The following is a 69,310-nucleotide window of genomic DNA, read 5'->3' on the forward strand; positions in this document are numbered from 1 at the left end:
CCATGCTGAGCTATTTATGTGCTGATGTCATGTGATGATTTGTGTTATTCCCAGTGGACTAACAATGAGATTTACAGAAGGGGGGTTGAATGTAAATCTCAAAACTTTTTCAAGTTTTGAGCAGTTTCTAAGGCTAAGTGTTTCTGAGAACAAGTGTGTGTAAATTGCTTGAAGCCAATGCAGATAGATATATATTCAAACACAAATGTAAAGAACACAGAAAACTTAAAAACTTTTCTGGTGGATTTGTTGTTCCACCAGAGATGTGTTATTTCATAAAATCTATGATTCAAAGAATTAAATCACAGTTGCTTCCTAGTACAAACTAGATGATTTTCTCTCTGAATTTTTCTAAACAGTTCTGGAAAATTCATATCTAATTACTAGCTGCTAATTGGTTTATATATCACCAAGTTTACAAGTGAAGACAAAACTGTAAAATACAATTAAAAAGGCTCTTCACATGTTTCTTCTTCATTTCTCTATCCAATACAATCTAGGATAATCTGTGAATCTTTGAACACTTCCTTGTTTGCACCAGAATGGAAATGCTGCATTTTCTTGATTCCTCCAAGAGGCTTCCACATTCCAGTTTGTCTCTGTCAACCCATGTGCCTCTGTCAGCTTATGAATTGTCACTATCAATTGCTAATGAACTAAGCATCCGTTGAAGCTTTCATCCGTTGATGCCTTATCCGTTGAGGATTTATCCGTTGAAGCTTTATCCGTTGATGTATTATCAGTTGAAGTCTTTATCCGTTGAAGCACTTATCCGTTGATGGATATTATCCGTTAAAGCATTAGAGACATCCGTTGAAGCTTTGTTTCGTATCCGTTGAAGGTCTTCAATATCAGTTGATACTTATTCACTTATACAAAATTACAAGGCATGAAATATTTACAATTAGCCCTCCTATTTACATATCCACTAGTAGTCAACATGACTGATACTTTCCTACAACATCTAAGAATTACAACTTGAATCCAGAGAATGAAATATGCTACAATACTAAACTTATTGCTAAGTAAAACTACTCCTTTAACGGATAGCCAAGATGGTCTTATCCGTTGAGGCTACAAACACTAGATTTCTACTTAAGTGTTTTGTTTAACTTATCATCAAACTAATACACATATTCCTAACAATCTCCCCCTATTTATGTCTACTAGAACTGTAGGCATAAATTTGGGTTTAGCTTGATGATAACAAAACACTTGACAAATATATAAACTGTAATAAAGCAGAAATTCAAAAGTGCTACAAAAATGTGTATGCTGAGATGGAATTGAAGAATTACATTGTTTCCAAGGGTGCTCCTTTAGCCTGAGCAGATTAATTTCTTTTCCTTTAATCCCTTGTTTTCTTTCCTAGCCTCTTGTCATTCTCCTCTATTTGAAGTTGAAGTTGTCTGTAGAATTCAGCTTCATCTTCTTCATTGATGTCCAACTTAGATTGCATATCATTGAGAGTTTCATTACTGGAAATCTTGAGCTGATCTTCAATTCTGAAAAATCTTCTGACTCCTTTGTTGTCTCTGAACTCCATCAACCAATGAGGTGATTTGTGAACTGTAATTTCTCTTTCTTGAATGAGTAATGTTCTAGGCAAGGCATTGGGCTCCCTCCAAGTTTTCCTTATGTTGGCAATCTTATTGAGAATCTCAGTCATGGCAGTCCTGGTAAAGCCAGAATCCCTTTGTATGGCTGAGTAGACTTTAATCAAGGTAGAGTAGCCTTCATTCAGAATTCTGTAAAGAGGCCAAGTTCTTTCCCCATCTCCTTTGTATTTGAACACTAGTCTTTCTGGTAGCTGTCTGTAGGCAGCTATTCCTCTTACTTCCTCCAGCTCATCAAGATAGAGTTCAATGTCTGAAAATTCTTTTATGTCACAGATGTGAACATAATCATCCTTAGAGGCTTGAGGCTTAAGCTTAGGCTTCTGTGTGAATTTGATTGAGGCTTTAGAGGGTGTTGATTTGATTCTTCTTTTCTGCTTCTTTGATGGTGGAGAAGAGGTTAGGAAGGTGGGCAATTTGATGGTGTCCCAATCAATTGGTTCCTCCTTGGGAATGATTGTTTCACCATGAATGTTCATGAAGGGGTCAGGCACAATGGGTTCAGGAATAGAGGGTAGTGGTTTGGATTTTGAATGGGTTTCTTCAGTCTTATCTACCATCTTTCTCTTTACATTGGCCTTCTTTCTGTTCACTTTCTGCCATTCTTCTCTTTCCTTACTTCTCTCTTCCATATCAGTATCAACCATGTCCCCCATAGCTTCATCTTCACTTTTGTCTTCAATTTCTTTCTGTTCTTCAGCCTGACTTGACTTTAGCTATTTTTCAAGCTTTGCTTGTGCTCTTTTATCAGCCTTTAGCTGTTTGGCTTCTTCCTTCAACCTTCTGGTTTCTTCCCTCTTGGCTATTGAGAATTTGGGATGTCCTTACATTACACATATGTTTTTTCCCTCTCTGAAGATAATAGCCATGTTCCTCCTTACAGCCACATCCATGGTCTCTTTGTGCTTTGTGATACTTCTACCAAAAAGCTTGTCTTCATTAGGCTTTGGAAGAGGAAAATCCACTCTTTTCATCTGAGCAAGGCTTAGAGGATTCTTTGTAGAGTCCTTATTGGATCTGTTATTGGGCTTGAGAACCATAGATTTCAAATTCTTGGAAGAAGTCTCTCCAACCTTATTCCTCCCTACTGGCTTGAGCTCCATAATAATTGATTCCACTTTTGTGCTATGCTTCACAGATTGTGATTGAGAAGTTGTAGAACCAAAAATTTATTGCATCTTTTCATCAATCTTCTTCCTTTGCTCTTTGACTTGTAATTCAGCTGCTGTTACCTGGATTAGATCAATTCCATCAAGCTTTCCTTCGATTTGAATAGTTGGAGAAGTGGTGATGGCAGGAACTAGCACTTGAGATATTTGAACTGTTGTTGATGGCTCTCCTTCCCCTTTCCCTTTATTCTCCCTTTTTTGTTATCATCAAGGGTAGGGGTCAAGCCTTGTGCTTTTTCCAGCTGCATGAGTAGATTTTTTTTGAGTTTGTTGATTCTGAAGAATGGTGACCATAGAGTCTTCAATGATCTGAACTCTGGTTTCCAATCTGGCCAGCCTCTTGTCAGCAACAGATTATTTCCTCAGTCTCCCCAACAAATCTTGCATAGTACCATAAGGTATGACTGATTCCAACTTCTCAGCATTGTAAGATTTCATATCAGCAATGTCCTGCTTGAGTTCATCCACACTTAGATTCTGTTTGAATTGCTGCAACTGTAAGAGATGCAGAAAGTCCAGATGAGCTTGAAGAATTGCCTTGGTACCAGCATCTGTAGTCTCCTGAAGGGCCTTCTGAATTGTCATGACTTGTCTGACCAAAGTGACACCAAACTCTCCTGGTGTTGATGCTTTTGCCCATGCCCATTCAGGAAGATCTGGAACAGAATTTGGGCCTGCTACTCCCCCTAAGTTCATGCTTTCATCCAAAGAATCATACCATCATCATTAGAATTTACTCCAAGTTCTTCAGATGGCTCAGCAGCTTGAGAAGGCAGCCTATTAACAACAACTTTGTCTCTGAGAAGAGATTCTGAAGTGTGTACAATGTTTAAAGTCTATTATGCCTCCACATTGCCCTGAGCAGCCAATAGTTGATAGGCTGAAATAGGATGAGTAAAAGTGTCAGCATCCAAGGAAATTTTATCAATTACAGCTTTGTAATGTTGCTGAAATTGTCTTTCCTTTTCTGCATCATCCACTTTCATTGACTCACTAGCAATGGTTGGATCCACCCTTATAGCTTCTGTACCTGCCTTTCTCTCATTTTCTCTATTTTCTTACATCAGGGGCTCCCCCTGGCTCACACACACACTCACACCCTCACCCTCACCTGCTAAGGTGGCACTCCTCTCACTCACTTTTGCCATGCTGGAAGAAATATCATGCATATGGTGACTCTCAACCTCTCATTTTGCCTGGGAGCAACCCAGCCTCTCACTCAAAAGATCACTCCCTCCCCTCAAACCTAAAAGTGATTGTACAGTAACCATGTCCTCTATAGTTGGAATTGTTTCTGTTATGTGTGTAGAGACCATCAATGGATAGGGAGTATCCGTTGATGTGGAAACTGATGGTATCAACGGATAACTGCAGTTAAGCTTATCCGTTGAAGAACAACCACTTATCAACGGATGAGAGATATCCATTGAAGAAGGAAAAGATGTAGATATAGAAAGTGACATAATTGTGTGAATTGATTTTAAGTGAGGTGACACAGATTCTTCAACTACATCTGAAAGAATTGGCTGATGATCCAACAAATCATCTAAAAGATGATGATCATCAGGTTTTGAGTGGGGCTCCTCCCTGAGTTTTAATGAGGGAGAATCAGGAATTGATGTGAATATCATATCCACATCCATAGAGAGTGATGGAGAGTTTGATGATTGGTGTCTTTCTATTATGGAGAATGGGGCAGTGACTCCACATTTGCTGGAATCACATCAAGCTGAATTTGAGAAGGCACATATACAGGTGGATGTATCTGTGCTGTGTGTGCCCCTTGTATGGAAACTAGGGTCTTGGCCTTCTTCTTTCTTGAAAAGGCTTTAATTGGTGAATGTGTGGTTTCAGTGTCCCTCCCTCTTTTGGTCTGTATCCCTGGTTGGGGACTATTTTCAATAGTTGCACCCTTTTGGGAGGATGCAACTAGGGATGTGTTTGACTCCTTTTGAACCACCACAGTCTTTTGAAAGACTGTGGCTTGGCTGGCTTGGGTACCACTCACCTCTCCCACCTTATCCTGGGGGGTTTCTTGATGTTCACCCCTCCCCTCACCACTCACACCCTGTTCACTCCCTTCAGGGTTTATGGTAGTTGTTACAACTGCTGTCTTTTGAGAAACAACAGAGGTAGTTTTCTTTAACTTGAGTTTTGAAACTTTAGTTTTGGTGGCTTTGGTAGGAACCTATTTGGACAAAGACACAGATTCCATTGCCACACTGGAAGAGAAAGAAACAATGAGGTTGGAAATAGTAGGAGTTATAGAAGTGTTTACCTCACTTACCTGTGGTGCATTCATGATTGGCAAATATACCAATGGCACTTGGTTGTTGAGGTTCATTCTCAAAAGGTCTGTAAGGACCCTTTTCTCTTGTGCCCAGCATTTGAATTTATTATTCTCATTTGATATAACCAATCCTTCAGCAACATGGTTAGCCAATAACATAAAGAATCTAGCATAGTAGATGTTATGTGGTCTATTAGCTTTGTTACCTAATCTGGAACCTAATTCTAGCATGACACGGTTGCTAAAATTAAAGTACCTATCAGAAACTAGCATATAAAGCATATTAACAAGAGATGAAGTTATGCCATCGAAATTGCTAATATTCCCAGAGAAAACCTTAATAAAGGCATCTCCAAGAAAAATCCATTCTTTCCTAAGCCCTTTCCTTCTAATACTACCTAAACTAGCAGAATCAAAAACATAGCCTATGGAATCTAACATAGCAGATACATCTTTATCAGTGTGTGGTGTCATGGCATTATTCTCAGGCAACTTAAAGTAAGACTGTATATCATCACAGTTAATGCAATAATCCTTACCTTTGAGAGAGAAGGCAATAGTCATATCTGTGGAGTTGAACTCTGCAGTTGTCCAAATCTCCTCAATCACCTCACAGTAGATGGTTGGGGCTTCCAGCATTGCATAGCTTAGTTTGCAGTTTTTGATGAAGTCCATCATCTTGTGATAATCAGAATGGGCTTCGTTCTTTTCAACCAAGGCTACAAAATTATTCTTTTCATAAATAAATCATGTTTGAGACATAATTTTGACTACTAGTGCCATTGTTGTGAGTAGAGGTTGCAGAGAAAAACTTAAGAATTTTGGGAGTGAAGGAGAATAAAAATTGCAAGAAAGCATAAAGTGAAAATTAGAATTCAATGGGCTTTTATACTTTCTTGAATTAAAATGTAAATAAAATGATTAAATGATAGTTTCAAGCAAATTACTGTCGTTTAAGAATAAAGAAAACTGTAGAAATTCTGAAAACTGCCTTTAATATTAATATATACAATAGTGTATATCTGTATCAACGGTTAAGTAAAAGAATCAACAGTTGTGACTCACTTAAAGTAACTGATGTGACACTTCAACGGATAAGGTAAATAGTTATCCGTTGATGATCAACACTATTTTATCCGTTGAGGGATAAAATTACCAGAAATGTATTAGTCTTTCAACGGATAATGATCATCCGTTGATAGAACACTTTTGGCTTTCAACGGATAGGGAATATCCGTTGATAGAATAAGTTTTACTAAAAGCCAACTTTGTTCTTGCAGCAAATTCATTTCAGGCTTCAAGACAGATTATATAGAGGACATAAATTTATGAATAATTAAGCATACCTAGCTCACTTACTAATCTTGTGAATGATGATTCAACAAGTGACTTGGTAAATATGTATGCAATCTGCTTTTCACTTGGAACAAAATGAATTCCACTGTACCTTTCATCACATGTTCCCTAATGAAATGGTACTTGATGTCAATGTGCTTGGTTCTTGAGTGCTGCACTGGATTTTCAGTAATGGCAATGGCACTTGTGTTGTCACAGAATATTGGAATTTTGTCAATAGTCAAACCATAGTCAAATAGTTGATTCCTCATCCATAGTATCTGTGCACAGCAACTACCAGCAGCAATGTACTCAGCTTCAGCTGTTGATGTAGAAACAAAATTTTGCTTCTTGCTGAACCATGACACAAGCTTGTTCCCTAGAAATTGACAGGTGCCAGTTGTGCTTTTCCTGTCTATTTTACAGCCTGCATAATCTGCATCTGAGTAGCTAATTAGATCAAAACCAGACTCTCTAGGTACCAAATTCCTAGATTTGGAGTCCCTTTGAGATATCTGAAGATTCTTCTAATAGCCACTAAGTGAGATTCTTTAGGGTCAGCTTGAAATCTAGCACAGAGACATGTAGAAAATATTATATCAGGTTTACTAGCAGTTAAATATAAAAGTGAGCCAACCATGCCTCTATAACTTGAAATATTCACAGACTTTTCAGCCTAGTTTAATTCAAGCTTGGTGGCAGTGGCCATGGGAGTTTTGCAGATGAACAATCCATTAAGTCAAACTTCATTAAAAGATCATAAATGTATTTAGTTTGACTAATGAAAATTCCACCACTAACTTGTTTAACTTGTAAACCAAGAAAATAAGTTAGCTCTCCCATCATGCTCATTTCATATTTACTTTGCATTAACTTAGCAAACTTTTTACGAAGCTTATCATCTCTAGATCCAAATATAATATCATTTACATAAATTTGAACAAGTATTTTAGAGCCATTAACATTTCTAAAGAAGAGAGTTTTGTCAACAGTACCTCTTGTGAAGTGATTATCTAGAAGGAATTTTGACAAAGTCTCATACCAGGCTCTAGGTGCTTGCTTTAGTCCATAGAGTGCTTTCAACAGATAATACACATAGTCTGGAAAGTTTGGATCTTCAAATCCTGGAGGTTGGCTTACATAAACTTCTTCCTCTAATTCCCCATTTAGAAATGCACTCTTGACATCCATTTGATAGACTTTGAAATTGACATGGGCTGCATAGGCTAGAAAGATTCTGATGGTCTCAAGTCTGGCAACTGGAGTAAATGTTTCATCAAAATATATTCCTTCTTGTTGAGAATAGCCTTTAGCAACCAATCTGGCTTTATTCCTTATGACAATGCCATTTTCATCCATCTTGTTTCTGAATACCCATTTTGTGTCAATAGAACTCTTGTTCTTTGGCTTGGGTACCAGCTTCCATACTTTGTTCCTTTCAAATTGGTTGAGCTCATCTTGCATTGCTAAAATCCAATATGGATCCAATAGAGCTTCTTCCACTCTCTTAGGTTCCTCCTGTGATAGAAAGCTACTATACAGACATTCATCTTGAGTAGCCCTTCTAGTTTGCACTTTAGATGTAGCATCACCAATGATTTGTTCAAAAGGGTGATTCTTGGTCCATTTCCTTTGAGGTGGTAGATTAGCTCTAGATGAGGTTGCCTCAGTATTGTCATGATGTTAGATAGAATGTTGATTGGTTGAAACTCCCCCTGAGTTGCTGATCCTTTGAAATGAATTGGGAGCTCTATCAACTGATGAAGTGAATTGATTATCCGTTGACAGACTGTGATCAACGGATGCTTCATTATGAACTTCAACGGATGATGCACTTTGTCTTTCAACGGATGCTGCATTGCTTCTTTCAATGGAAGCTGAATTACGACTTTCAACGGATGCAGCATTCTGTGCATTATCCAAAGGCAGATTCTGAATTCTTCTTAAGATGCCTTCTTCATCATTCTCATCTTCACTATCATCATAATATATCTCAATGTTGTCAAATTTGAGTCATTCATGATGTCCGTCATCTGTTAGTCCATCAATCTTTTTATCATCAAACACAACATGCACAGATTCCATGACAATGTTGGTTCTTAGATTGTAGACCCTATATGATTTTGCAGCAGAATAACTAACAAATATTCCTTCATCAGCCTTTGCATCAAACTTTCCTTTGTGATCAGATTGATTCCTTAAGATGTAACATTTGCAACCAAAGACATGCAGAAAGTTTAAAGTTGGTTTTCTTCTCTTGAATAAATGATAGGGAGTCATGCCTTTTGCCTGATTGATTAGAGAAATATTCTGAGTGTAACATGCACAGTTAACAGCCTCAGCCCAAAAGTAAGTTGGGAGTTTTCACTCTTCAAGCATTGTCCTTGCAGCTTCAATTAGTGATCTGTTCTTCCTTTCCACCACACCATTTTGTTGTGGGGTCCTTGGAGCTGAGAATTCATGCATGATCCCATTTTCTTCACAGAACAACTTCATGGTTGAATTTTTAAACTCAGTTCTATTGTCACTCCTAATATTCCTTACTTTGAAATCAGGATGATTGTTGACTTGCTTGATATGATTGATAATGATTTCACTGGCTTCATCCTTTGATCCAAGAAAATAAACCCAAGAAAACTTTGAGAAATCATCTACAATCACTAGGCAATATCTTTTTCTTGAAATTGACAGTACATTGACTGGTCCAAAGAGATCCATGTGTAGCAGTTGTAATGGTTCATCAATTGCAGATTCAAGCTTCTTACTGAATAATACTTTCTTTTTCTTTCCTTTCTGACAAGCATCACACAGTCCATCCCTTGTGAATTCAACTAGAGGCATTCCTCTAACTAAGTCCTTTTTGACTAGATCATTCATTGTCTTGAAATTTAAATGGGACAACTTCTTGTGCCATAGCTAACTTTCAACTGCACTTGCTTTGCTGAAAAGACAAGTAATGGATTCTACATCTGTAGAGTTGAAATCAGCTAAGTACACATTCCCTTTTCTAACTCCAGTTAGAACCACTTTATTGTCCTTTTTACTTTTGACAATACAGGCTTCAGAATTGAAGGAAACAATATTCCCTTTGTCACATAGTTGACTGATGCTCAATAAGTTTTGTTTGAGACCATCAACCAATGCAACTTCATCAATGATGACATTTTCTTTTGAAATCAAGCCATATCCCATAGTGAATCCTTTGCTGTCATCTCCAAAGGTTATGCTAGGGCCAGTTCCCTCCTTAAACTCTGTGAGCAGGGTGAAATTCCTGTCATGTGTCTTGAACAGCCATTGTCCATGTACTATAGATTCCTTCTTTTTCCCTGCACACAACAAAATCAATCAAGTTGATTTTGGTACCCAAATTTCCTTGGGTCCAGCCTTGTTAGTCTTTTTTCTAGACTTCATTCCTCCTGCATCTTTTGACTTAGGTAAGTTTGGATCAACCTTGATCTCAGATGTGGTTGGTTGAAGTGTAGGGTTAGTCACAGAATCATTTAGCACATTTGATTGAATTTGATAAGGCATAGATTGTGCAAATATGTTATTCCACATAGGGATATTGTATGGCATTTGAGGCATACTAAATGCAGTAAAATAAGGATTATTAATATATGGCATGTTTGCAAAATGTGCATGGGGATTCTGATGAGACATAACAGGCATGGCATGCAGAGGTGACATAGACATGTTAGGCATGGAGGGATTTGAAGGCATGGGAGTATTTTTAACAGATTTGCAATTATCAGATAGGGGATTAACACTTTTACAATACACACAGCTTTTTCTAGGAGCATACCTATCAGGTGTGTAATTGTTATGTTTATTAATCCCTACCTTCCCATTTCTTTTATATTTTCTTTTAGTTTCCTTCTTAACCTCAACCAACTTAAGCCTATTTTTCAGCTGATCTAAATTCATGTGTCCTATATTCACCTTATTGACATCTTTGGATGTGCTGGCTCCTTCTTTGACAAAGTTCTTGAAAGTTGAATCATCCTTCTTATTGAGATTTTTATTTTTAAAATTACTTGCCTATTTTAATTGATGAGCCTTCAACGGATGCTCTTTTTCTTCCTTCAACGGATAACTTTCATCATCCGTTGATTCCACATCCGTTGACAATCCATCAATTAATTCTAACTCCTTTTTGTTTTTCTTTCAGGAATTCTCACAGAATGATTCAATTCCCTGAACCTTGGCAATCTGAACACTAACATCCCTAGATGTTTTCCATGCCTTGATTACCTCTTGCTCACTTTCTAACTGTTTAGAAAGAATTTCTACTTTCTTAACAGCTTCTTCTAGTTTACTCTCAACAGTTAAGCATTTAAGCTTTATCTTTTCAAGCTCAATTACCTGATCCTCTAACACAGCATTCCTATCACTCAAAAACACATTATTCTCTTTGATCCTAGTGTTTTCTTTAGCTAGTGATTTCAGGGAAACACAGAAATGATATAATTCATTGGACATATCATTTATGGCTACATTGCATTCATGTTTAGAAAGCTGAGAGAGATCAGTAGTAATTACCAGGTTGCTTGATGAACTAGTTTCATTTTCATCAGAATTAGCCATCAGGGCTAGGTTGACATATTCCATATCATCATCTTCATTGACCCCATCTGCTGCCCAATTATCTTGAGTGAGAAAAGCTCTTTCCTTTTGTTTGAGCAAATCAAAATACTTCTTTTTGTAATCAACTTGCTCAAATTTCTTTTTATTAGAGGTTGGCTTCCTACACTCACTTGCAAAGTGTCCACTCATGCCACAGTTATAACATTTAAACTTGGATTTGTCCACCATGTTTTTGTTTGGCTTAGTGAATTTTGTATTTTTCCTGAACTTCATCTTTGCAAACCTCCTAGACAGAAAAGCCAGATGTTCATCAATATCATCAGAGTCATCCGGACTGGAATTGTCTTCATCCTCAGCTACTTGCTCTTTACCCTTGCTTGATTCTGATTTGCTTGTGCCAATTTTGAGACTTGGCATTGTCTTTTCCTCATTCCTGGCTTCAACCTTCTCATTGTTAGCTACAAGTGCAACTGATCCTCCTTTTCTCTTTCCCTTTTCCAACAACTCATCTTGCTCCATCTCAAGTTCATATGTCTTCAAAATTCCATATAATCTTTCAAGTGTGAAGTCCATATAATCTTGAGAATTTCTTAGAGAAACAGGCATAGGCTTCCATTCCTTTGGTAGAGACCTTAGAAATTTTAAATTGGAGTCCTTGACTTGGTACACTCTCCCATACAGCTTCAATCCATTCAACAGTTTCTGAAATCTGTTGAAGGTATCATTCAATGATTCTCCTTCTTCAAAGTGAAAATATTCATACTGTTGAATGAGAAGCTACATTTTGTTTTCTCTAACTTGCTCAGTGCCTTCACAGATAAGCTGCACAGTATCCCAAATTTCCTTAGCAGTTTGGCTGTTGATGACATTGTCAAACATATCTTGATCCAGGCCATTAAACAGAATGTTCATGGCTTTCTTGTCCTTGTGGACCTCTTCAATATCTTCAACAGTCCATTCTGCCTTTGGCTTGGGAATAGACTGTCCAACAGCAACTGTTGCAGTAGCAGTTGTGGCCACCTTGTGTGGGATTTGAGGACCATTTTCAATGCAGTTGATGTAGCTTTCATCTTGAGAGAGAAGATATAAATGCATCTTCACCTTCTAGTGATGATAGTTATCTCTTTCCAGGATTTGAATCTTTACACCAATATCCTTCTTACTCATGATGTTAGCATAATAGATCTTTAAACTCTTTGTATGTTAAGAGCAAGCTCTGATACCAATTGTTATTCCCGGTGGACTAACAATGAGATTTACAGAAGGGGGGTTGAATGTAAATCTCAAAACTTTTTCAAGTTTTGAGCAGTTTCTAAGGCTAAGTGTTTCTGAGAACAAGTGTGTGTGAATTGCTTGAAGCCAATGCAGACAGATATATATTCAAACACAAATGTAAAGAACACAGAGAACTTAAAAACTTTTCTGGTGGATTTGTTGTTCCACCAGAGATGTGTTATTTCAGAAAATCTGTGATTCAAAGAATTAAATCACGGCTGCTTCCTAGTACAAACTAGATGATTTTCTCTCTTAAATTTTCTAAACAGTTCTGAAAAATTCATATCTAATTACTAGCTGCTACTTGGTTTATATATCACCAAGTTTACAAGTGAAGACAAAACTGTAAAATACAATTAAAAAGGCTCTTCACATATTTCTTCTTCATTTCTCTATCCAATGCAATCTAGGATAATCTGTGAATCTTTGAACACTTCCTTGTTTGCACCAGAATGGAAATGCTGCATTTTCTTGATTCCTCCAAGAGGCTTCCACATTCCAGTTTGTCTCTGTCAACCCATGTGCCTCTGTCAGCTTATGAATTGTCACTATCAACTGCTAATGAACTAAGCATCCGTTGAAGCTTTCATCGGTTGATGCCTTATCCGTTGAGGCTTTATCCGTTGAAGCTTTATCCGTTGATGCATTATCAGTTGAAGTCTTTATCCGTTGAAGCACTTATCCGTTGATGGATATTATCCGTTGAAGCATTAGAGACATCCGTTGAAGCTTTGTTTCTTATCCGTTGAAGGTCTTCAATATCAGTTGATACTTCTTCACTTATACAAAATTACAAGGCATGAAATATTTACAATTAGCCCTCCTATTTGCATATCCACTAGTAGTCAACATGACTGATACTTTCCTACAACATCTAAGAATTACAACTTGAATCCAGAGAATGAAATGTGCTACAATACTAAACTTATTGACAAGTAAAGCTACTCCTTCAACGGATAGCCAAGGTGGTCTTATCCGTTGAGGCTACAAATACTAGATTTCTACTTAAGTGTTTTGTTTAACTTATCATCAAACTAATATACATATTCCTAACAATTTGTCGACCAGCTGCTTCTCTTTATCATACTGGAATGGCATTAGAACATTCCTAGTTTGGAGAGTAACTCTTGAAAATATCCAGAATAAAGAACTTTAGGGAAAAACTCTGCAAGTTGTGAAGCAGTAGGAACATAAGATAGCTGCAGCAATCCTTCTAACACCTTATCCCTTGTAAAATGCACATCAATTTCTATATTCTTTGTGCGCTCATGATGCAGTGGATTTTTAGCAATGTGTATGGCACTCTGGTTGTTGCAATGCAGAGTAACTGGCTGAAGATTTATAACCCCTAGTTCTTCCAATAATCTGACCAACCAAGTGATCTCTGAAGTCGCAGATGATATTGAACGATATTCAGCTTCATAGGAACTTCAAGAGACAACACTTTATTCCTTTAATTTCCAACTTACTGGTGAGCTTCCTAACAACAACACATAGCCAGAAATTGACCTCCTAGAATCCTGACAAGCTCCCCAGTATGAATCAAAGTATGCTTTTAGTGTTAATTGCTCACCTCCTTTCAAGGGAATTCCTAGTACTCCAGATGTGGAAGCCACATATTCAACACATGCATAAGTGCATCAAAATGTGGGACTTTAGGGGACTGTAGATATTGACTTAAATGTTGGACAGTATAGGCAAAATATGGCCTTATGTGAGTAAGAAAATTAAGTTTCCCTACTAAGCACCTGTAATAGCTAGGATCAGTATATAATTCTCCTTTATCAGCTGTAAGCTTTAAGTTCAAAGGCAGTGGAGTATCTTTAGTCTTGAAATCTGTTATATTAGCTTCCTTCAGCAATTCTTGTGTAAACTTTCTTTGGGTTAATGTGAGACCTGAAGCAGTATAAGCAATTTCTATACCCAGAAAAAAAAACATAGTTCCCATAAATCTTTGATGTTGAATGTCTTGTATAAATGTACCTTGAGATCAAGAATACCTTGTGCATCATTACTAGTGAAAATTATGTCATCAACATATACTGCAACAATGGTAATGCTATCATTGGTTTTTCTAGATGAACAATGAATAATCATTCTTATATTGCAGAAAACCTTTATGAGGCAATTCTCCAACAAGCTTTGCAAATCACTGTCTAGAAGCTTGCCTTAATCCATACAATGATTTAAGTAACATGCAATATTTATTGCATGAATTCGATAATCCCTCCAGAACCAGCATATATACCTCTTCAAGTAAATCTCCATGCAGAAATGCATTGTTAACATCTAATTGATGTAACTTCCAACCTTTATGAGATGCTACTACAATGATACACCTGATTGTGGTCATCTTCACCATGGTAGAAAATGGTTCTTCTAAATCTATTCCCCGTTTTTTATTATAACCCTTAGAAACTAAATGTTCTTTGAACCTTTCAATAGTGCCATCAGCTTTTATGTAGTTGGTTCTGTTAAAGAACTTGTTTGGCTAATCAAAGCATGAAAAGGTGATGGTAAAGCAGAATATGTTTCTAGGTTACACCAAAGCATGAAAAGGTAATGGTAAAGCAGAATATGTTTCCAGGTTACATCAATGAGTAGACAATCTTTGTTATTTTTATGAATTTACAGGATCTTATATTATAACACTCCCCCTCACTTGAAAGCCCATTTATGGGTCGAATAGTGGATCACGGGCGCTCATCTTTGGGGCTTAAATTTTCCTTTCGTGTCCCTCATAAATTGTGAGAAATGTTGGGGGTGGCAGTTACTCCAAAACCTCGAGGTATTAGAGCATGGCCCTTTACAGGATCTTATATTATTCTAACAAGACAGAAGGTAACTTCACATTTCTAGTACTCCTTAGATTCAAATTATCAATTAAAGATGCATTGTCTATACAATGATCATTAGATGAATTATCTTGATGAAAATCTGTTTTAAGTGTCAGTGAAGAATTATCCAAAGAATCCATAGGTATGGTGACTTCGGGAGTGTCAAAAAATTGAAAGATATTTGGAAATTCTGTATCATGAAGAGATTTGTGATCAGTAGATACTGGTAAAAAGAAAGAAGGTGCATTCCCAGAAATTTGCTTGAGATGGAGAGGAAAATGGTGCTCATGAAATATTAGATATCTGGAAATAAAGATATGTCATGTCTATATATTAAGAACTATATATTCTTTATGACCAGCAAGATATCCAAGAAAAACACATTAATTTGCTCTAGAATCAAATTTACTTCTGTTAATAGCAGAAGTACTCACAAAGCAAAGGCATCCAAACACTTTAAGTATGACAGATCTGCAGGTTCTTCATGCAATTTCTCATAAGGACTTAAAAATACAGTACTTGTAATGTCATTCTGTTAATCAGATGTACTGTTGACAATGCACATTCTCCCCAAAACTGAATAGAAACACCTGATTGAAAGAAGAGTGATCTTGATACCTCCAATATATGTGTGTGCTTTTTTCTACTGTACCATATTGCTGTGTAGAATTGACACAACTTTTTTATGTTGAATCCCTTTCTTTTGATAGAAAATTTTTATTTTTCCTTCACACAATTCTTAGGCATTATAACTTCTAATGACCTTAATGTTTCTATTTACTGAGTATGCACATGAGCAGCAAATATTTCTAATAGATCATCAGCTCTTGATTTAGTTTTCATCAAGAAAACCCAAGTCATTTTTGTATATTCATCCAATACTATCAAAAAGAATCTGTAACCATTATAAGTAGGAACTCTGTATGATCCCCAAGTATCCACATAGATAAGATCAAAGGCCTGAGTTACCTTTGAAACACTACTAGAAAAACTATTTTGAACTTGTTTAGCTTGATGACAAATCTGACAAATACAATCCAAATGATTAAGAACCTTGTCCTCCAAAATTTTGATATGTCTTAACATATATACGGGCATGTGTCACATTCTCAAGTGCCACAATATTATATTATTTATAGTATTTACATAAGAAGAAATAGTTTGTACAAAAGAAGAACTAGATGTGACCTGTACTTTTAGGCAATCTTTAGCATCCAAGTAGTATAGCCCATCCTTCAAGCTACCAAGAACAAGTGGATTCATTGAAGGGCTCTGGAGATAACAAACATCATTTGTAAATATTACTGAGCAGTTAGAATCCTTGCAAATCTTAGGTATTGATACCATATTAATTTGAAATCTGGCACATAAAGCACATTAGCTAAGTGATATCTTTATTTATGTGTATTGTTCCCATATGTGTGATCAAATATTGTTTCCCATCTAGTATAGTTATGTAACTTCGGCATAACAATCAAACAAAGACAGATGTGAACATATATGATCTATTGCACCACTATCTACAATCCAATGATTACCATTCATAAAAGTAAGACAAAATTTACCTACTGTAGTAGCAGACTTGAAGCCCTGAATTTGATCATTTTTGTCATTTCCAATTAGTTGCATGATTTGTTGATACTGCTCTGCAATAAATGTTGTTGTAGAATGTTGTTGATCAATTTGTTGATCATGCCTGGTTTTAACTTCTTGATTCTCATTATGCTGCACTAAAGCTGCCTGTCTTTTGTCCTTAAAACTCGATGGGTGCCCTTATATCTTGTTTTTAGGAGGAAACACACACATATTCGAGATTCAATTATATCAATACAGATTACACACATAACAATATATTGACGCGGAAAACCCATGTCCCAAATTGTATTATTAATCAAAAAAATATCAATAATACATCAATACAGAATACCTCAATGGTGTCTCAAATTGATACTTGAGTCAACCAATGCTCAAGCATCTCCCACACGATACCCAAGATGACTACATCTCTTAAGCATACATGAAAATAATAACATGACTATATATATAGCCATCATAAACTTAGCCAACAAAACATGCCTAATCTGGTAATAATTGTCTACCCATACAATTATTACCCAATCTCATTATGATAATAATTATCTACACATATAATTATTATCCAATTCAATTATGTATTGTATCATGAAGCCCCACCAATCATCTTGGGTTAAAACCCAACACTTATAACATCTATGTACACTGTGATCCGGCATCTTACAATGTTCATAGTAAAACATATTATTAGTTATGTGCTCAGTAGGGAAATTATTATTCTGCCTTGACTGTGATCGACACTTATCTTGATTAAACCTTCTGATTTGTAGTGCAAGCCACAGACTGATCCAATCCTTGTGATTCATGACAAGAATGTTACCCCTCAGGATTTTATATCCATCACCCAACTTCATCAAAAAATCAATCAATCTGCCATCCTCTCTTGCCTTGATCATCTTAGCAGGAATGTCACAGGTGCATTGGCACATTTACAAACAGGAATTGTATCAATCAAATCCAATTGATCCTATAACATTTTAATCTTTGTGTAAAATCCAGATCTACTATCACTTCCTTGTCTGATTTCTGTCAATGACTATTTAACCTTGTATAATAAAGTGCCAGAAGCCTCACCAAATCTTTCTTCCAAATTCAACCAGATGTCCCTAGCACTTGTGAAATATAGAACCCTCCTAGATATATCTTGATCTAAAACACCCAACATCCATGAGATTAACATGTTATTACGCCTATCCCAAGCCTTAGTCGTAAACACATCAGTTGCGATTGGTTTATCAATCGTCCCATCAACAAAACCTATCTTACTCCTTACTGTTAAACTAATCAACAAAAATCTTTTCCAATCAGCATAACTATCTTCATCAAATTTCAACGATACAAGTTTTATTCCCGTATTATCAGATGGATGTATATAATATGGTGATGAAGGATCTAAAGATTGATTAACAACAACAACATTTGCATTATTTGCTATATTTTAGAGAAATCTACATAAGAAAGATTCAAATTGAGAGAAATATGTGTTATATACACAGAAGTGTGTGTATTCTACTATAAAATAAGGCTCTCCATTTAATACTCAAAAATCATTAAAAGAATTCATCATCTCAGTAGATCTAATTGATAATGTGTACAACAATCAATCAACAAAGAACATATGATGAAGAATCGCTGAAAAAGCTTGAAAAGGGGATGAAATACCTCAAATTTGTGTACGAAAGAACGTCAAAATACTTCACTTGAAATCTTGATCAAAACAAATGCTCAGAATCGATTCTGGTTGTTTTGATACCATGTTATAATTTGCAATTGATAACAAATTATAGACGTAAATTATGAAATCTATCAAAACAAACTTATATAGTTATCGTAAATGAAGCTTACTGTATAAACTTTCATTACAAAGTTGAACCTATGTTTTGATAAAATACGGTGATGAATTAGAGAGAGAGTTTACTGATTGAGATAGAGAGGGGGGAGAGGGAGAGAGAGATCAATCGACATTCCTAAAACTCATTTATGCAAAACTTACTTACTAAGAAACTAGCACTAGTCTTTGTTTATATAGGAAAGAGAGTTTATTTATTTGCTGAGCTGTAATAACTAACTCCATGCTGAGCTGTTTGTGTGCAGATGTCATGTGATGATTTGTCAAATAGCTGCTTCTCTTTATCATATTCAACATCATATAGGACATCATTCCTCCATGTGGAGCATTCATCTGATCAATTAAAGGTTCCATGCCACCGCCATATCCTCCACCACATCCATAACTCCCACCACCCACATTCTAATTCTTGTACATTTCTTCCGAGGTGTGACCACCTTCATATCCTCTAGCACTGCTCATTCTATCTCTCAAAGCTCCCTCATAGCTATTAATAGCAGATTGTATGGATTGTCCCAATAGCAAATTAGTAAACAAATTTGGATTTGAGGCCCCTTGTCCTAGCAACAGATGCCCAAGCACATGGAGCCAGGGTTACTAGCATTTGCGAAAATACAAGCAGCATCACATATAAAACGATGGTAGGTAAACTCTCAGGCCTACAACAAGTAATTATTTAATCTTTAAATAATTATAGATTGAAAAAAATTCATAATAAAATAATTTTTATGCAATTTTCAAGCAAAAAGATTGTAGCAAGAGATTTCAGAAAAAAAGAATTCTATGAAATCTCTTCCACTATTAAATTGCAGTGCTATGAACAAACTACACTGCTAATTACTTGTATACATCCCAAGTAACACGAAAATAGAAATTTATTTATATAACCGATAAGAATTAAAATAGAGACTTGTGGTATGATTATCACCTAGAAAAGATATTTCCACATTAACATTTATATTTTTTAGTACCATAAATCTTATTATGGGCCTTAAAGTGAGAGTCTACGACATACTTCTTGTAGCATTTATGGCAGCTAAACTTCTTTTCGCAATGTTTTCTAAAAAAGTGTTTCTTGATTCCAGTAATATCTCGAAGAGCCATTGATGGATGGTGATGGACACAACCCATTACAGGGCAAATGAAAACCTTTTTCCAGATTTCATGTCTTATCTTTTGTTTGCGCTTATTGAAACTAGACCCCAGATTAATGCTAAGTTCTTGAACAAATAAAGTGTTTGTATGTAAAACTGAGAGAACAAAACAATATGCTCAAAGGCGTAATTTTATTAATGACCAAACAAACTGATATATAAGAAAAACTACAGAAATCAAAGGCTAAGAAATAGGGATTAAACGTAGCAACTTTCCTACCACTACTCGCACCACATAATTATTCTCCTAAACTCCTAAAATCACGCCACAACTTGAGGACCAAGCCTCCTGGCAATGCAAGACACACCAACGGACTAGATAATAATAAAACAGATGTAAATAATTCCAAGTTTAGATTAAAAAAAAACCAACAAAACTCCCCCTTAATCTAAACTTGCTTTAAGTCCTGAACACTCAGCAACTTTCTCATTGTCTCGAACTTGGCAGTAGTGAGAGCCTTTGTTAATGAATCTGCACGCTGATGCTCTGAGCTTATGTGCTTCACTATGATCTCCCCCCTTTCAACGCACTCGCGTATAAAATGGTACCTTATGTCTATATGCTTACTGCGCCCATGGAAAACAGGATTCTTGGCTAAGTCTATGGCAGACTTGTTATCGATATACAGAGTCACCGGACCAATTTCACTACCTGTTACAACTGACAGCAACTTTCGAAGCCATATAGCTTGACACGCAGCTCTAGTAGCCGCCATGAATTCTGCCTCACAAGATGAGAGAGCTACGCTCCTTTGTTTTTGCGAGACCCAAGTTATCAAACTATCATTCAAGTAAAATACCATACCTGCAGTACTTTTCCTGTCCTCAGTGTATCCTCCCAAATCGCTATCCGAGAATCCTGTCAGCATATTGTTCTTACTGTCTCTGGTGTATATAAGACCAAAATCGACTGTGCCTTTAATGTACCTCATGATCCGTTTTGCTGCGTTTTGATGCAGAACAGTGGGACGTTCCATAAACCTACTAATCATCCAGACTGAGAAAGCAATATCTGGTCTTGTGTGGACCAGGTATCGAAGACCACCAACTATACTTTTGAACTTCGTAGAATCAACAGCTTCCCCATGCTCATCTTTAGTAAGAATCTCCTTGGGATCCATCGGGTACTTGACAGGATTACATTCCGCCATACCAGCCTTTTCTAATATCTTCCTTGCGTACGCAGCCTGTTTAATCTCGATGAACCCCACACCTTGTTTAACCTCCATTCCCAAGTAATATGACAATTTTCCCAAATCTGTCATCTCGAATTGCATATTCATCTGGTTCTTAAACTTATTTATTTCTTCGATGCTTGTTCCTGTAACCAGCAAATCGTCAACGTACACACTCACTATCAGAATTTCACCATCAGCTCTTCGAACGTACACTGCATGTTCATACGGGCAGCGAACAAAGTCTAACGCCTCGAGGCACTTGTTCAGCTTTACGTACCATGCCCGTGGTGCTTGTCGAAGCCCGTATAATGCCTTAATTAGCTTGTACACCATATTTTCTTTTCCCTTTTTAACAAACCCTTCAGGTTGGATCACATACACTTCCTCTTGTATTTCTCCGTTAAGAAACGCCGTCTTTACATCGAGGTGATGAACCTCCCAATTGTTTTTCGCAGCAAGAGCAAGTAGCAAACGCACGGTCTCTAGACGAGTCACTGGTGCAAAAATTTCCTCGAAGTCAACCCCTTTTTTCTGCACATATCCCTTTGCCACAATGCGTGCTTTATGCTTTATGATTTTACCATCAGTGTCCCGTTTGATTTTATAAATCCATTTCAATCCAATGGCTTTATGTCCAGGAGGCAACTCCGTGAGTTTCCACGTCTTATTTTTCTCAACTGCCTCGATTTCTTTTCGCATAGCTTCTCTCCAATTTTCATCTTTGGCAGCACACTTGTAGTTAACAGGCTCATCTACTCCCATGAGATACAACTCTTCATCAGCAATTTCAATTTCTTCTGTATTGGCATAAATTTCAACAAGTGGTCTGTAGCGTTTTACCTCACTACTTGTATCAGATTCTTCACCTTGCGTAACAGACCCTGTTTCCGAGCTATCTGTCTCACTTTCTGAAATCGAGTTTTGTTGGGGAGTCCCTAGTTCTGCAAATTCTGCTTCCTCGTTGACACCTGATGTATTTGTAACCATCCCAGTCACAACAAATGATTCCCTTTGAAGAGTTTCATCCTTTTCATACTTCTCCCAAGGCCAGGACTTATTTTCTTCAAAAACCACATCCCTACTAACATGTAAAGACTTATTCTCCGGGTCATATAACCTGTAGGCTTTCGTACCAGGCTCCTTTCCAAGGTGTATCACCATCTTACTTCTATCGTCTAATTTTTTTAAATGTACATTGGGAACCCTCATGTGAGCAACACAACCAAAAACACGTACATGCTCGAGATGGGGCTTTTCTCCTGACCACGCTTCAAACGGTGTCACACCAGAAACGGAACGAGTTGGCAGCCTGTTAAGTAGATAAACCGAATGCCTTATAGCTTCGCCCCAGAGATTATTCGGTAACTTCATTCCCTTTAATAAGCTTCTCGCCATCTCAATCATGGTGCGGTTCCTTCGCTCGACCACACCGTTCTGTTGTGGCGAGTAGGGAGCAGTGAAATTCCTATGTATGCCAGCATCTTCGCAATACTTATTGAATTCCAATGAGCAAAATTCTCCACCCCGATCCGTCCTAAACGTTTGCACCTTTCTGTCACCATTCTCTACTTGTGCTCTGAATTTTTTAAAAGCTCTCAGTGCTTCATCCTTGTTTTTCAAGAGATATGCCCACATAACACGACTGAAATCGTCGACCAGCAAGAATACATATTTGTTTCCCGCTGGTGTACACGGAGAGATGGGTCCGCATAAGTCCCCATGTACAAGTTCCAGTGTCTTCTTTGCACGGAAATTCGACTTTGAGGGAAAAGCTTTCCGAGTTTGCTTCGCCATTAAACACCCAGTACAGGGTTCCTTAGGATGACTCAAGCTTGGTAGTCCATGCACCATATTAGTTGATGACATCAACATCATGGCATTAAAATTTACATGCCCAAGACGCGAATGCCACAACCAGGTGTGATCCTCAACCTTTGACAGCATACAACTCGACACACTTGGCTCCAAAATAATTTTATACAGCCTATTCATGGACCTTTTAACTTTCATAACCAATATGCCATTTTTATCACGCACCCAAAGAAAATCACCCTTAAGCACAACTAAATTTCCCTCTTCCGAAAACTGACCAAGACTAATGATATTATTGCAAAGCGAAGGAATGTAATATACCTCACGTAAAAACCGTTCCTTTCCATCCTTGCACATGATTCCCACAGAACCTTTCCCTTTAATGTTCACCATAGACCCATCACCAAATTTGACCTGCCCTGTTATGTTCTCATTCAGCGTCTTAAATTTTGATCGAATTCCGGTCATGTGGTTGCTAGCTCCATTGTCCAAATACCATAGATTAGACTCAAATTGGTTTTCATCCCTGTTCATCTTTAACTTAGGCACAATCTTTTCTTCATTCACCAACATAACACTGCCATCTTCAATTTTACACTCTGTCAATAACAAGGCTGGTTCCTCGTCTGGTATTTGCGAAATATTTACCTCATCTTTAGTCTCCTTATCATGCTTGTTACTCTTGCAGTCTCTGGCAAAATGCCCAAAACCGTGACAGTTGAAGCATCTGAGTTTGGTTTTATCACGAAACCCCCTAACCCCTTCTCTTCCTCGGAATCTTTGAGACGACGAGTCCGAGCCTGTCTTGTTGTTACGCTTCATCCACTCATCTCTTGTAAGTAGCAACTTATGCTCTTGTTTTTCTCTCTTCTGCCATTCCTCTTCAGTGAGAAGTAATTCGCTCGATCCACTTTCCGTCTTTCCCTTTAACCTTTCTTCATGCGCTTTCAAGGACCCCACCGTTTCTTCGATTGTCATCTTCTCCAAATCGCCAAATTGCTCAATCGTGGAAGCAATCTGCAAAAATTTTTGGGGAACAGCTCGCAAGAGTTTCTTAACCACGTATGTTTCAGCCACCTCCTCGCCCAGTGCTCTTATATTCGTCACTAAACCGCTCATCTTTATACAAAATTCATCAAGCGAATCTGAATCTCTCATGGTGAGCGACTCGAATTCGGTTTTCAGAGTTTGTATTTTGGCCTGTTTGACACGATCTGCACCCTGACATAGAACCTTGATAGCATCCCAAGCTTCCTTCGCGGTATCTTTGTCAGCAATCGAAAGGAGAATGTCTTCAGGAATACCCTGGTAAATCGCCGCCAGGGCCTGTTTATCGACCTTATCTTCGACCACAACCTTTGGGTCCTTTGGTGACACGGCCTCCCAGACGCCATGGGCCTGCAAGTTCACCTTTACTTTCAAAGCCCATGCTGTATAATTCGCTCTATTCAGCATAGGATAACTCAAACTCAAGGCATTGTCTTTGTTCTTTCCCGTCTCCATCGAAACACCCTTTGGCATATATTTTGGCATCCACCATGTAACACAAGCTCTGATACCAGATTATTGAAACTAGACCCCAGATTAATGCTAAGTTCTTGAACAAATAAAGTGTTTGTATGTAAAACTGAGAGAACAAAACAATATGCTCAAAGGCGTAATTTTATTAATGACCAAACAAACTGATATATAAGAAAAACTACAGAAATCAAAGGCTAAGAAATAGGGATTAAACGTAGCAACTTTCCTACCACTACTCGCACCACATAATTATTCTCCTAAACTCCTAAAATCACGCCACAACTTGAGGACCAAGCCTCCTGGCAATGCAAGACACACCAACGGACTAGATAATAATAAAACAGATGTAAATAATTCCAAGTTTAGATTAAAAAAAAACCAACAGCGCTTCCCTGGAAAATTGTGTCTCCTTTTGTGGAGCTGCAAGTTCTGCCCCCTTGGAATTCCCACACACATCACACGAAAACCTATATATGAAAAATAGAGTTTTGGGTGAGAGTGCGACAATTTCAGTATTTGGGCCTGTCACATACATACAGATATATAGAGACATCAGATAAACAGATTAAAAGACCATGTCATAAATATTCGGACTGAGACATTAGATTTATTGAGATATATATCCTTGAAGATAAAAATATGAATTAAAACCAATTTACTCACACTGTACGTATATCTCGATATATATAATATCTTACTTGAATTAATTACTCAACATAGACTTTGTTTTCTCTCAGCAGCACTTGGTGGGGAAGAAGAAGCCATAATAGATAAAGTTGCAGATGAAGCCATTTTTCTAGGTGTTTCTTGAAACTAAAATTGATTTATAGTAGAAGAATGCTCAAATCCTCAGATGTATGTGATATATTTGTATCGTCTCTTAAATTTATAATAACATTTTAACCATGATCACTTCATTCATGAATTCTAGTACAGATCGGAGAGATCAGAAGATGGCAATTTTGTACTGGTAGCAAAATTGGGTATAAGTGATCAGAGTAATAATTTTACGGGGACAGATATTCGAGGGGCATCGATTTGTTATGATCAAAATGAGCTCAATGTGATCAATCCAGAATGTCGGAGTTTTAGTAATAATGTTTAGAGTTCTATAATGGTTCAAGGATATAGTCATTACTCATTGGTGATTGGGATTAATTCTTGTTATTCTTGTATATAAAGAAGGTCCACATCTAAACGTACGACTAGGGGTGTGCATTCGGTTCATTTAACCGAAAACCGAACCAAATAACCGAAATAATTTCGGTTCGGTTTTCGGTAGAGAAATTCTATAACCGAATTTTTATAATATATAATAAATATTTATAAAATATAAACATGTATGTATATTCTTTACTCTTATTACTTATCGATTCTCCTGACTTGAAGACCCAAACTGAGCTCACGGCTGACAAACGACGATACATGCATCACCTTACACACAGGCCACGACACAGCATCTCATTCACCAATTCTACATCATGAGTCAAGTACCTTCCAAGGTTAATTTCTAACCATAATTAATTTTAAAAATATAATTAAAATCATTTCTTTCACCATATTAATTTTATTCAGGAAGATGGTGAAAGGTGGTGGTAATGTTATGGATTATGCACCACTTTAGCCATATGCGGCTAGCGATGAGGTCCCACTGATTTTTTTTGTCATTTATTATATATATTCCAGCTGGATTTTGGATTTCATATTATTTTTTGATTGTCCTGGTCAATTTCATTCTTGTAACTTTGAATTATAAGATATATTTAAATAACAAATGATCTTGATATTAATGTAATTCATAAGCAATTATCTCTATTTCTATGACCCACAAAAAATTATTCACAGCATAAATAGTAAAATTTTTAAAAAATAAACAATAATAAAAGTTAATTGTTTTATTAGCAAAAAAGACTAATTTATTAGTTTAGGAGATTAGTACTATATTGAAATATAATTCGAGAATAATAGCAATATTATGTCATTTTATCCTTGATCATTAAGCATATATGACAACTAATTTTGACCGATAACGTGATCCCAACATATAAAAAAAGAAAAATTTATTCAAATTAGCTAGCACCACATTTCTCACATATTTCACTTTAGTGACTTAAATTACATCATCATCTATTTATCTCACACCGACAGCGAAGATAAACCTGTCTGTCATATATTTTTTATGACAGATAATTACGACAGAAAATCAACATGGGTGCCACACTGCAAGCTAACATTAGACATTGTAGCTGCATGGATTTATCTAACCGCTTTAGCGACCCATGGCCAATGCCGCAATGGAGATGCAACGTGATCTCTCTAGTAGTGTCGAAGCCCTTCTTAAATGCGAATCTTTGGAGAAGCCACCTCTTTGGTTGACAATATGAACCTCGGTCTCTAAGAGGTACGAGGTGGAACACAAATAGATTAAATTATACACCTGTAATTGCAGACAATTTTTATGATATTTATACATTTTTATTTTAGGAATTTTAGCTACATTAGTTATTTACAAAACATATGACTTATGGACATAGGCTTCAAAGATGGCACGACAAGGCTGTGACAACAATACCAGCAGCAGCTGCGATGAAGATGGAAAGGATATAGAGGGAGACAGTAAAAACGTGGAGGGCGACAGTGAGGATGTAGAAGCCATAGGACGCTAGTTTGTTTTTAACTTTTTTTTATTTTATTATTGTTTATGATGGGAGTTTAAATGGTTGGAATTAAGGTTTTACTCTGTAATATCATTATGTATTATGTGGGTGTCCAATAGTTTGATATATTTTATTATTTGTGATTTTATTTAGTATATATAATCACACTTAAGTCACAGCTTACAGTATGAGTTGCATACAAATTTAAGAAATTTAATAAGTCAAAAAAAGGTTACATGAGTCTCCTGAGCACTATTCTCGAAAGCACTTTTACAGAGGATTTTAAGAAGACAGTCATTTGTCAAGGGATCATTGGGCTATAGCATTAATAGTACTGCATAAAATTACTAAAAACAATAAAAAAAAATTGAATAGCAAAGTATCCAACATGACATAAGAACTCAACCCCAAGAGTAAGAGTAGCAACTGGAAATGAAATACTAAGTACATGAAACCTATAGCCGAACTCTCCATTATCCCCACTCTGAACGAGGAACGGGGATCCCCACGGGAAGTAAGGGAATATATTTATTTTTCTTAAAACAATTTAACTGTGTTGCATTATTTTTTCCGATTAATTACATTATGATATAACGAAAAACTCATTGATTAAGAGAAAGTATTAATCTTTAAAGTAACTAATTCTATAAATTAGGCATTGTTGAGTTTCAAAAATGACCTTATAACTAGAAATAACCTCTTAGTAAATATTTGGGTAAGGCATTGCTACACTTATGTCATTGATTTCATCAAAGTATTTTTACCAACTTATTCCAAAACATATTTCAACAAGTGCCTATGTATGCATCCATTTATAATTGTCTAATTAAATTTATGTATCATTTTTTTCATTTTCAATTAGGGTTATAATAATGTACAAGTTTTCAAGTATAAGCTAAATGAACTGAAACTCTTTAAAACACTATTATTTGTAATAATTGATACTGCGTGTCTCTCTCTCTCGAAGCCAGAGCGGCTCCCACTCCACATTTTTATCTCGGAACCTTGGATAATCGAGAATACTTCCCAGGAATTCCATTAACCGAAAATTTAACCATAACTAATCAACCATGTGGCTTTAAAAGATTGATGTACGTAAGAATGATTTTATGTTATTTTACGGTAACAGCTTAAAGAAAATTGTGTGTGACATTTGCAATTGAGTCTTTATAAAGATAATAATGGAAAAAATAGAAACAACATTCCCAAAAATATTTTGAGACATTTTCTACTTATTCCTCTTCTATAACAGTTATTTATGTCGGATCGTACAACTAAATATATGATGTGGTATAAGAATAGGGAAATAAAGGAAGGAGAACTAAATAACCCCGTGGACGAATGAAATTTTTTGACAAGAAATACCCATATTTTGCTAAGGAGTTGTGTAATGTTCGACTTGGATTGTCAAGTGACGGTTTTAATCCATTTGAAAATTTGGGAAGTAATGTGTACATATTATGCAATGTAGTAGTTGTTTATAACCTTCCTCCTTGTATGTGTATGAAAAGTCCCTTTCCTTTCATGAATCTTCTAATTCCGGGTCCAAAGTCTCCAACAAAAGATCTAAATATATTTCTAAGACCAGTCATGGATGAATTATTTATTTTGTGGCAAAGTGGAGTTGAAACTTATGATCAATCGCTAAAGCATAATTTTAATATGAAGGCAGTATTAATATAGACAATTAGGGATTTTCCCGGTTTAGGTATGCCTAGTGGATGGTTAATAAAGGGAAAGATAGGTTGTATGGTTTATATGGGAGATGTAAAATATTTCCATCTTAGATATTAGATATATTTGTGATGTCATATCTAATCTGATGTGTTTAGTTTCATATCTTAATATCAGGACTTATCAGGACTTACTGGAAATCAGAACTTACTGAAGTCAGAACTTATATCAAAATTTAAGGCCATCGGGATTTATATCAGGACTTAAGTGTGGGTACTTCAGATAAGGAATGCGGCTGATTTACATGAGAGGATCTGGACTAAAACAAAGGAAGATATGCTTTAGAAGTTGGACATCTATAGGACTCCAGAATGTAATATCTAATTGATATATTTTAGGAGACAGAATTATATTCCATATCAATAAGAAGATATCTTGTAACTGTGTACTATATAAACACAACTTAGGTTTTACACTATATGTGTTATCATTCACGAGGAAGATTATACATTGTAACCTAGCAGCTCTTAGCGATATTGTTCATCACTGAGAGAGTAGTTTAACCTACTTTGTAACATAACTTATTATATTGAATAAACTTGATTACTGTTACATACTTGTGTTCTAAATCGATTTAATTTTATAAATACTATATTTAACCCCCTTCTATAGTATTATGTGACCTAACAAGTGGTATCGGAGCCTCTCTGTTGATATACAACAGTGAGATCTAGTTTACAATCATGTCCGAAGAAACACAAACTCCACCTAAGCCCACCAAAAATCAAGACTGTTAAAACAATCAAACCCACAGTCGATATGAAACCATTAGGGTTCCCATACTGAGAACATCTGAGTATCCTATATGGAAGGTGAAGATGGTTATATTTCTGGAAGTACAGATCCAGAATACCTTAACAGAATTAATGATGGACCAGATAAGCCTACCAAGCTCTCTGTTGCAGTTGCTGATCAACCAGCAAAGATGATACCAAAGGAGAAAGGTGATTACATAACTGAAGACATCTTATCTATTGCCAAGGATACAAGGGTAAGGCATTTACTACATAGTGCAATTGACAATGTCATGTCAAACAGGGTAATTGGATGCAAGACTATAAAGGAGTTATGAGATGCTTTGGAGACAAGATGCCAGGGAACTGAAGCCATCAAAAAAACATGAAGACTATACTCACACAAGAGTATGAGCACTTTGACTCAAAAGCTGATGAGTCAATAACTGATTTATATGACAGGTTTTCCAAACTCTTGAATGATCTATCACTGGTGGACAAGGAATATGATCTTGAAGATTCAAATCTAAAATTCCTTTTAGCTCTTCGTGAAAATTGGGATTTGAAGTCTACTACAACAAGAGACAACTATGACCTTATTGAAACTACTCTTGATGAAATTTATGGTATGCTCAATGTGATGCCCCCAAATCCGGGGTCAGGATTAGGTGTCACTACACAACTTTAGATAATAATAAAAACCTGTATATAAATAAAAATATACAGATAACCCCTTATAATCAGGATCGCTTACAGGTTATAGTATGAAACAAGAATCTAACCTTCTAAAATATACATCGTCTAGATACAATTTCATTACCTAATTACTACATTCCTTGTATTGATCACTGTGACACCTCCACATTTCTTCAACTGGAATTTCACTACTTTTGCTGTCTGTTAAAGCTACTCACTTTTTTTTACTCATTTGATACTGAAAGAAATAAGAGTTCACAAAGCAAGAGTGAGCCAAAAATGCCCAACAAGTATCATAAATGGTTTCCAGGTATTAAATCAGAAAACTCTTGGAAACGATTGTTGAATGATTTTAAAAACGTCTTTACCTATTTAAATAGTTGAGCGAACAAAACATCGACCCTCATTGGCCTTTAATCATAAATCACATTTTTCTGCAAAAGCACATTGATCGTTTCAATATTTCATCCTTTTGAAATTTATAATTATGAACTATTCGGGAAGGAATGCCATTAATGGAGATCAACAATAAATTAGACTGGACACAAGAACCAACATATGCACTATAACCTGCTGATCAGTCAGGATATAGTGCGGATCTATCCCCAACTGCATAGACCCAACCAACATATGGGGCACCCAGGCAACTATGGCCTAAAGGGGTCCGGTTCATACCCTGCCTGAATCATAACCATCCTGTCCGTGGAGTATTTTGATGTCAAACCATTTTGATTTCAAACATTCTAATTCATGGTTCGCAAATAACCCAAAAGAATGGGTATTTGCTCAAGAGAGCAATTGAATTATAGGAACAATATTGAAAAGAAGTAGCATAATAAGAGTAATTGCAGCGAAATATAAAACAGTTAACTATTCTGAACTTAGAACATGAGCGAATAAATATTAGCAGTATTTTAGGAGAAAGGTTAGGAATACTTGCCTCAATTGATAATCCTCTGATCTTTAACTAGCTGCCATATCACTCAGTCCTATCGCATCTGTATTACCCTTGATGGGCTACTTGACCTTTCTTATTATTTACCCTCTTAGGTTTATCTTTATTCTGAATCCACTCATTTCAGTACTACACGCAATCAGACTTTACTTCTACAGTCTCTATTTGGCTTTGAACGTCTCGCACTATGTGCATCTATCACAAATAATATTATTCAATGAACTGACAATATATAATTGACTAGTCTATACAATTATCCCTATCGTCTACCCTCCCAATAATAATAGATAAGAATCACATCTCATTCAAATAACGTTTAAAAAACACGCAGACTCATTGTTCACATAATACGTACACATCGGGCATGTAATCATATTATCCACATAACACATAATCGCGTAATTCATGTGGCACATAAGTTGAGTCGTCAAAAGGTAGGTCTCGATATGTTTAGAATTGAAATTGGGTCAAAAAGAATACTTTATCGATCAATTATTGACTCGGAATGATCCATAAAACAAACGTCCTTTAGATACAAAGGAATTTAGGTCTTGAAAATATTTTTGATAAAAGTAAACTATATTTCTGAGTCTAGAGGCGTTCGTTTCGTATTAAACAGACGAACGGTTGATTTATTATGAATTTTTGAACATTTTTCAAAATTAAACGGGTCTCCGAATCATTTAATAATTAAATAATACGGTTCGAATAACCGAATCTGACTTTAAAATAATTTTATAATAATTATCGAGCCTTGAAAATAATTTAAAATAATATTTTAAATCTCAAAACTATTTTTCAAAATTTTTAAACAAAAAATAAATAATTAAACCTATTTATTAAATCAATTAATAATTAATTAATAATTAATTAAGTTAATTAATCAACTAATATTAAATTAATTGATTAATTAAAATAATTAAAAATTAACTAATAAAATAAATCAGATTTCTTTGAATTTAAAATGAATTTTGGAATAAAAATAATGATTTTAGGGATTAAAAATGAATTTTAAAAATTAAATAATAGATTTTTGAATTATTTTAAAACAGAAAATTCAAGAACAGAATTCAGGAATTAGGTTTGGGGTCCTGGGGATCGAAACCGGGTCTAATTCCGGGTCAAAAAATGGGTAAACGGGTTAACAAGATCCCGAAGAACCCGTCGGAATATGTGCAGAATCCGGCGAATTCTCGGATTCCGGTGGACTCTGTTCGACCTCCCAGTGCAACAGGTACGACCTGTGATCGGTTCCCACTCTAATCGACAACAACCTAGCAGTCCAATCATCCCACAACTCGCCTATCGAACCCCGATTCCGGCAAAACGCCATGGATATCAGCGACTTTGAGCTACTTCCGGTGGAACGATGAACCCTATTGTTTTTAGACGAAAATCAACGAACAATTTATCAATTTAAAGGGAATCTCCTTGGCAATTCAACCCAGCAATAAATATCAACAAACAACTAACAATTAATTAAAAACAAATTAAATAAAATTTGCCAAAATTCAAGAACACGATCTATACCCTCTGGTAATTGTTTGATGCAATTAAGTATATGAATCAATTGCAAATGATCCAAGGAAGCTATAAATATCATCAAAACAAGCAAATAACTACAGAATCAAAAAAATCCAATTCGACCCATGAACCCTAGAAATTCGAATTAAAATGAATAGAAAAAATCGAGGGCTTCACAACGGTTACTCATACTTTGATTTATGAGATCCACATCACCTTCAAATTTGACTTTGATTTTCAGAATTCTTCAAGAACACCAAGAACAAATTTTCATAATTTAATAATCAAATAATTCGAATATAAATAAATAAATAAAAAAATTACCTTAATTATGGTTGATTGATCCAAAAAGTACTTTTCGAGAGCTTCGTTTTGATATATTACACGCTTAAATCGGAGTTCGGTAACGCCTTCGTTTGTGCGTTTGATTCTCAGGAACATATCGGTTTCTAGGGTTTTTTTTCTGTATTTACTGTATTTTTTACTGGTTACAATGAATAAACGAATAAAATAAAATAAGAAATATGCTATTTATATTTAGGGAATACTGGTTCATTCTGGATCGTTTTGGATCATTAAATTAGTTGCTTAGCCACTAAGTAACTACAATAACGATCCGATTTGATATTAGTTTTGGATAATTATCTCAACCGGGCTTTTTATAAAATACTTTATATGAAAATAATGTAATATTATCCCGTCTTTTGAGAATACGGGTTTTGTTTATTTATCGAAATCATTATCGTATCGAAAATTTTACGCCGGGCCGCGCACGGGTCAAATCGTAATCCGGATCGAAAAAGTCAAAACACGAAAAATGTCTGGAATTACCATAGTAGATTAGGAAGGAGTTTTTGAAAGCGTTTCGGGTTGTAAAAATGTAAAAACGGTTGAAGTCGGACGAATCCCGACTTTATAAAATAATTTTATAATTATTCAGAAAAATAATTAATAAATTTATAAATCATTATAAAATTATATAACACTCCATAAATTACCAGAAAAACACTTAATTATCTATATTTTATTCTGGACATATAAAAAGTAACACACTCACATTTTATTATATACAAACATCCAAATATTATTATCAATCATCAGATAATTCAGCAAAAATTCATATAATATTTATATAATAATCATATATTGATATAAATAATTATACGATATTTCCCGGATGTTACATCCTTCCCCCCCTTAAAAGGATTCTGTCCTCAGAATCACACTAAAGAATAGTACTGATACTTTTTAAGTATATCACTTTCATTTTTCTCAGGTGAATATTTCAACCTTATAATTTTCTTTTAACTTTAACGTATAATATCAATCTTTCCTTCATAGCCTCTTGGTAACATCATATTCTATTTGTTGCTTGTATAACTCAATTCAACTCTCCATCTTCTATATATATGATGGATCTAACTTACTCCTTTTAGATATATACATAGAAACGCCCTATAAATTCGTTATACGGGTAGCGGTGAAGCCAACTCACTTCTATTTATCCTGCCTCTTTTACTATCTAAGAGGGACCAGCATAACCCATCTTAATTCTCTTTTTCTTTCTAATTCTAGTAACTCGTGCTTATATGCGTTTCCAACTATTACTCGGTGTTGAACCTCATCCTCATATGTTTCTTCGTTCACATAACCTAATTTGTAATCGCTTACCATCGCCTTCGGGGCTCTTTAACCATTCATGTAATCTTCTTCTTTATTTGTAGGCGTATTTACTTTCTGTCGTTGACTATGATATTTTTCAAGTATCTTTCCTATAATTCCTCAGGTCTCATCACTTTAATCACAAACTCAACGGTCTCTTACTCACTTTAATCTGTCACTTACTCACGTAACCTAAATCAACCTTCATTTTATACGTAGGGAGCTAAATTACACTTCTTAGTCATATACATTTGAACATTTTATGAACTCGTTATGCCTGTAACAACCGGGTCAACCCATTCGTAATTATTCTACCTATCTCATTGTCTCGATGGACCAACTTAATTTATATTAATCTGCTTCTCTTTGTAATTTTAATAATTTGTGATTATGTACCTTTCATATTTCCTTGACTGTTCTACTTCACTTCTCGCGTCTCTTTCTGTTTGGTTAGTCTGGCCTATAATCATTTTCAATCGTATTCGAAAACCTTTAGCTGGTCTCTTGTACTTTCCATCCATGTGCCCCCGATATATTGAGCTCATGGCGTCTGATGCTTCGAAATGTTCTAAATCTATTAAAGGAAGATCTCGACAATTGTATTTAACTCACCACTTTGTAGTATACCTCAATTTCTTTTCAATCACTATCAAGTATATTCATCGAGCGAAATCTTTTACTATATAAAAGGAAATATTAATTTGAAATAGAATAAACCATAACTTTATTTAAAACCGAACTCTTGGTACTAATACTAATTTTGTTGTCATCTATATTCCATACTGAAGTCAACATCAATCATCTATATTAATACCACCTTTGATATCTAGCAACAAAGTGAGTATCAACATCACCTAGAACCCGGATCAAAACTTGTTCTTCAATTTCTAACTTTTCCAATTCCTTTATCCACTTCCCATCAATCTTAATGATATTCACTCTTTCTTTTCTTCTCAAGACATCTGTCTCTGAATAGATCTTGCTTGTTTGGTAATTAACCATACTTTCGTAGCTCATAATTAATTATAACCAAAGTTCATACTTTTGAAGCTTCGAACGCAGTTGCTAATCTCTCACCCTTCGCATGCATATCTTCAGGTGTTCAACTTGGTCTTTCTTAGTTCTTGAATGGGCGAGGATGTTATTAATAAATACAATTACACTATCCAATTACTCCTTATACCCTATGTTCATTTAATTCTTCAGACTTACAATTTCTGATAACCGATGCGTGACTCCATACCTCCCTTCTCATTTTTTTTCCATGATCACCTTTGTGTATGGCGCGAAGTACTCTTTATTTCATTATTCTTTTCATTCCATATTTCTGAAGTTTTCCTTCACTCAATATCTCATTCCGACTGGGTTATACGACAGACTTTTGACTCTCGATCGACTCTGTGCAATAACCAATGAGAATTTCTTACCTCATTTCCCGAGGTAACCTTGATAAATCATTCGTTAGAACCTTCGGGGCTTTGCTTTAATTCTAAAGAATTCCGATATGAGATTCATTGTAACGTTCTTCTTTAACAGTTCAGCACTAATACCTTGGTTTACTCTCCCTTGTTTACACGCATTCCTTAAATGAAATTTCTATTTTCAATTATCGGCACTTCACTTCATTCTCCTATTAGTTCTGACACAGCTAACAGTCACCACTTGCTTATATCCTAAACTATTTTATAAAATTTCTTATCATCCTTTTGATTCCACTTCTTTTCTTATTTAGTTCTTCATTCTCATTACTCATTAACTCTTTTAACATAAGGAATGCCTTTTTCTTGATAATATTAATATGTGCATTATTAGCTAAGCCATTTCTGAAGTTAATAAAAGGCTTTTATATATAATATTTAAGTTCTTACTGACAGAATTATCAAAATTCACCGATAGTTACTTTCTTAGCCTCACTTAAATCATCATTGATCGCATATTTGGTTTTTTCCAATTGATCAACATTTCTTATTCCCAAGTTCACATGTGTACTTCGTTAGTCTTCGTCTTACATCGGATACTTGGATTTGTGAGCTTTCGAAAACTTTTATTCAATCGCCATATGATATGGGTATACTTTCAAGTCCTTCCTGGAATGCTATTACAGATGATAGAATCTCTTTGCTTTATCTGGAACCTTCAGTTCTTGAAAATTTTCCTCTTACTAGCATGTACCAACTACTTTTTGTTCCTCTTGTTTATCAAAAATAGCGTATTCATCTAGATAAAGTCTCGCACATGTCTGTGGTAACATCACACTAATTCTACTAAACTTTCGATTCCTGCTAATGCCATCACTTCCTTCAACTTGCTAACCGCTTTGATTTTGAATCTGAAAATCATGTTAGAGCTTGACTTAATCTAATTGGAATCGATCTTCATTTAGCTAACCATTAGTTGGTCAATTAACTCTTTTAACTGATCACTTAAACCAGTGCTGACTAGCTAATTGGAATCAAAGACCAATTATATAAAATTAGTTTGGGCATACTAACTTTCTAAAGATCCGAGATCGCAGTTACTTGAAGTACTGACCAGAACGACAATATACTTCTTTATCCTTACATGTAGGGTAATTTCTGAAAATTTGGGCAGCACTTCCCCTATATCATTGACTACCAGTCAGTCTCAAGCCGACACCATTAATCTACCAATCGTCCACAATCATATCCATCCACTTCCATCAACCAAATTCATCCATTCACCATAACTCAAACTATATCATTCTGACCAGCATTTGTATGATTAATTGGCATAATATATATCTTTTGAAATGAGACTTAAGGTCTTAAATCAACAAGGATTAACATAACCACTCCCTTCCCAGTTCTTTCAGAATATAACAAAATTTTATCAATAAGCTTTAAAATTTATCTCGTATCTCAACATTTTATTTCGCGAGTATTTTGACTTATTAATTGTCGTTATTGATTATGTATAATTACTTTTAACAAAATTATGCCACATCCTTCAACGAATTACACCAATACTCCTTCTTTGACAATACACACTCAATTTCATTAGTGAGTTTGTTTATCTTTCAATAACCACGCAGGGTCTTAATTATCATCATCACACTCTGGTGGAAACTCAATTGCCAAATCATTATTTCTTAAAAGGTTTCACAGTCGAGTCACCATTGATTCATCTCCACTTATATTTCCGTATCGAACCTTCGTCTCTGGCCCGCTTATGGTTATTAAATTCACCATAACTTATTTAGTCCAGGTAGAGAACTTCACAATTTCTCGAAAAACACGTTCAAAATTTGTTTGTAAATAAGATTTCTTCGATCTTGAGTCTTCACGAGAAATATCTTTCCGCGAAGAAGGGATGCTTCACGTATTAATTGCCTGTTTGAGTCAGTGTTCAGAATTCTCTTGGTCTCCGATTGTTGTCCTGACACTCGTTCGCTTTGCATATAGCCTTACTTTCTTAGTTTATAACTAATTTATTTGTTACGGTTCACCAATCATTCGTTCCACATCAAAATCCTCTGATTTAAAGCGTGTCATGTTAACGCAATCTATCATACCGATGAGATCCTCGTAACACGAACAACTGTCAAACTTGATGCCTTCGCCACGTCCATGTTATCGATGAATTCCTTCTTCCTTATCCGCAGATGTCCACCATATATCGGTTTGCCATTGTATCTATGTTTGTTATATGTTTCCACGTTCCACACTATTGTATTTCTTCTGAAATCGTCAGAGAACAGACTATACGCAAGAGGGGAGTTTGCGAATATGACTTTGATGGAAAACTCAATAAGGAATAACAATACCACAAATGATTGGGAGAATTTGTAATTCAGGAAATTGAAGGAAGAAGAATGAGTGAAGATTTAGATGTAAATAAGACAACCATATTTGTACTCAAGATGGCCAGTCTTTCATACTATATGGCATACAGCACATGATTAGGTGGCGTCCCACCAGACTCTTCATCATTTCGACAAAGCGTCATACCACAACACTGCTTGTCTTAATCAAAAATTAGTGATTTGAAGAGAGAAACAATTCAGAACGAATACAACAAATTTTCTTTCGTCTTCACCTCATATGATTTATCCAGAGAAGAAACTTATACGTATCCAAGAATCAAGTAGAACATATGCTATCGTATTAAGAAGAGGAATTCCGATGTTGATCACCTTCCACGCTTCACCTAATTATGCCTTCAGAAACCAGTCGAATGAGAGATTCACCATTTAGTTCACATTATAACTTTGAAATGTCGTCTGGAAAAGCCTCCACATTTAATGCTTCAATAATTTGATCATAATTGCATCCTTGCAAAATTTATGACTATTACTTCAGATTTCCATTTATGCCTCATAAAACAAACATTGATCACGCATTGCCTCAACTTCAACGATCAGGATTATTATTTTTCACCAATCTTCTGGAAGAGTCTTCCATTTCCTTCAATCATCCTCGGTCCGTTCGAATCACAATTTTCGTTATGTTTTAATAATTTCACGAATAATGTTTTAACATGTTGATTCAATTATTGATATTATTTAAACAAAGATTACTCTCGTCTTTCACGAAAACTTTAAACTTTCTCCCTGCTAGCGGGAGAAGTCTACTTAGTCCTTGGAACTAAGAACAGTGAGTCTATATCCATTCTTCTTGATTGCATATGAAAAATATTAAATACACTTGATTGCACATAAAAAATAAATGTTGTGCACTAAACCAAATTATCTATTAAATCATTTTATTTAAATACAAAAATTGTAAAAAAAGCAACTAAATTAAATCAGTAATTATCAAGCCAAGTTTGTGTATTTTGCAGAACTAAAAAAAATGAGGACAAAAATGTTTATATTTCCCATGGATGTTGCATTTCTAAATATAGGAAAGTTAAAAAGTGATATATAAGTTGGTGATCAAAGGAATATTCTTATATGCTATGATATTTTTAACTTTTGATTGTTATAAAATGTCACATTAAACTTGAATTTGTGCTACTATTGTATATTTAGATTGGAAAAATAAGTAGAGTGCAAAATCAAATTTAAACTTAGGACCCGGTTAATTTAAGTCAATTATTAATCATTCTGTATAATTTACTTTTGTTATTAATTTGATGAAAGTCTTTTTGTTCATTTTAGACAATTATTAGTTATATGAAATCACAATTGGGACCATGTTTCTTGTAATTAATTATGTTGTTGAAATTAACATAGGAATTTGTTACTAAGTCTCTACTTGTAACAAAAATATTAACTTAATTTTCAAAAAAATGACTAAATTTTTCTATCATATTTGAACGGTTTGTAACGACTTTAGCATAAAAATATCATGTGAATAAGGTTTGTTGCAGCAGAGATGACACAAAACCAATTTGAAATTCAAAAAGATGGTAAAAGAGATAAAAGAGGAAATGACAAAATTTAAGTACTATATCTTTAAATTAACAGGAGATGCATGCAAACGAGCATTTAAAATATTTAAATTACTACACAAAACAAAGGTTGTCCCCTATCCTAATTTCTTTATATCATTTAAAATATTTAAATTACTACACAAAACAAAGGTCGTCGTCTATTCTAATTTCTTCATATGAAAATAAGTAGTTTAATTCATTTCATATAACTTCTATAAAACATAGAAAATAATTAATTAAAGTGATATATAATTATATATGACAAGTCAAAGAAAAGGTTGTTATGACACAAAATACTTTTATGGAGGGTGATAATTTGGTTCTACACATGGCCTCTATCTAACATTTTATCAACTGTACCCTAGAATTATGTATGGAAGTAAGTTGTCCAATATTAATGGTACTCTAGAATTTACAAATTTTAACAAGTTGTCTATTGAATAACAAATATACCAACTTAAAGAGACGTGAAATATTTAAGGAGACGAGAAATATTACTTACTATGTTCAAATATTTAATTAAATAATTTAGACATTGGAATATTAGGAATTTATTATATAATCAAAATTTCATATGTAAAAATTAACTTTTTTAATTAAATTTTATTCAAGTTAAGTGTGTATAGTTCTGGATTGTACAAGTATTTAGTATAAATCTAATAAGAAAAGTGACTTAATTCTAAATTTCAAAGCATAAATTCAACTTTTAAAATAAAATGTATATATAAAGTTGAGAACTAATAAAGATCTAAATCAACTTTCAAAACAAAATGAAAAAAATATAAAACTAGCCTTTGATTTAAAACAACGGTTTTTCACTTCAAAGTAGAGCATAATAAAAAAAAGAACAAAAATATCCCAAAACACCATTATTTGATAGAAAATTAATGATTAGTTTGATTATTTATTGGATATTCAAGTTCTAAGGTCATGGAAATTAACTCCATATAGTAATTATATTAACGTCATAAATGGCAAAGCATCAGTACATTTGAGTAAAATACAATTTAAAATGAGATAGGGAAGGAAAGAGAGTCCTCATGACATAAAGCATTTTTTTTATCGTAGGTAACCCGCAAGTGCTACCCTTCGGGTGCGCACTGGGTAAACCCTACGGGTTCACGCAATAGCCTACACACCGCTATTTCTGAGATACCCAGGTAATCAAGTTTTCGTCAAGATAAAAGGCCATTCCTCCAGTGCTCTTCCTATCATCTGTGCTACCTGCTAGATCGCTGTCTGAGAATCCAGATAAAATGTAGTTTCCTTGTCCATGTTTATAGACCAAACCGTAGTGCAGGGTTCCTTTCACGTAACGACAAATCCTTTTTACGGCATTTAGATGAAGTTCAGTAGGCCTTTCCATATAGCGGCTTACTATGCCCACAGCGTAAGCAATATCAGGACGCGTGTGCACCCGGTATCTCAGCCCACCAACCATGCTTTTATAGAGAGTAGAGTCTACTGGTTTTCCTAGATGATCAGCATGGAGAGTCAGCTTGTGCTCCATTGGAAATCTGGCAGAATTGTAACCTGCCAGACCTGCCTTGTCCAAGACTTTCTGAGCATATGATGATTGACACACCTTAATGTATCCTGTGTGTTGTGTTACTTCCAAACCCAGATAGTAAGTCAGTCTTCCAAGATCAGACATGTCAAATTCACGATTCATCTCCCCCTTGAATTTGGCAATGGCTGATAAACTAGTACCTGTGACAAGCAGATCATCAACATAAACGCCTATAATTAAACTTTCTGCACCATCTCTCTTAGTATAAATAGCATACTCGTAGGGGCATTTTGTAAAACCAAGTTTTAGTAAGTGCTGGTTAAGACGAGAATACCAGGCTTTCGGGGCTTGACGAAGGCCATACAATGCTTTTAGTAACTTATAAACTTTGTGTTCTTGACCCTTTTTAACATAGCCCTTTGGTCGAGAGACATACACTTCCTCTTGAATGAATCCATTGAGAAACGCAGATTTGACTTCTAGGTGATGAACCTCCCAATTGTTTTTAGCTACTAGAGCCAAAAGTAAACGCACGGTTTCCAACCTCGTTACTGGAGCAAATACTTCTTCGTAGTCTATATCATGACATTGTACATATCCTTTTGCAACTAGACGGGCCTTGTGTTTTGTTACTTCTCCATGTTGATCCTTCTTCAACTTAAAAATCCATTTTAAGTCGATTGCTTTATGACCCTGAGGCAAAGTCACCAGTTCCCAAGTGTGGTTTTTCTCTATTTGCTCGATTTTTTTGTTTATTACAGTTGTCCAGTCCTCATATTTGACTGCTTGCTCGAAACAGACAGGCTCATCGATGCCCATAAGCAATAACTCATCTGCGAGTTCAATCTCAGTCTTGTTATTATAAATGTCTGCAAGAGATCGAAAATACCGGGGCTGTTCACTGTTGTCACCAGAAATGCTGAAGTTTTCCGTGTCTGCGTTTCCAGTTTGAACACTACTTTGTCTGTAAGTTTGTGGTTTAGACGAACCAGATTGGGATGGGCTTGACATTAAGGATGTAGACTCAGACTGTGTTGATGATACTGGCGTGTTTGGAGACGCTGGTGTGGCTGGTATATGAACATCTCGTGCAGGTGTAAACACTTCGTCCAAATAAAATTGTCCAGGAGTACCAGACTCAAGATTGCTTTTTGTTCCCCACTACCAACCTTTAGTTTCATCGAAAGTTACATCCCTACTAACGTGTATGCTTCCAGAAACAGGGTCGTATAATCTATACGCTTTTGTCCCTGGTTCTCGGCCAAAATACATAACTAATTTACTTCTGTCATCTAACTTTTTCATGTGTACAGCTGGTATCTTCATGTATGCAGTACAACCACAGATTTTCAGAGAGTGAACACTTGGTTTCTGGCCATACCAAGCTTCATGGGGACTGCTATTTGATATTATTCGAGTGGGCATCTTATTCAGAATGTAGACAGCATGTTGAACAGCTTCCCCCCAGTACTTTGATAGAACGTTTCTCTCCTTTAACAGACTCCTTGCCATGGCAACTACAATACGGTTGCGGCGCTCTATGACACCATTTTGTTGAGGTGTGTAGGGTGCCGTATAATGTCTTGTTATGCCATGTTCCTCACAAAAGGATTGAAATTCTTTGGAGCAAAATTCACCATCCTGATCCGTCCTCAAAGTCGGAATTTTATGATTTTTACCATTCTCGACTAACAATTTAAATTTCTTAAAAACATGCAAGGCTTCATCTTTGGTTTTAAGCATATATACCCACATCATGCGTGTATGATCATCTACCAACAACATAAAATAACGATTTCCAGCTGGTGTATGAGGAGTTATTGGTCCACAGAGGTCTAAATGTATCAGTTCTAAACTATTATGAGCAAAGTAATTTGTCTGAGATGGGAAAGACTTACGGTTTTGTTTTGTCAAGAGACAGCCATTGCACAATTCTTTTGGTTGATTGATGTAAGGGATTCCACGAGCCATGTTCTTTCTTGACATTAGATGCATAGCTTTCAAGTTTACATGCCCGAGATGCTGGTGCAACAACCATGCATGTTCCTCGCCTTTTGACAGCAAGCACCGTTCTTGTGTATCTTCAATTTAAATTTTATAAAGTCGGTTACTTGACCCCTTGACTTGAATAAGCAGTCTTCCATAGCTATCGTAGACCTATAAGCTTTCTCCATTCATCACGACTCTATTTCCCTCCTCAGATAGTTGTCCTAAGTTGATTATGTTGCTTCGAAGTGTGGGAATAAAATACACTCCATTTATGATTCTGGTATCTCCATTTTTACAAAAAATTCTGATCGACCCCTTTCCCTCGATTTTTACTAGTGACCCATCACCAAACTTTACCTCACCTTTTACTGTTCTGTCCAGTTTTTCAAATTTATCTCGACGCCCTGTCATGTGGTTACTCGCTCCATTATCGAGGTACCATGTATTTTCCTCCACTAGACGTGCCCACTTTACCAGATTTCTTCAACCATTCTTCTCTTGTAAGAAGCAGTTTCCCGTCGCCATTCTCCCTTTTGTGCCACTCTTCTCCAGTCAGCAAAAGTTGTTGTCCCTCGTTGTACTCAGTTGGTCCCTGCAAGCGTTCTTCGTGTATTTTCAGAGACCCGATGACTTCTTCTACAGTCATGACTTCCAAGTTTCCAAATTCATCGATTGCAGAGGCAGTCTGCAGAAACTTGCTTGGGACAGCACGTAACAGTTTCTTTACCACATATTCTTCTGTGATTTTCTCCCCCAGTGACCTGCTCTTTGTAACCAAGCCATTTAATTTCATACAGAAGTCGTCCAGCTGTTCCGAGTCCTTCATTTTTAGTGACTCAAACTCTGATTTAAGAGTTTGCGCCTTCGCCTTCTTCACTTTATCTGCACCCAGGCACAGTGTTTTGATTGCCCCCCACGCCTCCTTGGACGTCTTTCTCTCAGCAATTGTCAGCAACATATCATCTGGTAGTCCTTGGTAAATAACGGCTAAAGCACGCTTGTCTATCTTGTCCTCTACAACACCTTTAGGATCCTTTTGGCTCTATTGCATCCCACACCCCATGTGCCTGCATAAACACCTTCATTTTCATGGCCCAAGTAGTGTAGTTGGTCTTTGTAATGGATAACTCAGCCCAAAAGAACCCTCCTTGCTCTTGCTTAACTCCATCTGAGTGTCAACTCGAGTGTGTCTCCCAGGTGTGTGTTTGAAGCTCTGATACCAGATGTTAGTTATATGATTAAATACTGAGAAAGTTATACTACTTTGATTGCAGAAAAATAAAGAAACTTGGTACTGTTGGGATTACATTCTGGAAAGGAAAGATTACATAATAAAGACTACAGCTAACTGAGATCCTAAAGAACACGAGTACAAACAGGAGTACGTGACCATGATAATCTCCAGCTTATTAAACTAGACTCCTAAAACACTACAACTACCTGAGACCAAGTCTGCTGCACTATCAAAACTACAGACACGTAGATTTATTCAAGGACCAAAACAAAATACCCAAACCAAATAAGTTTTGATTAAAAATAATTCCAACATAACAAAGTATAAAACTCACTATATTCAAATATGCAATTAAATATTCACAAAATCAACAAATTAACTAACTCATATGTTTACTCCATCTTCTCTCTACCCTCGTACTCTCTCCAATGAGAGTAGGGGGCTCTTTCCCATTCTATCCTTCATTCAGTATATCTACAATACTCTATCACCGTTTAATCATTTTCACTCTTCCATATTCTCTTTTATTTTATGTTTTTTCAAAATTTAGAATAAACATCTTTTATGGGTGTGATCTAATTCTTTTTGGTGAGATCTTTGGTGTACCTTATTATCAAGTTTGTTCCAAATCTTTTTTGGGTGTGAATATATTTTGTTTAAAGTATTTGTGTCTTTTGCAGTGGTTCCGTTAGAAACAATTTATATGGTTTTTAGGATCTCGATTTCTTGCATCTAAACTGAGACGGTGAATATCTCAACTGCTTAATTTTTCACAACTAAAGATTATTAATAGTTTGGGGTATTTTTTCCTCCGATTTTAGTTGATGTAACTAAAAATTCTGAATATTGGGCCATTAATGTGAAGGTTATCTTAAAGTTGTGTTCGCTGAATTGGTGGGAAAGTTATTATAATCTTTTTATTTCAAAAAATATTATTTTATTTGTTAAGTAATGTGAAAATAAGACGACTATTTGTTTAGTTAGTTTATTTATTTCTCATTATTATCAATTGGAGGTTTGTTCGGACTATGTTCCCGTATTTTATTGAATACATTCTATTTTGTTTGTCAAAAAAAATATGTAATTAAACAAACTAGACGTGGAATATTATGAATTTAATATACAACCAAAATTTATATGTTAAAAATAACTTTTAAATGAAACTTTATTTATGTTAAGTGTGTATATATATGTTCTTAATTGTACAAGTGTTTATTGTAAATTTAATAAGGAAAGAGGCTTAATTGTTAAATTTCAAAGCATAAATGCAACTTTCAAAACAAAGTTTATATATAAAGTTGAGATCAATAAAGATTCAAATCAACTTTCAAAGCATAAATGCAACTTTGTGAACAAAATGAAAAAAAATATAAAATTAGCCTTTGATTTAAACTAATCATTTTTCATTTCAAATTAGAGAATATTAGAAATAAAGAAGAAGAAAATATCCCAAAACACCATTATTTTATAGAAGATTAATGATTAGCTTGATAAGTTTATACATGTTCTGTCAGGGAAATCAACTCCATACACCTGCCTTGATCACCAACTAGCTAAGATCTCCTGCACAAAAAGCTAATAGTTAGCCACTTTAAACATATATAGAGCAAATATTTGTACAAAATACTAAGTATATTTGATTGCACATGGAAAATAAATAGTAATGCAATTATTTTTTTGTTCTATAAAATTTTACATTCACATTACCCTAGACTAGCTACTTACAATATATAGTAATAATTTTTTATTATGATAAAAAGTAATTAAAAAGAGAGGTGACTATTTTCCTCAGCAGCAATTTACTAATGTGTTAGTGGATATATATTTAAACATGAAAATAATAACACTAGCTCCTTCTTTTTCAAAAAAAAATGTGAAAGTTGGTATATGTATGGTAAAATAATCTGCCATATTTTTCCCCTTTTGGCTACATAGACCTTATTTTATGTAGATTTATACGGTCATCAACATAGCGTACATATTGTTATAAAAACAGCACAGAGCATATAAGCATTGAGATAGAAAGGGAGACAGGGGCCTGACCTGAAGCATGGATGGCTTGAAAACCCAGGGCTACGGTGATGAATGAAAGGCCTGGCCTCCGCTGATGTGGTAGCTTCCCTGTCCCACGAGTTGGTCGTCCCATTACCACTGTGATCATCACCCCCCATTCCACCTCCACTCACGCTGTTCATCCCAGTTCCCAAGCCAAGAAAATCCCTGGTAAGCCTATTACGATACTCACTCTCAACATTCATCTGTGGATCCCCCAAAACATTGTTATTTACTTCCGGACCAACCAACATTCCACCAGCATTTTTCACATCGGACATCATTCCTCCACGTGGAGCATTCATCTGATCAATTAAAGGTTCCATGCCACCGCCATATCCTCCACCACTTCCATAACTCCCACCACCCACATTCCAATTCTTGTACATTTCTTCCAAGGTGCGACCACCTCCATATACTCCAACACTGCTCATTCTATCTCCCAGAGCTCTCCCATAGCTATTAAAAGCAGATCCTATGGATTGTCCTGATAGCAAACTAGTAAACGAATTTGGATTTGAGGCCCCTTGTCCTAGCGGCGGAGTCAAGAGTAGCTGATGGCTCCCTGGAATTTGTGAATCTGCAGCTGGGCCCAGGTACATGGAGCCAGGGTTACTAGCATTTGAGGAAATACAAGCAGCATCACACATGGAACGATGGTAGGTAAAACTCTCACGCCTGCAGCAAGTAATTATTTAACCTTTAGTTAATTATAGATAGAAAATTATAATTTGTTCATATTAAAACAATTTTTCTGCAATTTCCAAACACAGAGATTATATCAAGAGATACCAGAAAAAAGAACTTTACGAAATCACTTCCACTATTAAATTGCAGTGCTAAGCACAAACTCCAATGCTAATTAATTGGATACATCACAACTAACACGAAAACAGAAAACTATTTATGTAATCAATTAGAATTAAAAGAGAGACTTGTGGTATGACCATCACCTGGGAAAGGTAGTTCCACATTCACATTTATATTTTTTAGTACCACAAATCTTATTATGGGCCTTCAAGTCAGAGTCTACGGCATACTTCTTGTTACATTTATGGCAGCTAAATTTCTTTTCGCAATGTTTTCTAGAAAAGTGTTTCTTGATTCCGGTAATATCTCCAAGGGCCCTTGATGGATCGTGATGGACACAACCCATTTCAGGGCAAATGAAAACCTTTTTCCGGATTTCATGGCTTGTCTTTTGTTTGAGCTTCCCTGGCAAATTGTGTCTCCTTCTATGGAGCTGCAAGTTCTGCTCCCTTGGAAAACCCTTCCCACACACATCACACGAAAACCTATCTGTCGCCAACAGAGTTTTGGGTGAGAGTGCGACAATTTCAGCATCTGGGCCTGTCACATACATACACATATATAGAGACGTCAGATAAACACATTAAAAAACCATGTCACAAACATTCTGACCCGGACATTAGATTTATTGAAATATATATCCTTGAAGACACAAAGATAAATTAAGACCAAAATACTCACACCGCACGTATATCTCTGTATATATAATATCTTACTTGAATTAATTCCTCGACGTTTTTGCTGTTTTCTCTCAGCAGCACTTGGTAAGGCAGAAAAAGCCATAAGAGATAAAGTTGCAGATGAAGCCATTTCTCTAGGTGTTTCTTGAAACTAAAATTGATTTGTAGTAGAAGAATACTCAAAGCCTGGGATGTATGTGATCTATTTGTATCCTCTCTCAAATTTATAATAACATTTTAACCATGGTCACTTGACTCAGGTACCTACCAGGGTTAATTCTAGCCACAATTAATTTTAAAAAAATATTTAAAAGCATTTCTTTCACCATATTACTTGTATTGAGGAAGGTAGTAAACAGGAAGGTGGTGAAAGGTAATGGTAATGTTATGGATTATGCACGCCCCTTTGGCCACATTTGCAGCTGGGAATGAGGTCCCACTGACTTTTTTTTGTCATTTATTATATAGATTCCAGCTGGATTTTGGATTTTCTATTACTTTTTGAATGTTGTGGTCAGTTTCATTCTTGTAACTTTGAATTACAAGATATATTTAAATGACATATGATTTTGATATTAAATATATGATTCATAGGCAATTATCTCTAACTCAATGGCCCCTAAAAAATTATTCACAATATAAATTGAAAAAAATTAACAAATAAATATTTTTTATTTATTTGAACCTCGGTTATGAGGCGGAAGACAAATAAATAAATTAAACACTTATCATTTCAGATATTTTTTATAATATTTACATATTTTTGTATTACAAATTTTAGCTATTTTAGTTATTTACAAAGTTTCTAACTTACTGACATAGGCGTCACAGATGGCACGACAAGGCTGTGGCAAAAATAACAGCAGAGCTGCGAGGAGGATAGGGAGGATATAGAGGGCGACAACAAAGACGTGGAGGGAGACAATGAGGATGTAGTAGGCAATGGCGGTGGCGCTTAGGTCGCTAGTTTGTTCTAAACTTTTGTTAATTTTATTATTGTTTATGATGGGAATTCAAATTGTTGGAATTAAGGTTTAATCTGTAAATATATATCATTATGTATTATGTGGGTTATTAATAGTCTAATAGTTTGATAGTATGTTTTATTGTTTATGATTTGATTTAGTTTAATATTTTTGTGTTGTGGCTTGTAAGTGATATGAAGATGTTTGGATGATTGGCATTAATAATGTATGCAATGGCATAAGGGTTACACGAATTACAGTAAAAATAAGTCTGGTAGATTATGACTAAAAGCAACTATTTTTACGATTCATAAACCAAAAAAATGACTACAATTTCTAGTTGGTAATAACGGCTCATTTTTATTGAATTACTTTTGGCCGATAAAGGCCATGTTACTTGTAGTATATATAGTCACACATAAGTCACAGCTTATAGCATGGGTTGCATACAAATTTAAGAATGTTAATAAGTCAAAAATAGATTCATATCCTTATCTCTTTTTATAATTGTCTTGACTTTGCTGACATATTCAATAATATGAGTCACCGGAGCACTATTCTCGGAAGCACTTGTACTGAGTAATGCAAGGAGAAAGTCGTTTATCAAAGGATCATTGGCCAACAAGTTTATGTATCATTTTTTTTCATTTTTAATTAGGGTATATGTAATAATATACAAGTTTTCAAGTATAAGCTAAATGAATAGAACTCTTTAGAATACTCTTATATGTAATAATTGATATCTCATGTCTGTCTGGAGAGAGACCAAGGCGGCTCCCTGTCGAGAAACCACGGCGGCAAAAATATCATCATGACATTTTTAATATTTATTTTAAGTTGGCCAAGATGTTAAGTATTTTGTATACAATACACTGGGCATGTTACACAAAAAAAAGTGAAAGTGTTTTTAACTAAATTTAAAGAAAAAGAAAGGTGCATATTGTTTTTGTTTTTTTATACGAGTGTGCATGTTGCCATAAAGAGTGCACATCACAAGTTTTATGTCAATTTAAAGTTGAGGTAATTGTAACATCAGAAATTACCAAAAATACTAACTTTTCTAAATTTTTTTTGCGATTTTACTATATTCAAATATAGTAACATTTATTTTCAAATATATATTACTGTTTTTATTCTAAAATTGTAGAAATTAAATTAAATTATACAAATTACAGTTCACATCCCCTACTTTGAAATCCGATTCAACATGCAGCATTTTTACCAAATTATTTAGTCATATTTGTTGTCTCCTACAATATATCTCATATTTCCTTTTCAAGAATAGATTAACTATGTTATTGAAGACAAGAATTTGGGCTAAAAATTTGACAAAATATGGCAAAAAGGGTGCAATTTGAATGGGATTTCAAAGAAAGGGATGCAAACTGCAATATTTAAAAGTAGGTATACAAAATTGAAACAATTATATAGTTAAGATTTTGTTTGTTTAGGTGCCTGTTTTTTTTACGTATTTTTTATTTGAAAAAAATATATATTAAGTTAAATTAACTGTTATTTTAAAATTGATATAGTAAATATTTTGTTTGTTTAGTTCACTTTTACACTTTATTAAACCTTAACCGTTGATAATTTATCTAGCAGCAATATAGGGTTGTGGGTTTGTGTAATATACTCGTCCATCTCATATTATGTGTCACTTTTCTTTTTATAGAAGTCAAATTTACCAACTTTTGACTAACGAATAAACATTACCCGTATATTATTTCAAAAAATTAAAAATTATATATTAAAGTAGATTAAATCTACTTTCCGGTGATGTAATTTTTTTATTTTGTACAATTATAAATTATTAATAAATTTCAGGTCAATTTGACCGGCACAAATCAAAGAAGAGGCATAATATGAGATGGAGGGAGTACTTTTTATACTTTGATTAGCCTAAAGTTTGATATTTTGTTTAATCATAATATTTGAGTTAGGGTTGTAGATTTAAAGGTGTAAGTGTTTAAATATTAGGAAATAAATTTTAGTTAAAGTTGTAATATTTGAGTCAGAAATGTATATATTTTGAGTTAGAGTTATAATATTTGAGTTAAGGTTGTATATTTGAGTTAAATGAATATAATGATATCCCGCCAAAGAAAAGTTTGTTAGGGCAGCTGGATGCTTATGGGGTGATTTGGTTATCAATGTTAACCCTACTTTAATGCCCTTGTCCATATAGCCTATAGTTATGTAAAAACAAGTAAACTATTTCATGAGCCCTGCAGGTAAAATAGTATATGTAACAAATTACCAAATTTAAATAGATGTAAAATTTTACACTAATTATAAATTTGAAAGCAGAAATGAAACTACCAAATCAAAACAAAATATGTACTATATAGTTAAAAACTATAAAGATTCTAAATGAGCATATTATAAAACTGGCCACTGACTCAAAATTAACTATCAAAAATTAAGGGTCATTCATTTCAAAGTAGAACATAATAAAAATTAAAACAAAAATATACCAAACAGTATTATTATTATTTTCTCCGCCATATATTTGTTACAAAATATTAAATACACTTGATTGCACATGAAAAATAAATGTTATACACTAAACCAAATTATCTATTAAATCATTTTATTTAAATACAAAAATTGTAGAAAAAAAAGCAACTAAATTAAATCAGTAATTATCAAGCCTAGTTTGTGTATTTTGCAGAACTAAAAAAATTCAGGAGAAAAATGTTTATATTTCCCATGGATGTTGCATTTCTAAATATAGGAAAGTTAAAAAGTGATATATAAGTTGGTGATGAAAAGAATATTCTTATATGCTATGATATTTTTAACTTTTGATTGTTATAAAATGTCACATTAAACTTGAATTTGTGCTACTATTGTATATTTAGATTGGAAAAATAAGTAGAGTGCAAAATCAAATTTAAACTTAGGACCCGCTTAATTTAAGTCAATTATTAATCATTCTTTATAATTTACTTTTGTTATTAATTTGATGAAAGTCTTTTTTTTTTAATTTTAGATAATTATTAGTTATATGAAATCACAATTGGGACCATGTTTCTTGTAATTAATTATGTTGTTGAAATTAACATAGAAATTTGTTACTAAGTCTCTACTTGTGACCAAAATATTAACTTAATTTTCAAAAAAATGACTAAATTTTTCTATCATATTTGAACGGTTTGTAACCACTTTAGCATAAAAAATATCATGTGAATAAGGTTTGTTGCAGCAGAGATTACATAAAACCAATTTGAAATTCAAAAAGATGGTAAAGGAGATAAAAGAGGAAATGACAAAATTTAAGTACTATATCTTTAAATTAACAGGATATGAATTCAAATGAGCATTTAAAATATTTAAATTACTACACAAAACAAAGGTTGTCCTCTATCCTAATTTCTTTATATCATTTAAAATATTTAAATTACTACACAAAACAAAGGTTGTCCTCTATCCTAATTTCTTCATATGAAAATAAGTAGTTTAATTCATTTCATATAGCTTCTATAAAACATAGAAAACAATTAATTAAAGTGATTTATAATTATATATGACAAGTCAAAGAAAAGGTTGTTATGACACAAAATACTTTTATGGAGGGTGATAATTTGGTTCTACACATTGCCTCTATCTAACATTTTATCAACTGTACCCTAGAATTATGTATGTAAATAAGTTGTCCCATATTAATGGTACTCTAGAATTTACAAATTTTAACAAGTTGTCTATTGAATAACAAATTTACAAACTTAAAGAGACTTGAAATATTTAAAGAGACCTGAAATATTACTTACTATGTTCAAATATTTAATTAAACAATTTAGACATTGGAATATTAGGAATTTATTATATAATCAAAATTTCATATGTAAAAATTAAGTTTTTTAATTAAATTTTATTCAAGTTAAGTGTTTATATGTTCTGGATTGTACAAGTATTTAGTATAAATCTAATAAGAAAAGTAACTTAATTCTAAATTTCAAAGCATAAATTCAACTTTTAAAACAAAATGTATATATAAAGTTGAGAACTAATAAAGATCTAAATCAACATTCAAAACAAGATGAAAAAAATATAAAACTAGCCTTTGATTTAAAACATCATTTTTCACTTCAAAGTAGAGCATAATAAAAAAAAGAACAAAAATATACCAAAACAACATTATTTGATAGAAAATTAATGGTTAGTTTGATTATTTATTGGATATTCAAGTTCTAAGGTCATGGAAATTAACTCCATATAGTAATTATATTAACGTCATAAATGGCAAAGCAAGTAAAATACAATTTAAAATGAGATAGGGAAGGGAAGAGAGTCCTCATGACCTAAAGCATTCCATTACCACCATTCTGATCTTCACCTCCACTCAAGCTGTTCATCCCATTTCCCATGCCAAGAAAATCCCTGCTAAGAATATCACCATACTCACTGTGAACTTTCATCTGCTGCTCCACCAAAACATTGTTATTCACCTCACCAATCAACATTCCATCAGCGCATTGTTCACATCCTACATCATTCCTCCATATGCAACATTCATCTGATCACTTAAAGGCTCCATGCCACCTCCATACTGTTGTAAGATACTTCCACCCACTCACCCACCACCACCACTCGTTCCATCTCCCAAAGCTCCCCCGTAGCTACTAAAAGCAGATCCAACCCATGGGCTTGATAGCAAACTCGTAAACGAATAAGGGCTTGAGGCCCCTTGTCCAAGCAGGGGAGTTAAGTGTTGCTGATGGCTCCATGGGATTAGTAAACCTCCAGCAGGGCCCAGGCTCGTGGAGCTAGTGTTACTAGCATTGGCGACAATGCCAGAAGCCATGCAGCTGTAGGGGGTGCAATTTGTTGTGTGCCTTGCCATCTTTTCATTAAGAGCCTCACAAATTGAACGATGATGGGTAAAACTTTCAGGCCTGCTATAAGTCATTATTTAATCTTTAAATAACATTCTTTGTATAAGTAAATATTAATTAAGATACATACTTGAAAAAAAACTTTTTGTAGGTATAAATACATGAAGAAAATTATATTTAAAACAAGCTCTTTATGGTCAAATGTGCACTGTTTCTAATTCTGGTTTAATTCCAAGTCTTAGAGTAGGAAATTATAATTAATATGTTGTAAAGAAGAAAAGAAATGGAGTCTAAGATAAAAGGAATAATAATAGGAAAATGTTTGGTGCATAAAATTGTATACAAAATTGTGTACAAAATGATATGTGTTTGGTTTTAACTGGAATGGCACATGTATTCAGATCAACATCCCCAATTAAAATATCACAAATCAATTGTCATGTCATTTTGTGCAAATTTTTGTACACAATTTTGGGCAAGTAACACTACTCACAATGATATCGAGAATATAATAACCTCGCTAAGATAATAATTTTTTGCAGGGCTTATTTCAACTCATAAGAAATAAAAATAAAATCGCTAAAGGAAATTTTTTTTGGTCCCAAATAGCCCGCCATTTTGGTAAGGCTAAATTCGACCGCTAGCGGTGGAATTTAGGAGCGCTAAAAAATTCAGTTGGCGGGAAAATTCCCACAAACAATTCAACCGCATAAAAAATCGGGTCGCATTATTTAGCCTTGCCCAAGGAAACAAGCGAAATCGGTCGAATTTAGGTCGGTTGAATTTATGCACTTGAATTTAGGCTTACTTTCTTATAGTGTATTTTAAGAGAATTTTTCAAACTCTTTTCGTATTCAATTTCCAAACACATATTATATTGAGAAAGAGATTCCATAAAAATAATTCTAGATCAATTCACAATTTCAAGCACAAACTCGGTTAATTACATCTAGAGCACAACTAAAAGATAAACCAAATATACTCAATCATGTGGAGAAGGTAGTTCCACATTCACAAATATACTCCTTTGTAGCACAGATCTTATTATGAGCCTTCTAGTCACCGAGCACAGCAAACTTCTTCTTACATTTATCACAGCCGAATTTTTTTTTGCCACTATGTTTTCCGGAGAAATGCTTCTTGATAGTAGTCAGATCTCCAAGTGCTCTTGAGGGATCATGATGAACACAACCAACTTCAGGGAAAATGTAAACCCTTTTCTTGAATTCATCGTTTGTCTTTTGCTTCAGCTTCCCAGGCCAATTATGTCCTCTTCTGTGGAACTGCAAGTTCTGCTCCCTTTGAAAACCTCTATTGCACACATCACACCAAAATCGATTTGTTGCCATTAGACTATGCGGGGAAAGTGCTACAAACTCTGCATCATGACCTGTCATTTACATATATACACATATCCCAAACCATCAAATGAACAAATTAAACAATCGAAAAACAATTCAAAAATCATATATGTCTGACTCATCCCCTTGAAATTTCCAGGTAACGGTAAAAGAAAAAATATATATAAACTGACAGTTAATACATACACACACATGCACCCACAATATATAGAGCAGATCTTACTTGGATTTCCCCAAAGATATCTCCCTCTTCTTTTAGACGTAGCTGATGGAGAAGAAGCCATGGCAGGACTAGATTTTATGGAAACTCAAATTGATTTTTATTATTTTACTAGAAAAACATACAAAAGCTCAAATATGTAGGTACTATATATATGTAACACATATCTCAATACATACTCTCATATTTATAACAATTTTTTAACCGTGAAACCCCCATATTAGATAATTATTTCTTATATATTTGTTTTGCAAATTATTGAAGGTTGGAGGTACACATGAATTTACAAACCATTTCTTTTATAAGTAAATATATTTAGAAAATATCTCAAAAAAGTCACATTTAATGAAAATTTAGGTGCAACGAAGCGATAAAGAGGAAGGTAGTGTGGATGTTGGACATTACACTTACCTTTTGGCCATATATGCATGGTGAGGGACTGGTCTCCTTGTCTTTCTATATTGTATTTTTTTATTTCATGACATTTATTATATAAGTAGATTATATATATATCATGATAACTCCAACTAAAAGAAACATGCTAAACGCCAAATCCGTCATTCTATATTAAAAACATGAGTCCAGTAACACATGTCCTTATACGTCAATTAAATCCAACTGAATTATCGATCAATAATTCGGTCATTTTATATCCTTAACAATTGAATATTACAAGAAAAATGTCTATGAGCTCCTGAATTGGTTGATATCGTGTTAACATTTTTTTAGTGTTAAACTCAAAAACAACCAACTTGTACCTACTGTTCATAAGGAGACGGTCATTTTTTGTATGAATCCACTCGATATGTTATTAATTCGGTCGGTTTTTCATACCCACAAATGATTAATTTTGATTGTTATTTCTGCAAATAAGTCGGTATTGGCTCTAGAATAACTTTTTTGGGTTCTACAATTGACATTCCTCCTACGCAGACACGTACAATATCAACTCCAAACACACCACAATTATAACCAACTAACATTAATGTCAACAACAACCAAAAATAATAAAAACCATATACATTAACCAACCAATTGTTAAAGTAACTACATTTGCTTATTGTACTCCATTAAGCAAGCAATCAAATTAATAGATAAATGTTCGAAGCACACATACAACTAAATGTATACATGAAAATTCAAATAATAGCTCAAAGCATTGTTAAACCAAAAACTAAATAAAATTGAATAACGCTCTTCGCACCACTGTTTCTTTTTGCGCCACTCTCCTCGTCTTCGCAAAGCTCGGCATCCTCTTCATCTCCGTCCTCATTGCCGCTGACGGTGGTGTCATCCATAATCGACATCCATGATGGTGGTGTCATCCATATTTAGAGCTCCAAGCGATTTTTTTTTGGTGGGATAATAAATTGAAAGAATGATAAAAAGTAAGATATCAATAATATTTATGTCGGTTCAACTAAGTACTAAAAATATCTTATTTTTTAAGTGATCTTCTCAAAAAAAATTAAAAATTGGGCCCCTAAATTTTATTTTATGCCTATATTTTTTAATATTTTTCTTTTAATCATTCATGTATATAACAAAAAATGTGTCCCTCAAAGTTCAATTTTTTCGATACCCTCATTCATTAGCACAAAGAGTTTGGTCCCAGGGTTGGATTTGATGTCTTGATCGCCACTTTCTTGAACCTTTCTTATAGCCTAATATATATATGATGTTAAAATGCTTTAAAATAACACTACTAAATCTAAATTGAGAACTTTTAAGATTTTACCTCTTGGTTCTCTACGTCATACTTTTTGTAAAACGCCATGGCACTAGCTTCTAGATTTTGTTGTATTTGAACCGCGACTCAGGCAAGCATTTACTTGCTCTTTTGTGGGTACCATATGAGATGTATATGAATTTACTCTTGCATTTTTCATCATATCCTGGACCACATTAAAAAAATACAATCCGGCACAACGGATCCGTCGAAGCTTGGCTAGAAAATCTTATGCCTCGACATGTCGAGTTTTATAATTCGCAGCAAGATCAGGGAGGAGTGTCGATGTCGGAACTTTTGAAAAACGAGTCAGTTTATTTCTAGGAGGACTTGTCATTTATGGTATTTTTGCCTCGAGCCACCATTATATAGGATATTTTGCCACCTCGATCCCCTGTGCATACTAGCAAATGCTTGCCACCTTAATCCCCGTGCATACTAGCCAATACAATGCGATTCCTTTGACAAATTTATATTATATTGTGAATTTTGTGACTTTGGTAAAGTAAAAGGTTCTACATTATATTCTAAAAAAGTCTGAATTTTCTCACATAATACATTATATTGTTACGATAAATTTACAAACTAATTTTAGAGAAAAAAAATACTTAAATGTCATTTGGGTATGAGTTAAAAGATAAAAAAATAAAAAAAAAATTATCACTATTTATAATTTTATACTTAAAACATAGAAAGCAATTAATTAAAGTGACATAATATTATATATGTGAAGCCAAAAAAAGGTTGCTAGGGTATGAAATATTTTTATGCGGGGTCATAATTTGATTTTACATATCAACCCTATTTAACAAGCGTTATCCATTTTATGAAATATGTTCTCGATTGTACGTTAACTATCCACGTAAATAAGTTATCTATTTCATATATTATCAATATATCAATTATACCCCGGTATTACAAACATGAACAAGTTGTCTATTTCATGAGCACTATCCTAAAATTGTCTTACAAACTTAAAGAGATGATGTGAAATATTACTTATGAAGTTCAAATATGCAATTAAATAATTTAGATATGGAATATTAAGAATTTAATATACAACCAAAATTTTATATGTAAAAAATAACTTTTTTAATGAAACTTTATTCAAGTTAAGTGTGTACATGAGTTTAATTTTACAAGTGTTTAGTGTAAATTTAATAACGAAAGTGGCTTAATTCTAAATTTCAAAGCAAAAATGTAACTTTCAAAACAATATATATATATAGGGTTTTACTCCAAGGAGAACTCTAGTATTGTGAGATATGAGATCTAATCATATCCACTCATTTAAATAAAACATATTTATCTCTAGCCGTTAATTTAATATTTAATATTTATAAATTTTAATATTCTTCCATCTTCTATCAAATTCTACCACCCATCAACCACCACCACCTCCGGTGACAACCATTCAAATGACGAAGGAACAATTTTTGACTAAATCATCATAAAAACGATGACACTCCGGTCGGTATGGAGACGCACGATTGTTTGGCCAAAAAAGCGACGAATAATAACGATGGAGATGGAGGGAGGGAGGGAGGGAGAGAGAGAGAGAGAGAGAGAGAGGGAGGGAGGGAGGGAATCTGATATATGGGGAGGGAATGATGGCGGTCGGAGCAGCGGCTGGTACGTGGTGGTGATGGATAGTGATTGTGGGTGGTTGATGGGTGTATTGGGCAGAGAGGTGGATGAAAAAGATGAATTATAAAATTAAAATGTATGGTTGTAATTATAATTAGGGATAAAAATGTATGGCTGAGATTAGATCTCATATCTCATTTTAATTGGGGTTCTCATTTGAGCAACTCCCTATATATATGAGAACTTTTTTTTGGTGAAATATGAGATCTAATCTCAACCATAAAAATTTAAATTATTTTTTAATCTAGACCATTCATTTTAAATATCATCATCTTATCCAACCATCTACTCCATCTTCTTCTTTCTACTTACCACCCATCACCACCTCCTACAACTAGCAACCACCATTTCTGGCCACCACCACCTCCGGCGACCACCAGAAAATCACCACCGTCAAACATAAAATCACCACCGTCAAATCAAAAATCACCACCGAAAAACTAGAAATCACCATCAAAAAATAAAAAATTACCGCAACTCACAACCGATAAACAAAAAATCACCTCCGGAATAAACAAATCACCACAATCGGCCACTACCTATACCCACCAGATCCACCACAAGCTCAATTCATCAACTCTGATCACCACTATTATAGCAAAAATCATCATATTAATTATAAACACCACAATTAAATCCACCATGTCATAATCACCACCAGAACCACCACCATCCACTAACCCCCCCCATATCGGAAGAATCACCAGAATTTTATGAAAATTACATATGATATTGAGCAACGGATTTCAAACTATACAGATTGAAGCAATTGTACAGCTAATATTCGAGGAGAAGCTCTGATCGGTGAAATTAATAGTGGATGAATCAATAAAAGTGGATCTAACGGGGAATGAACTGAGCTCAAACGGAAAGTGTGGTGGTGTGTGTATTTAATTCGTTGTGGGAGAGGAGAGAGAGAGGGGGGGGTGAACATTCCGGTCAGGAGTGGTGGAGTGGCGGTGGTGGCTTCGAGTAGTGAGGCTGTAGAGAGTGCAGTGGTTGGGTAAGTGGGTGGGGTCGGTGTCGAGAGAACCCATAAGAAAAGAGTTGGGTGGGAAAAGGAAATGTGTGATAGGGATTAAAAGAAAAATAAAAAATATTATAAAATGGAGGGCTGAGATTAGATCTCATATCTCATTATAATTAGGGTTCTCATTTGAGCAATTTCATATATATATAATGTTGAAAACTAATAAAGATTCAAAGCAACTTTCAAAGCAGGAATGCAAATTTCAAAACAAAATTATAAAATTATAAAATTAGCCTTTGATTTATAACCTACAGCTTTTTATTTAAAAGCATAGCATAATAAAAAAAACAAAAATATCTCAAAACACCTTTATTTGATAGAAGATTAATGATTAGTTTGATTAGTTCTTGGATGTTCTCGTTCTAATTAAGGTCATGGAAATCAACTCCATACACCTGCCTTGTTCACCAACTAGCTAAGATCTCGTGCACAAAAAGCTAATAGTTGCCACTTTAAACATATATAGAGCAAATATTTGTACAAAATACTAAGTATATTTGCTTGCACATGAAAAATAAATAGTAATGCAATTATTTTTTGTTCTATAAAATTATGCATTCTCCTAATGGTAGAATAGCTACTTACAATGTATACAAATAATTTTTTAGTATGATAAAAAGTAATTCAAAAGGAGAGGTGATTATTTCATAATCTACCCCCTTGGCCCTAATGTACATCAAATCTGTTAGTAGATATATATTTAAACATGAAAATAACAACACTAAGCACCTTTTTATATGTGAAAGTTGGTATATGTATGGTAAAATAATCTGCCATATTTTTTGGCTATTGGCTACATAGACCTTACTTTATACAGAATTATACAGTCATGCAAACACATATCGTACATATTGCTAAAAAAACAACACAGAGTGTATAAACATTGAGATAGAGAGGGACACAGGAGCCTGCCTTGAAGCATGGATGGCTTGAAAACCCAGGGCTACAGTGGATGAATGAAAGGCCTGGCCTCAGCTGATATGGTAGCTTCCCTGTCCCATGAGTTGGTCGTCTTATTACCACTGTGATCATCATCCTCCCCTCCACCTCCACTCACGCTGTTCATCCCAGTTCCCAAGCCAAGAAAATCCATGGTAAGCCTATTACGATACTCACTCTCAACATTCATTTGTGGATCCCCAAAACGTTGATATTTACTTCATGACCAACCAACATTCTACCAGCATTTTATTAAAATTTGCAATTGATAACAAAGTATAGCCGTAAATTGTGAAATATGTTGGAATTTAATCATAAGCATGTTAGTTTGAATAATAGTCAGCTTCCTGGTTTGTAGGAGTTGTGACTTAGTCTTCTGAGTAGTTCTAGTTTGCTAGGAGAGTTAGTGGATTAGTGGGAGTAGTAGCTAATTCTTAGGAGTTTAAGTTGCAGTAGCAACGTTAGAAATAGTAGCAGTTCTTTTCTAATCTCTGTAAGTTTTTCAAGTTTAGTAAGAAAACTTTTCCCTTTGCAATATTTGTTCTGTGTATTGTGTCATGTGTGTATATCTATTTTGTGTTCTACACGTGGTATCAGAGCCTGAGTAAGGTGTATGCCAAAGTATATGCCCAGAGTAATGGCTATGAAGTCGAACAAAAGCAAGGAGATTACATTGGGACTAAACTACCCGATGTTGACAAAAAGTAACTACAATGCGTGGTCATTAAAGATGAAAGTCTTTATGGAAGCACATGGTGTTTGGGAAGCTATTGTACCGAAGGACCCTAAAGCTGCTGTAGAAGAGAAGAAAGATAAACTGGCTTTAGCAGCAATATATCAAAGTATTCCAGATGATATGTTGCTCACTGTTGCAGAGAAGACGACAGCTAAAAGGACTTGGGAAGCACTCAAAACAATGTGTCTGGGTGCAGATCGGGTTAAACAAGCTAAGGTGCAGACAATGAAGGCAGAGTTTGAAGCTCTGCAGATGAAAGATGTTGAGGTGTTAGATGATTTTTGTATGAGGTTGAATGCCCTGGTTACTAAGATACGTGAGTTGGGAGAGGACATGGCTGAGTCGTATGTGGTTAAGAAACTGTTGAGAGCCATGCCTCCAAAATTTCTCCAAATTACATCGACAATCGAACAATTTGGAGATCTTGAAGTCATGACTATTGAAGAAACAATTGGGTCCCTTAAGGCCCATGAAGAACGTCTAAAATGATCAACCGAGCACATGTAAGCAAACAGCTGTTATTAACTGAAGATGAATGGAAGAAACGCGGGGTTGGAGAAGGGCAACTACTTATGACCAAAGAAGACTGGGCCGAGATATATAGAAAAGAAGGGACTGAGACGTCAAGACATCAAGGATGGTGGTAACTATTATAATCGAGATGGAGGACGTGGAGGTCGTGATAGACGTAACATCAAATGTTTCAACTGTGGGTTCTATGGTCATTTCGAACTGTGAATGTAGAAAACCACGACATGATCGAGAAAACATGGACAAAGACACATTTAAACAGGAAGCAAATCTGAGCTTCGCCCAAGACGATGAACCTGCATTGTTGTTTACAGAATGTTCTAAGAAGGAACCAAAGGAGTTGTTGCTAAACGAAAGGAACATGGTGCCTAAGGTCAGTCAAGGGGGTAATCAAAATATGGAATCTAACGTCTGGTACTTGGACAATGGAGCCAGTCAACATATGACTGGGTATCGTACTAAATTCCGTGAATTGAACGAAGAAATCACGGGCAAAGTCAAGTTTGGTGACGGGTCCACAGTCGATATAAAAGGCAAAGGTTCAGTGGTTTTTCAATCTAAGGATGGAAACGAGAAAGTGTTTCATGATGTGTATTACATCCCCGAGCTGCCCAATAACATTATATCGCTGGGTCAGCTTACAGAATCGGGTAACGAGGTTGTGATAAAAGGGGAGCATATGTGGATTTATGATGATCAGAGGCGACTTTTAATGAAAGTTAAAAGGTCTGGCAATCGTATGTATAAAATTCTCCTGGAAACAAGTCATGCAACGTGTTTAATATCTAATGCGGAAGAATCAACATGGCTATGGCATACACGATTTGGGCACGTAAACTTTCAAGCAATGAGTTTGATGTCTACAAAGGGGATGGCAGTGGGGTTACCAGAACTTATACAGCCTAAGAAAGTGTGTGTAGGATGCTTAATGGCAAAGCAGACAAGAAAGTCTTTCCTTCGACAAGCAGATTTTCGAAGAAAAGGCTGGAGCTTATTCATGGTGATCTTTGCGGACCAATTTCACCAACAACTGCTGGAGGAAATAGGTACTTTTTACTTTTGGTTGATGATTTTAGTCGAGTGATATGGATATATATGTTAAAAGGCAAAGATGAGACATTTGAGGCATTTAAGAAATTCAAAACTTTTGTTGAAAAGAATCAGCAGAAACAATTAAGATTTTTCGAACCGATAGGGGAGGCGAATTCATGTCTAAAAGATTTACTGAATATTGTAATGAGGAGGGAATCACACGAAATTTCACTGCTCCATACTCCCCTCAACAAAATGGGGTAGTAGAGCGACGAAACCGGACTGTTGTTACCATGGCACATAGTTTTTTAAAGGAGATGAATTTGCCTTCACATCTTTGGGGTGAAGCTATACGCCACTCAGTATATGTATTAAACAGGTTACCCACAAGGTCTCTGTCTGACATGACTCCGTATGAAGCCTGGAGTGGTGATAAGCCCAATGTTGCTCACATTCGGGTTTTTGGTTATGTGGCACACATGAAATTGCCAAGTGTGCATACGATAAAGTTGGATGATAGAAGTAAAATAGTGGTGAATCTTGGCAAGGAAGCAGGGTCTAAGGCTTATCGTTTACTTGATCCTGCTCAAGGTACAATCCATGTAAGCCGTGATGTGATTTTTGAAGAAGGAAGAGCCTGGAACTGGAGTAATCAAAGGACATAGTCCAATCTACCTGGAAATAACTTCAAAGTTATTGTTTCTCGTATGATGCCTGGTACTGATAATACCACAGAAGAGGAGGAAGCTAGTTCACCACAGAGTAATGAGTCTACAGAAGTGTGGACACCAACATCCTCATCTGTAGCACAGAGTAATGAGTATACAGAAATGCAGACTCCAACATTGTCATCTGCAACTGGGCGGACGAGGTCAGACATGGATAACACTGTAGTACTCACCAGCGATGAAAGTGCCCCACGAAAGTTTCGCTCTATCTATGAAGTGTACGATGAAAGTGAGGAAGTGTTCCTTGATGAGAACATGTTGATGTTGGGGGTAGAGGAGCTAACGAATTACAAGCAAGCACTTACAGATGCAGCATGGACACGAGCTATGAAGTCAGAAATTGAGGCTATTGAGCGAAACAACACGTGGAAACTAGTGGAGCTACCATCTGGACACAAGCCAGTTGGTCTGAAATGGGTATATAAATTAAAACGAGACACCAACGGAAATATTATCAAATATAAAGCACGCCTCGTAGCGAAAGGGTACGTTAAAAAACAAGGTGTTGATTATGAGGAGGTGTTTGCACCTGTTACTCGGCTTGAGACAGTGCGGCTTTTGCTGGCTTTGGCAGCTCGAAACGAATGGGAAGTTCACCATCTAGATGTGAAGGAAGCCTTTTTAAATGGAGAATTGTAAAAAATAGTGTTTGTATCTCAACCACCAGGTTTTGAAGTGAAAAACAAAGAACATCTTGTTTACAAGTTAGTGAAAGCGTTGAGCGGTCTTCATCAGGCACCACGAGCCTGGTACACTCATCTCAACAAATATCTGGAGAGTCTTGGTTTTAGTAAGTGCCCTTACGAGCATGCTGTGTACACAAAGAAGGAAGGTTCTGAAGTGTTGATCATAGGTGTATATGTCGATGATTTGCTAGTTACGGGTACGAGTATCTCCAATATTCTAAGGTTTAAAAGGCAAATGGGGGAGGAATTTGATATGACGGATCTCAGCAAGCTATCTCACTATTTAGGCCTGGAGGTTAGTCAGAAATAGGGATATACTGAAATTAAACAGGAATCTTATGCAAAGAAGTTGCTGGTTCGAGCTGGGATGGGAGAGTGTAGACCAACGAAATATCCAATGGAAACTTCAATCCAGCTAGACAAAGACGAGAAGGGTAAAGTTATAGATGCCACTCAATTCAAGAGTATTGTGGGTGGGTTACGTTACTTGGTCCATACCCGGCCGGATATAGCCTATGCAGTTGGAATTGTAAGTAGATATACGGAACGACCCACAGTTCTTCATCAAGCTGCGGTGAAGCGGATTCTACATTACATTAAAGGGACTACAAACTACGGCTTAATTTACTTGAAAGGAACATGGTAATCATCTGTTGAAAGGATACTCAGATAGTGATCTTGCTGGGAGCATCGAGGACATGAGGAGTACTGGAGCAATGGTTTTTTATTTGAACGATAATCTGATTACTTGGGTTTCTCAGAAGCAGCGATGTGTGGCCCTTTCTTCCTGCGAAGCTGAGTTCATGGCAGCTACAGCTGCAGCCTGTCAAGCGGTTTAGTTGAGAAATTTGTTGATTCAGATAATAGGAGTGGAACATGGTCCAGTGATCATCTATGTGGATAATAAGTCAGCTATCGATCTTGCAAAGAACCCAGTTTTTCACGGTAGAAGTAAACATATCAACATTCGATATCATTTTATTCGTGAGTGTGTTGAACGTGGGGAGATTAAAGTCAAATATGTGCTTACGAATGAGCAGCGTGCAGATGTACTCACAAAAGCTATGGCAACGGTGAAATTCGAACATATGAGGGCTTTACTTGGAATTCAGTGTCTGCAGAAACATGCTTAGATTAGGGGGAGCATGTTGGAATTTAATCATAGCATGTTAGTTTGAATAATAGTCAGCTTCCTGGTTTATAGGAGTTGTGACTTAGTCTTCTGAGTAGTTCTAGTTTGTTAGGAGAGTTAGTGGATTAGTGGGAGTAGGAGCTAATTATTAGGAGTTTAAGTTGCAGTTGTAACGTTAGAAATAATAGCAGTTCTTTTCTATTCTCTGTAAGTTTTTCAAGTTCAGTAAGAAAACTTTTCCCTTTTCAATATTTTTTCAGTGTATTGTGTCCTGTGTGTGTATATCTATTCTGTGTTCTACAAAATCTACCAAAACAAACTCACATAGTTATCGTAAATGAAGCATACCGTATAAACTTTCATTGGAGATGAACCCATATTTTGATACAATACTGTGATGAATTAGAGAGAGAGAGTTTACTGATTAAGAGAGTGAGAGAGAGATCAATCTACATTCCTAAAACTTATTTCTAAAAAACTTAGTTACTAAGCAACTAGCACTAGTGTTTGTTTATACATGAAAGAGAGTTTGTTATTTTGCTGAGCTGTCATAATTAACTCCATGCTGAGCTGTTTATGTGCTGATGTCATGTGATGATTTGTGTTATTCCCAGTGGGCTAACAATGAGATTTACAGAAGGGGGGTTGAATGTAAATCTCAAAACTTTTTCAAGTTTTGAGCAGTTTCTAAGGCTAAGTGTTTCTGAGAACAAGTGTGTGTAAATTGCTTGAAGCCAATGCAGACAGGTATATATTCAAACATAAATGTAAAGAACACAGAGAACTTAAAAACTTTTCTGGTGGATTTGTTGTTCCACCAGAGATGTGTTATTTCAGAAAATCTATGATTCAAAGAATTAAATCACAGTTGCTTCCTAGTACAAACTAGATAATTTTCTCTCTGAATTTTTCTAAACAGTTCTGGAAAATTCATATCTAATTACTAGCTGCTAATTGGTTTATATATCACCAAGTTTACAAGTGAAGACAAAACTGTAAAATATAATTAAAAAGGCTCTTCACATGTTTCTTCTTCATTTCTCTATCCAATGCAATCTAGGATAATCTGTGAATCTTTGAACACTTCCTTGTTTGCACCAGAATGGAAATGCTGCATTTTCTTGATTCCTCCAAGAGGCTTCCACATTCCAGTTTGTCTCTGTCAACCCATGTGCCTCTGTCAGCTTATGAATTGTCACTATCAATTGCTAATGAACTAAGCATCCGTTGAAGCTTTCATCCAGTTGATGCCTTATCCAGTTGAGGATTTATCCGTTGAAGCTTTATCCGTTGATGTATTATAAGTTTAAGTCTTTATCCGTTGAAGCACTTATCCTTTGATGGATATTATCCGTTGAAGCATTAGAGACATCCGTTGAAGCTTTGTTTCTTATCTGTTGAAGGTCTTCAATATCAGTTGATACTTCTTCACTTATACAAAATTACAAGGCATTAAATATTTACAATTATCCCTCCTATTTGCATATCCACTAGTAGTCAACATGACTGATACTTTCCAACAACATCTAAGAATTACAACTTGAATCCAGAGAATGAAATGTGCTACAATACTAAACTTATTGCTAAGTAAAACTACTCCTTCAACGGATAGCCAAGATGGTCTTATCCGTTGAGGCTACAAACACTAGATTTCTACTTAAGTATTTTGTTTAACTTATCATCAAACTAATACACATATTCCTAACAATCTCCCCCTATTTATGTCTACTAGAACTGTAGGCATAAATTTGGGTTTAGCTTGATGATAACAAAACACTTGACAAATATATAAACTGTAATTAAGCAGAAATTCAAAAGTACTGCAAAAATGTGTATGCTGAGATGGAATTGAAGAATTACATTGTTTCCAAGGGTGCTCCTTTAGCCTGAGCAGATTAATTTCTTTTCCTTTGATCCCTTGTTTTCTTTCCTAGCCTCTTGTCATTCTCCTCTATTTGAAGTTGAAGTTGTCTGTAGAATTCAGCTTCATCTTCTTCATTGATGTCCAACTTAGATTGCATATCCTTGAGAGTTTCATTACTGGCAATCTTGAGCTGATCTTCAATTCTGAAAAATCTTCTGACTCCTTTGTTGTCTCTGAACTCCATCAACCAATGAGGTGATTTGTGAACTGTAATTCCTCTTTCTTGAATGAGTAATGTTCTAGGCAAGGCATTGGGCTCCCTCCAAGTTTTCCTTATGTTGGCAATCTTGTTGAGAATCTCAGTCATGGCAGTCCTGGTAAAGCCAGAATCCCTTTGTATGGCTGAGTAGACTTTAATCAAGGTAGAGTAGCCTTCATTCAGAATTCTGTAAAGAGGCCAAGTTCTTTCCCCATCTCCTTTGTATTTGAACACTAGTCTTTCTGGTAGCTGTCTGTAGGCAGCTATTCCCTTACTTCCTCCAGCTCATCCAGATAGAGTTCAATGTCTGAAAATTCTTTTGTGTCACAGATGTGAACATAATCATCCTTAGAGGTTTGAGGCTTAAGCTTAGGCTTTGTGTGAATTTGATTGAGGCTTTAGAGGGTGTTGATTTGATTCTTCTTTTCTGCTTCTTTGATGGTGGAGAAGAGGTTAGGAAGGTGGGCAATTTGATGGTGTCCCAATCAATTGGTTCCTCCTTGGGAATGATTGTTTCACCATGAATGTTCATGAAGGGGTCAGGCATAATGGGTTCAGGAATAGAGGGTAGTGGTTTGGATTTTGAATGGGTTTCTTCAGTCTTATCTACCATCTTTCTCTTTATATTGGCCTTCTTTCTGTTCCCTTTCTGCCATTCTTCTCTTTCCTTACTTCTCTCTTCCATATCAGTATCAACCATGTCCCCCATAGCTTCATCTTCACTTTTGTCTTCAATTTCTTTCTGTTCTTCAGCCTGACTTGACTTTAGCTGTTTTTCAAGCTTTGCTTGTGCTCTTTTATCACCTTTAGCTGTTTGGCTTCTTCCTTCAACCTTCTGGTTTCTTCCCTCTTGGCTATTGAGAATTTGGGATGTCCTTGCATTACACATATGTTCTTTTCCCTCTCTGAAGATAATAGCCATGTTCCTCCTTACAGCCACATCTATGGTCTCTTTGTGCTTTATGATACTTCTACCAAAAAGCTTGTCTTCATTAGGCTTTGGAAGAGGAAAATCCACTCCTTTCATCTGAGCAAGGCTTAGAGGATTCTTTGTAGAGTCCTTATTGGATCTGTTATTGGGCTTGAGAACCATAGATTTCAATTCTTGGAAGAAGTCTCTCCAACCTTATTCCTCCCTACTAGCTTGAGCTCCATAATAATTGATTCCACTTTTGTGCTATGCTTCACAGATTGTCATTGAGAAGTTGTAGAACCAAAATTTATTGCATCTTTTCATCAATCTTCTTCCTTTGCTCTTTGACTTGCAATTCAGCTGCTGCTATCTGGATTAGATCAATTCCATCAAGCTTTCCTTCGATTTGAATACTTGGAGAAGTGGTGATGGCAGGAACTAGCACTTGAGATATTTGAACTGTTGTTAATGGCTCTCCTTCCCCTTTCCCTTTATTCTCCCCCTTTTTGTTATCATCAAGGGTAGGGTCAAGCCTTGTGCTTTAGCCAGCTGCATGAGTAGATTTGTTTGAGTTTGTTGATTCTGAAGAATGGTGACCATAGAGTCTTCAATGATCTGAACTCTGGTTTCCAATCTGGCCAGCCTCTTGTCAGCAACAAATTATTTCCCTCAGTCTCCCCAACAAATCTTGCATAGTACCATAAGGTATGACTGATTCCAACTTCTCAGCATTGTAAGATTTCATATTAGCAATGTCCTGCTTGAGTTCATCCACACTTAGATTCTGTTTGAATTGCTGCAACTGCAAGAGATGCAGAGAGTCCAGATGAGCTTGAAGAATTGCCTTGGTACCATCATC

At 35.2% G+C, this 69,310-nt stretch overlaps 1 protein-coding gene across 1 annotated transcript; it reads right to left on the minus strand.

Moving 5' to 3' along the window:
* Window positions 1-54,699: 54,699 nt before the first annotated feature.
* On the minus strand, window positions 54,700-56,523 carry LOC141701252 (protein indeterminate-domain 13-like). Its single transcript, XM_074504935.1, has 2 exons — window positions 56,430-56,523; window positions 54,700-55,034 (listed from the first exon to the last, which is right to left on the minus strand). The coding sequence occupies exons 1-2, from the start codon at window positions 56,521-56,523 to the stop codon at window positions 54,700-54,702; spliced, it is 429 nt and encodes a 142-aa protein (XP_074361036.1).
* Between the last annotated feature and the right edge of the window lie 12,787 nt (window positions 56,524-69,310).

Source organism: Apium graveolens, unplaced genomic scaffold, assembly GCF_009905375.1.
Source record: "Apium graveolens cultivar Ventura unplaced genomic scaffold, ASM990537v1 ctg3643, whole genome shotgun sequence".
NCBI lineage: Eukaryota > Viridiplantae > Streptophyta > Magnoliopsida > Apiales > Apiaceae > Apium > Apium graveolens.

Coding starts and splice junctions, on each gene's coding strand:
- LOC141701252 (XM_074504935.1), bottom strand. CDS start 56,523: ATGGATGACACCACCGTCAGCGGCAATGAGGACGGAGATGAAGAGGAT. Junction 55,035..56,429: donor TGGCGCAAAAAGAAACAGTG/GTGCGAAGAGCG, acceptor TGTAAATGACAG/GTCATGATGCAGAGTTTGTA.